General features: G+C 38.5%; 1 protein-coding gene across 2 annotated transcripts; it reads left to right on the top strand.

Moving 5' to 3' along the window:
* The first annotated feature begins 2031 nt into the window (after positions 1–2031).
* Positions 2032–36779, top strand: TXNL1 (thioredoxin like 1). 2 transcript variants are annotated; one of them, XM_029232928.1, is made up of 8 exons: positions 2032–2415; positions 12671–12767; positions 14946–15119; positions 23390–23512; positions 25195–25264; positions 27037–27209; positions 29317–29421; positions 35491–36693. In XM_029232928.1, the coding sequence occupies exons 1-8, from the start codon at positions 2318–2320 to the stop codon at positions 35518–35520; spliced, it is 870 nt and encodes a 289-aa protein (XP_029088761.1). In that variant the 5' UTR covers positions 2032–2317; the 3' UTR covers positions 35521–36693. The 2 variants fall into 2 exon arrangements, with proteins under 2 accessions (XP_029088761.1, XP_029088753.1); XM_029232920.1 differs by having other exon boundaries at positions 2066–2415; positions 35495–36779.
* Positions 36780–72089: the final 35310 nt, after the last annotated feature.

A 72089-nucleotide genomic window follows, 5' to 3' on the forward strand; every position in this document is an offset into this window, starting at 1 on the left:
AAAGTCACCCCATCTGTGGCATTTTGTTATGGCAGCCCTAACACACCACTATTTATAAATATCTTTTATTGAGCACCTTATATTCTAGTTCTTTATGTACCTCATCTACTATTACTTTTAACCTTCACAATCCTAGAAAGTAGGTATTATTAATCCAATTCTCATGGACAAGAAAGTGAAGTTCAGAGAGGTTAGTGGCTTGTCCACGGCCACAAAATAATAAGTAGCAGAGATTTATTATTGAACCTTTTGTCTCTTTGAGTCTAAAGCCATTACACTGTTCTGGTATCACATGAGAAAGGGACAGAGTTACGAAGGCTCTGGCTGTGTTCAGTTAGGAATAATTATGTTTCTGCAGCACACTTAGGCTTCTCTTTTCACATTTTTTGGGCTTCAATTACCACCCAAACTGATGACTCTCAACTCTGCAGCTTTCGCCTACTCTTTTCTTTACTTTCAGACTCATCCTTCCTACTACCTAACGTACACCTCACCTGGATGTCCTTCTGGCATCTCATATCAGTAAAAAGAGCCAGAAGGTTGAAATATTTGCATTATCCTACACTCCTTCCTTTGTCATCTCACCAAATTGGTCGGCCTGCTCACTCAACCCTGTGGTTTTTATCTTCTAATTGTTTCTCAAGTATATCATTTGACTGCAGCTGCTCCTGTAAGTCAGTTCCTGGAGTACAGTAAACTCCTAAAGTGGAGTTCCACTGCTTTTCGTCCTCACTGCTACCTCCCGCGCTTTTTTTTTTTTTTTTTTTTCTTTGCGGTACGCGGGCCTCTCACTGTTGTGGCTTCTCCCATCGCGGACCACAGGCTCCGGACGCGCAGGCTCATTGGCCATGGCTCACAGGCCTAGCCGCTCCGCGGCATGAGGGATCTTCCCGAACCGGGGCACGAACCCGTGTCCCCTACATCGGCAGGCGGACTCTCAACCACTGCGCCACCAGGGAAGCCCTCCCGTGCTTTTTCTAAAGACACTTGTAACCACAAAATTGTCCTGCAGTGACCACTCCATTGTCTTCATGTTAAAATACAAATTCCTTTCCTAGTTATCATCTGACCTTCACCTTCCTCTTCAATTTCATCACCCCAGCTAAAAGCAAAGGTAAATCATTTGATTTGTCTCCTAGTCTAATATTTAAATGAACTCTAGACCGCCTTAACTTGAACACCGGCTTGACTTTGCATTAGGTGTGTGAACTTTGGAAAATTAGGGCTGTTGTGAGGATTAAATGAGCTAATACACATAAAGAGCTTGGATGTTGCCTGGCACATAATTTGTTAACTATTATTATTATTATCATCATCATCATCCCCATCCCTCTCAACCCATGCATTGCATTTGCATTGCTGCTTTCTCGGCCTGGAGTACCCTATCATCTCTTACCATCTGGCTATGCCCTTCATTTTTCCTTATCAAGATTCGATTCAGGGGTCACATCGCCTAGCAAATTTATCCTGCCCCATCCTATCTCATTTGTTTCCACCGTTTCCTTTGCAAACTTCTTTGTTACTGTAACTATTGTTTGCGTCTATCACCAGACTGTGAGTTCCTAAAGGAGAGACGGTGTTTTCATGTTTTTAGGCACAAGTGAAAGGTGAATAACATTAGTATTTGACGCATGACTACCCAGAGAGAGCCCAAGTGTAATGAGATCCCTCAATAAATGTTCCTAAAGTCTACTTTGTCTAGTGTGGCGACTTGTCCCGAATATGAGACAGGACTATACTCAAAGCATTTCCAGCAGGGAACTTAATACCTTAGGCAACAGCCAAGAACCCCGGAGAAAAAACGGTTCTTTTCTCACTTTCCCACAGGGAAACTCCTCGGTGAAACACCCTGGTCTCCGAACCGCGGAGGAATACACGCACTTAAGTGCAATCTGCGCCTGCGCCTGTGCCTGTGACCGCTCCGCTTCTGCGCCTGCGCCGCTCCAGCCAATGAGGAGCTCCTCAGTCGGGGGTGGGGCCACGGGTTGCGCTTTAGGATTGGACAGTGGGAGCAAACGGACGGCGCGGAAATGACGTCAAGGTGCGTAAGGGCCGGCGGCCCGGCTGCGCGGTGGCTGCCGGGTGCCGCACGCCTTTCCTTTCCTCGCTTCTGCCTTTTACCCCCGCTCCTATCCCCGCCCCCACGGCCGCTCCGCTCCCTGGCGTGACTCGGCATTGAGAGCCCCGGGAGAAGACTCCGCGGTCGCTACCTCCTCTGCCCAGGCCTCGGCCTTCCTGAGCCTCCCTCCTTCCTCTCCCGGGTCTTCTTCAGTTTTGAAGCCTGTGGCTTCGCGGCGGCCCTGCCGGACTTCTGAGAATGGTGGGTGTGAAGCCGGTTGGGAGTGACCCGGATTTCCAGCCGGAGCTGAGCGGCGCGGGCTCCAGACTCGCTGTGGTCAAGTTCACCATGCGAGGGTGAGTCCGGGCCCGAGCCCAGTGAGTCCCGGCTGTCTGTGCTTTTCTTTCTCTGTTTCCCGATCCCGCCTGCCTTGTGGTCGTGTTCTGCTGCGGAATGTCCGGCGCTGGGCGCAGCCCAAGGCCACTGCCCGGTTAGGCCTCAGTTCCTGGGTGTGAACCCCCGTTTGTGCACCGGGGCGTCTCTGGCAGGCTCGGAGGCCTGGCCGACCGCATTCCCCAGCCCGCGAGATCCCCGCCTGCTGTTCCTGAGTCCTCGGAAGGGGTCTGCTCTTGGGGGTGACCCGGCTCTTTCCTTTCTTGTCTGTGGGAGTCTCCCACAGCCGCCCCTGCTTGCGCCTGTCCCCTTCTTTCCCGGGATGCAGCTGTCACTTGCATCTTAGAAACTTGCAAATTTTAATTTACCCAAACGGTTTGATTCGTCTTCACCACCTGCATATGTGGAAAACTGTAGGAAGATTCAGCTACCCAACTAATCCGCGACTAATCCGCGGAATGCTTAGAACTAAAGCTAATGCATTTTAAATTAAGTTAATGTTGGGTCAGGATGCTTTTTAATTTTCTTAACGTTTCTGTTACTTCTTTGATTTGTAAGTTTGTAAGTTAGGCCACTTTGTGTAAGTTGCATCTGATCACGGAAATTATAGTAGGTATATATATACAGTACACGTAGACAGGTGTCCAGATATCTGGCTTTGACCAAGTAGACTCCATTTTTGACTTGATGATTTAAGAGGACAGGGCACTTGAAAGATGTTATCTGGCTTTGGTAAATCTCAACATAATTCATAGGTCGCAGAGCTGGCGGATCTTCCATGTTGGGTCCCTGTATGAGAGTGATGTGCTGGAAATAGACATTCAGAACCAAGATTTCAGCGAGCTTGTGTATTTGCTTACCTCCCCTTGTGTATGTCAGTGTCCAGTGGGAAGGATTAGAAGTCTCCTCTTGATCTACCTTGACCCCCTGGTGTTATTTACACTTACACTAACTTGGAGAAGTCTACTACAAATACCACTGTTTATGCAACACATTTTGTTGTCCAGGTAACTGTATAGACATAAGGCAGTGTTTTGAGTCTTAGAGCAAAAAGTGATTCAAACCTATCGAACGTGATTCTATAAATGTTGAATATACAGATGGTGGCATTAGGATTAGATTAGGTTTGGGGATGGAGGGATGTAGGTAGAGATGAAAACAAGTTAGGACTTACCTTGGGACCAATCTCTCTCATACAGAATTGGAAAGGGGGGGATACATTAGATTTTAAGGTTCGTCTTCCCAGTTTTGTTGATTTTATCATGACCATTCTTAATATGAGGGAATACCTATATACATTTGTTAAGTCCTAGGTGGAAGTTGGAAAAAGGAAGAGATGATTTTAACAACGAACCTAATTTTTAGTTCACTTTTCTAATTCTAGTTAGTGGGAGTGTTTATACTTTTGTGCCTCAATGATATACTCTCTTTTCCCCTTGACCATAGCAGGGGGAGAGATGAAGAGTAATACATGATTTATATGAAGTGAGAAAAGTTACTGTCATCCCACTTTAGGCCAAGAACATAGTTTTCTCAACCACCTGTTTCTCCATTTCCTTTCCATCCCTACTTGAAGCCTTATTCCTTATTCTCACCTGCCGTGCTTTGTCCATCCTATTATTTTTACTAAAACACTATACAGATTGTCATTCTTCTGTTTAAGAATCTTCAGTGGCTCTCCAGTATTTCAGTTGTTTTTTTAATTGTAGTGAAATACATGTAACATAAATTTGCCATTTTAAAATATACAGTTCAGTGACATTAAGTACAATCACTGTACACACACACACACACACACACACACACACACACATACACATATTTTTTAATCTTTTTGGCCGCGCTGCGTGGCATGTGGGATCTTAGTTCCCCAACCAGGGATCAAACCCGCACCCCTTGTATTGGAAGCGTGGAGTCGTAACCGCTGGACCGCCGGGGAAGTTCTAGTACATTCACAATGTTGTACTGTCATTACCCCATCCATATCCTAGAATCTTTTCATTATCTCAAACAGAAACTGTGCACGCATTAAACAGTAATTCCCATACCTTCTCTCCACTGCCCCCAGCCCCTGGTAACCTCTCTTCTAGTTTCTGTCTCCATGAATTTGCCTATTCTTGATAACTCATTTAAGTGGAATTATATAATATTTGTCCTTTTGTTTATGGCTTATTTTAGCATAGTGTTTTTAAGATTCATCCATGTTCTAGCATGTGTCAGATTTTCCTTCCTTTTTAAAGCAGAGTAATATCCTGTTGTATATGTACATATACATACAACATTCTGTTGTATGTATATACCGCATATTTTGATGGACATTTGGGTTGTTTCCATCTTTTGACTAGTGTAAATAATACTGCTCTGAACATTGGTGTGCAAGGATCTCTGTGAGTCCCTGCTTTCAGTTCTTTTGGGTGTATGTCTGTGAGTGGAATTGCTAGATTATATGGTAATTCTGTATATAAGAAACCAGCAAACTATATATTGAGAAACCAGCAAACTATTTGCCCACAGTGGCTGCACAAGTTTGCCTTTCCACCAGCAATGCAGGAGAGTTCCCATTTCTCTACATACCAACTTCTTTTATATTTTAGTGGCCATCCTAGATGAGTGTGAAGTGGTATCTGGTGGTTTTGATTTGCATTTCCTTGATGACTGGTAATTTTGAGCATTTTTTCTCATGCTCATTGGTCATTTGCCTTTGGAGAAATGTCTGTTCAAGTCCTTTGCCCATTTTGAATTGGATTGTTTGTTTTTTTGTTGTGGAGTTGTAGGAGTTCTTTATATATTTTGGGTCTTAATCCTTTTTCTGATATATCATTTGCAAATATTTTCTCCCATTGGTTGCCTTTTCAGTTTCTTGATGGTGTCCTTTGATGCACAGAAGTTTAAAAATTTTGCTGAAGTCCAATTTATCTATGGTTTTTTCTTTTGTTGTTTCTTGTGCTTTTGGTGTCATATTCTGGAAATCATTGACAAATCCAGTGTCATGGAGATTCCTCCCTATGTTTTCATCAAAGAATTTTATAGTTTTTACTCTTAAGTTAGGTCTTCGATCTATTTTGAGTTAATTTTTATATATGGTGTTAAGTAAAGGTCCAACTTCATTTTTTTGCATGTGGATATCCAGTTTTCCCAGCACCATTTGTTGAAAAAACTGTCTTTCACCCATTGAATGGCACCCTTCTCTAGTATTTTTTTAAGCAATTAAAATAGTTGTCACTTACATCAAATTTGGTCTGTGTAAGGGACTTATTGGAGCACTTATTGACTTCTGCAGTCCTCAAAATAATGTTTAAAATTATCTCCAATTTACAAATGAGGAAGTTGAGTCAGAAGGAGATTAAATGACTTGTTTAAGGTCCCAGTGTTGAATGTACTCTTTGGGTTGTGAAGTGCTGTCCTGTTCTTCCCAGCCTAAGCAGAAGGGACATGCAAGTTCACCTCTGTATTGCATGGAGCCTGACATTTTTTAGTAAATGTTGCCTTGAATAAGCTTTGCCTGCAAAATCCTTTGATGGAAGTCAGTTCAGTTCACACTCTGATATTCATTTCCCTACCTGTAAAGTGGGAATAATAACATGTAGACTAACCATATCATTTAGAGAATGAAATTATATATGTGCATTATATACTGTGGTAACATATTTTTGTAACTGGTATCTCCAAACTATTACTTCTTAAATATACCCGGATACACTTAAGTGGTCATAAACAGTGCTAGTTTTGTTATCACTGATGGGTAAATGCCAAATTTAAAAGGATATGCATTTTCTTTCCTGTGAAACTCAGCAATGAGTGACTTTTATCTTGAATTCATGAGTGTACTACTTTTGTAGATATGTTTACCATATATTCAGTTTTGGGTTTCTTAAAATTTTTATTGGAGTATAGTTCTTTACAATGTTGTGTTAGTTTCTGCTGTACAGCAAAGTGAATCAGCTATAGGTATACATATATCCCCTCTTTTTTTGGATTTCCTTCCCATTTAGGTCACCACAGAGCATTGAGTAGAGTTCCTTGTGCTATACAGTAGGTTCTCTCAGTTTTCTTAAAGCAGATCTTACTTTGTAGTTGGTTAGGTGTTATTGTTACCATCCAGTTAGAATGTCAGTGTACGTTAGGATGGTGAAATCTAACGATTATGATAGTTTGTCCCAATAATACATTGTATAATAGTATTAATTATATATTGTAAAATTGCTGTGGACTGAAGGTACTTTACCATAATACAGAGTTAGGAGGCCCAACAGTTCATAAGGACTGGGCAGATTATATTAGGGAGTGAGGTGGGTGGCTGTAAGATAACTAGCGAATGGTGAGGCCCTAGAGAACATGTAGAGGATTTAAAAAAATATTTTTATTTTAAAAAAGTATAGCAGGCACGCAAAAATGTATACAAATCATTTAAGTGTAGAGTCTGATAAATTTTCGCGGTGATCACACTCGTTTAACCAATACACAGGTCAGGAATAGCCGCGTAGCACAGTCACATCCCCACCCCCGGCAACCTCCTGCAGGCTCCTTCTCATCACTCTCGAACTTTAACACTGTAGACTAATTTCGTCTGTATTTGAACTTTATAACAATGGTATCATATAGTATGTAATCTGTCTGGATTCCTTTCAAGAGCATATAAATAGTCTTAATCTTGGCAGTTAATTTAGAAATAACCAAAAAAAAAAAAAAAAGCACAGTGTAGGCCACTGTTTTGGGGGTTTTGAAATAGCAGTTAAGAGATGGGTTTTGTGATCAAATTTCAGCCCTGTACTTCATTGTTCTTGTCTTTGAAATGAGGAATGGTAAAGCTTAAATGAATTTAAACGTTTTATAAGTTACCTAACATATAATAAATGCTTAATGAACGTTAGCTATTTTGTGTTACTAATAGGACCAGTTATGGTTATGCCTGTCCATTAGTAAATATAAGACATCTAGAAATAACCTGTTTTAAAGTTATGCCCCGCAGAAAAATAAACTTTTAAAATACGCCTTCAGAAAGCACATACATTTTCCACACCCACACCAGCTGAATGTGTTTACACATATTACTGCTCAAGGTGGAGCACTGACTACTTTAGCGAATAGGAAAGAATAGCAAGTTCTTGAAATAAAATCTATTTATATTATGACAGTAAACACACATTTTTTTGTTTTAATTTATTTTATTGAAGTATAGTTGATTTACAGTGTTGTGTTAATTTCCACTCTACAGCAAAGTGATTCAGTTATACATAAATATGCATTCTTTTTCATATTCTTTTCCATTATGGTTTATCACAGGGTATTGAATATGGTTCCCTGTGCTGTACAGTAGGACCTTGTTGTTTATCCTGCAGAGTTTTTCTTAAAAGTAATTTTTACAGAATATTTCCATGGTAGCTGTGTGGTACCAGGTGCTTGTATCAGAAGACAGGAATGAAGAATTTTCATAGTGACTTTTCTATAACTTAAAAAGTTAAAAATAGATTTCATAACCGAAAATGACATGCCTATTAACAATTTCCTTCCATTTTCTCTGTTCCAGCTAGGTTTTTTAACATCTTTAGTTTGATATAAAGCCTTTATGTATTTAGGTTTTATCAATAAATAATACCTAATTCAGCAGACTATGAAAAACTGTAAACACAAATCTTACTAAGAACCTAACGTGGTGCTTTCAAAGAAAGCTGATCTTGGATTGGCTTTAGGAGTTAACTGTTCTAGTTGTGGTCCTGCCATTAACTGGAATGTCTGACCTTGATCAAGTCGTTCAACTTTTCTGGTCTTCACTTCTCATTTATTGAATGATTGTGTTAGGTTAGGTCAGTTTTAAAGTTTCAGTTTTGTGGGTTTGGTTCTTTACGTTTTGCGGAAAGCTAGAGGGTTGTCTGCTGAGGTTTTTCTCAAAAAGCATAAGTCAGAATCTTTCTTACATATTGGACCTAACAGATCAGCTTTCCAACAAAAAGAAGTTCAGAGGTGGAAAAAGAACTTTTTTTTTTTCTTTCTTTCTTTCTTTCTTATTTAAGCCTCTGGACTAGATGGTCTGGTCTCTTTTACAACAAGTTCAAAGGTCCTGAGGTTATGTACTGTCTAAAGACTGCAAATCAGGGGCTGTGCAAGAGAAAAAAGTACAATCCTGAAATTTAGGCATACTTGGAGAAAAATATTTTAGAGATAGGAAAGGTCCTTAAAGAATCTAGTCCCTTCTCATTTTATACAGAGAAATCAAATAATTTGTTCATGATCTCAGCAAAAAATGGAACTTTAAGCTTACTTTTAAATGCTAGGGGTAAGCTAGGAAAACATCTTACTTAAAATAACAAATCAGTTCATTTGAGTGATTATAATGTGAAAGTATGCTGCTGTATATATCTATGCTTCTGTGTTCTATGATTTATTTTGATTTTTGACTAAAGTTCCAACCTATGATGGCTAACTAAAATTAAACAAAGGATCTAGATCAGGTTAAATTTTGAAAGGGAACACTTATTTTCAAGGTAGCCATTATTTTAGTACAGTCTCTTTAGCTTCAAGAAGAGTTTCTTTAACTCCAGGTAGCTCATACTTGATTGATGAGTAGAGTGATTATGTCAGTAAGTGTGGAGGTGAGGTTGGTTCATATTCTATTTTTCTTAGGTAGTGAAGAGCAGGAATAGAAATAGAACCTTTAGCAGGAAGGAGAAAAGCCCTCAGCCACAGAGGCAGGCTCCCTTTCAGGTTCCTTTTAAGCAAGTCAAAATTAATTAAATTACACCTGAGCTCCTGGTCCCCAGCGGGGGTCATTCTCATGTTGTGCTTGCTTCCTCCTGTCCCTGCCTGGATGGCAGCCCCATGGGCTCAGAGCTCCCCTTCCATCTGGATACTCACAGCACCTGTAAGCGGGCACTTCCGCTCGTTTGTTTTTGTACATTTTAAATATCCTCTGAGGTGTAGCCTCTAGGTCTGAGCCACCTGCCTGTCTGTCCAGGTATTTCCTGAATACTAGTTACTATTTTTCTTAGGAATGTTTTTACAAAGTTGCATGGGTTTAAATTTTTAAATTTTTGTTTTTATTTTTTCCATAAGCCGTCTTATTTTCGAAGGCACGCTTTTGCAGAAAGAAGGTTTTTCAGGAATGAGAAAACCTGATACTGTGTGTATACCAGGTATATTTTGTGGTACAGCATGATACCTGTGCTTCATCCATGCCTACTGTTTAAATGCAGTTAACATTCAATTCTCTATTTGCAATTTAATATTTTATGAAAATACCTGTTTATCATATAAAAGCAAAGGATACAGAAGTATAGGTAGTTTTAAAAGTCTCCCCTAAACTCCCTTCCTTTTCTAGTCCCACTTTACAGAAGTAATTGTTTATTGTGTGACCCACCTAACTTTTCAATATATATTTATGTACATATATAACATATAAATACATATTTTTAACGTGGTCATAGAAAATATTTTATCGTGAGACTTAGTTTTCTTTTAAACTGTGTAAATTATCCTTATCCTTTGGTGTGAGTGTGTCATAACTTTTTTTTAATTGAAGTATAGTTGATGTACAGTATTATGTAAGTTACAAGTGTACAGTATAGTGATGCACAGTTTTTAAAGGCTACACTTCATTTATAGTTATTATAAAATATTGGCTATATTCCCTGTGTTGTACAATATATCCTTGTAACTTATTTTACATGTTATAACTTTAAAAAATAATTTTCTATTGATTGCCATTTAGATTATTATTTTTACTATTTCAAATATTGCATTGAACTTCCTTATACATATTATTGTGAAATTGAGTAAGTGTTAAGATAAGATTGACTTTTAGAAGTGAGATTGTTGAATCTTGGGTTGTGTTCATTTAAAATTGGTAGATAATGACCAAATGGCCCTTCAAAAAGGCTCTACCAATTTGTACTCCCATCCATAGTGTTTAAGACTTATTAATAACCAGAAGTATTTTGCTAAACTAAACATAGGTTTTGTCGACTGTAAATGTTTGTTCCTTTAAAATTTAGTCTCAGGGCCTATTTCAGCATTGTTCGATCCAAAAATTTACTTTCAGAAGCATCAAGTTTAATATTTAAGAAATTAAGAGTTACTTTCTTAACTTTTTGGTATGAATCTTAAGGATGGCAAAAGGTGAAAATGCTGATTAAAATGTTAAGAGTGGAGAGAGAATCATAGCTTGAATTTGAAAATCTTGTATTTTAGAGTTTGCTTTTCCTTGTGTTCCTATCTGCTAAAGCCGAGGTTTTTCTCATTTTTTGAAACTTTCATTGAGATATACACAGTATACAATTATAAATGTATAGTTTAGAGAGTTTACACAAACTGAATATACATGCACATTTAATCAGCTTCTGGACAATTAGAACATTTCTAGCCTCTTGAAATCTCTCTCATGCCCTTATCCTGTCACTAACTCTCACAAAAGTAACCATTGTCCTGATTTATAATACCATTGATTTGTTTTGCCTGTGTTTGAACTGTACATAAATGGAATCATATAGTGTACTTCTCTTCTCAGTGTTATTTGTGAGATTCATCCATATTTTGGCATGAGGTTTTACATCACTCCTTTTCATTGTTGTATAGTGTTCCAGTATGTGAATAACTACAGTTAGTTTACTTATTCTGTTGTTGAAAGGAACTTAGGTGGTATCCAGTTTTTGGCCATTAGAAATATTGCTACTACCAATATTTTTTCAAAAGCCCTAAGGCAAACATATACAGACATTTCTGTTTTATATACCCTAGAAATGGTCATAAGTAGGCATAAATCTTGCATTAGCAGATACTGTCAGTTTCTTTTCTTACCCCCTGAAGTGGTTATACCAGTTTGCACTGTCACTAACAGGTCAATTGCTCCAAGTTCTTGACAGTACTTCCTTCTCTATTGTTTTAGCTGTTTTGGTGGGAGTAGTTTTATTTTTTTTTAATTAAAAAAATTTTTTTTAACATCTTTATTGGAGTATCATTGCTTTACAATGGTGTGTTAGTTTCTGCTTTATAACAAAGTGGATCTGTTATACATATACATATATCCCCATATCTCCTCCCTCTTGTGTCTCCAAATTTGCATTTCCCTGGTTTCCATAGTGACTGAGGAAGTCTTTTTCTCTTTATGGACTGTTTGGATAACCTCATTTGTCCAGTTTGAGAGTACCCTTTTTTCTTTTGAATGTCAGTCTTCTTATTGATTTGTAGGGGCTTTTTTACATATTAGAGGTATAACTCCTATGTTTGATATGTTTTACAGATATTTTTTACTAGTCTGTGGTTTGTCTTTTCACCCTCTAAGTGGTATCTTGATGAACAAAAGGTCTTAACCTTAATATTTTCCAGCTTATCAAGTATATCCCAACATATCAATTCTTCCCTTTTTTCTTTAGTGCTTTTTGTGTTTTAAGAAATAAATCTTTGCTTACTCCAAGGTTTTGAAAGTATCCTCTGTATTTATTTTTCCTAAAACTGTTGTTTTACCTTTCCCATTTAGATCTGTAATCCATCTGGAATTGGTTTTTGTGTACAGTGTGAGTTAGGGGTAAAGATTCATTATTTTTCCCCCCCATGTGGATATCCATATTGACTCAGCACTGTTTACTGAAAAGACCGTCCTTTCCCCACTGTACTGCTGTGTCAACTTTTTCAGAAGTTCGGTTACTGTGTGTGGGGTGGGTCTGTTTTTGGACCCTTTTCTTTTAAAATTGGTGAGTTTGTTTATCCTTTATACTCTTAATTTTATAAAGCTTTTTGGTAGTTATTAATATCTAGTAATGTAATTTCTTCAGCTTTGAACCCCCAAATGCTTGGGCTATCCTTGATATTTATTTCCCTATAAATTTTAGAATTTAAATTTGTTAATTTTTCCAAGCAAACCTTGGAATTTTACATTGACTTTAAAGATCAAATTGAGGAGACTTGACATCTTGACAGTGTTGAGTTTTCCAGTTCATAGGTATAGTGTATTCCTCCATTTATTTAGATCTTTAATTTCGTTCAGTGAGAAGAAAGCTGGAAGACAACACTGTTAGACTTAAAGACTTAATATAAATCTGTAGTCATTAAGACAGTGTGGTACTGATGCAAGTGTATCTAAATAGTACAGCGGAAAAGACAAGAAAGTCTAAAGACAGGTTGATCAGAATGTTTTTAATTCTGCGTTTTAATTGACAAGATCTTTAGAGTATAAATTAGTACAATCTTGGGTGTTATTTTACCAAGCATCTCTTACTTTTCTCACAGGTGTGGACCATGTTTAAGGATTGCCCCAGCATTCAGTTCTATGAGTAATAAGTATCCACAAGCAGTATTCTTGGAAGTAGATGTACATCAGTGTCAGGTAAGGCAAAGAGTCCTTAAAAAAATGTCTTTTTATTTACAAATTGATTTGAAATTCAACATTAATTTCATCCTTTATCTCTTTATGCACTAAGTACTTATTTTTTTGAAGGTAGGATAATATTATGTTAATGTAATTATTACAAATGTTGTTATGGCTGCATTAGTTAAGAAGGGTAGTCCAATGTTAATTGCTTCTGGGTTTGCTAATAATATTTTTCTGGTACAAAACTAATATTATGTTGTTAAACTTAATAGGTCACCTGGCAGTTCTGTGTTTTACATTTCTTTGTTTATTTTTTTGTAAATCTAAAATTATATCTTATACTACAGACAAACTGGTTGATTAGAAAGCCATGGCAGAGAATTCTTGGATATAGTTTGTTTTGAATTGATCAGTTATAACCCTAGCTCCAAAGCTGCATACTCAGCAGGAAGTTTAAAATGTTGGTTACTATTGATTGAGCCACAGTGTTGTAGGTAGATTGCCCTGGTTACTTAGTCAGCATGGCTGTGTGACAGTTCTGCATTTGCATATCTAGATGTATGGAGGAATTGTTAGAGAAAAAAATTTTTTGAAGGCTTCTTCCAACACTAAAAATGTAGTCTTTTGACATACATAAATAACAGCTCTGTAACTTTTTTTTTTTTCCAGTGAAGCTTTTGTCTTTGATACATTTCTGGGTTGGAAAAAAATCTTAGAATGTTACATAGCTTGCAGATAAGTATTTTGGGGATTTGGTGCAAACTCTATGTTACACGTTTATTGTTTAGTACTTATATCGCATACTTCTGGACAGCAGCCCTGGCCTTATTTTGCCTTATTTTAAGTAGTCACTGTCTCTGATCTGGAAGTGCTGTCTTCTGGAGCTGTGTGGTCCTGTACAGTAACCACATGTGGTTGGGTACTGAGTACTTGAAGTGTGGCAAGTCCAAATTGAGATGTGCTGTAAAATACACATAGGATTTTGAAGGCTTAGTATGAAATAAAATACGTAAAGTATGTCATTAACTTTTTACATTGACTGTATGTTGAATTGCATATTTGGATTTACTAAAATAAATTATTAAAATGGATTTCAGTTGTTTCTCTTTACTTTTTTCTTGTGGATACTAGAATATTTAAAATTACATGTGTAGCTCACATTTGTATCTTGTATTATATTTCTTTTGGACAGCACTGTTCTAAAAGGTCATTTTTTTTTTAATGAGGCTTAGAGAAGACATCTCTGTAAACTTCATGCTTTTTTTAAAAAAACAATATAGCGGTACCTCTTCCTTGTGTTTGAATATGCAAGGTGACATACCTATTTTACTATTTTCTTTACACTTCTCATGAAGAGTTTAATGAGTTTAATGAATCAGTGACTGATTAATTTTCATTCGGTAGTTAGTCTTATGAAATCGTGGAGTTGGAGCAGAATTTAAAAAGATACCCGTTGTGGTGTTTTTGATGGAAGACCAGAAGTCATTTCTTTAAGAGTAGAACTAGGGCTTCCCTGGTGGCGCAGTGGTTGAGAGTCTGCCTGCTGATGCAGGGGACACGGGTTCGTGCCCCGGTCCGGGAAGGTCCGGGAAGATCCCACATGCTGCCGAGCGGCTAGGCCCGTGAGCCATGGCCGCTGAGCCTGCGCATCCGGAGCCTGTGCTCCGCAACGGGAGAGGCCACAACAGTGAGAGGCCCGCATACCGCAAAAAAAAAAAAAAAAGAGTAGAACTAGATGAGGATTGCAGTGCAAAGGGTGTTACCTCCTTTTCACGGACAGATGGGCTACTGTTTTTTCAGATGTGTACTTTTTCCTAGTAGCAGTGGTTTGTGTTGACATATCTCAATACCCTTCTGGGGTTCTCCATTTGAGAAACAGTCTGTACTTATGAGAGAACTGTCTGGTGTTGTAAAGTGCAATTTCTGTGTTAGAAGCCAATTGTTCTATTGGATGAAGCACTTAACACTAAAACAAAAATGCAGGGCTATTCTTTGTTGCGGACATAAGGGTAATATAGTTGTGCCCCTTAAGAATAGGCCTGTTTTTTCTTAAGTAACAATTAGGAGTAAGTTATTTTACATGTTTTTAGTTCATGCTTGTGATATTTAACTTCCATAGAGATGTAGAGTGAATATTCAGAGTGGTTTAAGATTAGTTTTTATTCATAATGCTATCTAACTTGACAATTCTAGGGAACAGCTGCCACCAACAATATATCAGCAACACCTACATTTCTATTTTTTCGAAACAAAGTGAGAATTGATCAATATCAAGGAGCAGATGCTGTGGGACTAGAGGAAAAGATCAAGCAGCACTTGGAAAACGACCCTGGAAGCAACGAGGACACAGATATTCCAAAAGGCTATGTATGTAGAATTAAAAGTGAAATCATGATGTGTCTTGCATTTGTCATTATTTGGTTGAAGTGAAGTTCACTCTTTTCATGTTTTGTCTTTTGCTAGTTAAGAATACTTTCAGTTAAGAACTTTAAAAGTAAATGTAATAGCTGACTATTTGATTTTGTCTGTGTTGTGTGTATTATAACCTTAAGCCCCCATCATAAACTATTTTTTATTTTTATTTATTTATTTATTTTTTGTGGTACGCAGGCCTCTCACCGTTGTGGCCTCTCCCACTGCGGAGCACAGGCTCCGGACGCGCAGGCCCAGCGGCGGTGGCTCACGGGCCCAGCCGCTCCGCGGCATGTGGGATCCTCCTGGACCAGGGCACAAACCCATGTCCCCTGCATCTGCAGGTGGACTCTCAACCACTGTGCCACCAGGGAAGTCCCAATAGCCATTTTTATATGTTTGTTTTTTACTTTTTTTCCCTCCCAAAGTGAAAAACTTTTCATTGGAAAAATTTTTCACTTTTTGACAGTTGTGTAAAATGGCATGTAAATTTTAGTGTATGACCATTACATACTGAACTCCCTTTTCTGCTGGTTTCTAAAGTTTTCTCCCTCTTTTTAAATATATCTATTTAAAAACCCTAGTTATTGATTTTGTTTTAAAACCAAATGTGACTTTAGTATTGGATATGTTTTTCACAGTTTTAAGAGTTATTATTCTAAATAATAACTTGAAGACTTAAGAATGTCAAAGTTTTTGAAAACTATATAATATGAATAGTCATAATTTGTGTCTATCATATGAGAGCTATTCAGGAAGGAAGTAAAATTCAGAAGTAGCACTTCATGGTAGCTGACTTGTTTATGCAAATTGGTAAAACCTGCCTACCAAAATAATATTTGTATATATATTTTTAAATTTTGCTTGTTATAAAGTCATTGTGTTGGCAGATTAAAAATGAATTTTTTTTTTAAAAAAGTGTTACCTCAAGTTAAAGCTAGTATATGGAAGCATGTGTACCAAGTACATTTAAAAATTTTTTAATTTATTTATTTATTTGGCTGAGTCAGGTCTTAGTTGCGGCATGCGGAATCTTTCGTCGCAGTACACGGCCTCTTCGTTGTGGTGTGAGGGCTTCTCTCTAGTTGTGGCACGTGGGCTCTAGAACGTGTGGGCTCAGAAGTTACAGCATGTGGGCTCTAGCTGTGGTGTGCAGGCTTCAGAGTGTGCAGGCTCAGTAGTTGCAGCACATGAATTCTCTAGTTGTGGTGCACGGGCTCTAGAGCTTGCGGGCTCAGTAGTTGTGGTGCGCGGGCTTAGTTGCCCCACGGCATGTGGGATCTTAGTTCCCTGACCAGGGATCAAACTTGTGTACCTGCATTGGAAGGAGGATTCTTAACTATTGGACCACCAGGGAAGTCCACCAAGTACATTAAGACAGGCCTGCCATAGAGCTACCAGTCATTATGTAAGGCCCTTAAATTCATGTTGAATAAGGAGAACCTGTAGTCAGGTATATATGAGAGATTTTTTTTGTGTTTATGGGTGGAGGGGGAGTTTTGTCTTCAGAAAGTGTCTTTAACATGTGGTAGTGGCATTAATTACTTTAAGTTAAGGACTTAATAATTAATATTTATTTAAAATAGAACTGTTATATGATAATTTGAAATGGTAATATTCAGTTAGAAAGTATGAACATGTGTAAGTCAGGGTTATGACGCCTTTTGGAAAATTTTGGAAATCATTTGACTTGTAAACAGTTGTGTTTACTTCTTTGTATTTTTTTCCTTTATTAGTTAGGGTTTTTGCATGAAAAAGTCTTATGGGCACAACAGTCTTGGCTGCTTAGCTGCAGTGATACTTCTTTACATCAGCTAAGTATGATATCAGGGTTTTGGCTTTGGGTAGGAAATAAACAGGGAAAAATGAAGTTTTAGGAAATAAGACATTTAATTTCATCCAGATGTTATGAATACAAAGTAAAAAGCTGTTAAAAACATTTTCATTTTTTTTCCATCAGGTGTCAATGAAGACTTTAAAAGTTTTGAACTATAGGTCTTATAGGGTCATTAAATATTTAAAACTGGTAATGTGTTCCCAAGAACGGCATTGTTTTCACAACACAAATGGAAACTGAATGAAAACCTGTATCTTAAAGTAGATTTAAATATAAGTATTACAAAAATGTATTGACAATTTTAAAATAAAATTTTAGGTTTCTAGAATACTTTCTCTCATTACGTTTAAATGCTAAAAGGCTATATAATTATTGATTTCACACATCCTATAGTTTTGAAACTCCTGATTTGACTGGAGCCAGAGTGAAAGAAAGAAATATCTCTCTTAGGGAGGTTTGAGATATTACAAAAGATGTAGGGTATGATACTCAAAAGGTTAAGAATCAAAAATCGGAAGTAATACAGTGTTTTTGTAAACATCATGACTTTGAGTTTTTAATATGTTTATTGAAGTTCGAAAAAATTTTGTTTTTCCAATCCTGTTGTCTTTTATTTATTTCTCTTATCTTACTATAGTGACTTATTCCACAGTAGTATTGAAAGCAGACATCCTTGACTCGTTCCTCATCTTAGGGGGAAAGCATGCAGTCCTTCACTATTAAGTATGTTAGCTGGAAGTTTCTCATATATGCCTTTTATCAGATTGAAGAAATTGTCTTCTATTCCTAATTTGTTGAGAATTTTTTAAAATCAGAAATGGATATTAGATTCTTACAAATATTTTTTTCTGTGTCCATTGAGATGATCATGTTTCAACATTTTGTTTCTTAACATGGTGAATTACATTGAGTGACTTCTGCCTGTTAAACCAACCTACCATAACCTAGCATACTCTAGCCACTCTTGACTATGATGCATTATCCTTTTAATATATTGTGAATTAGGTTTGCTAAAATTTTGTTTAAAATATTTGCCTCTATATATATGAGGGACATTGGTCTGTAGTTTCCTTTCTTGTATGTTTTGGTGTCAGGGTAATGCTGGTGTCATTAAATTAGTAAATATTCTCTCCTCTTCAATTTTCTGGAAGAGTTTGTGTAGAATGGGTACTATTTCTTCCTATAATATTTGTTAGAATTTAATAGTAAAGCCAGCTGTTCCTGGAGTTTTCTTTGTGGGAAGATTTTTTTTTTTTTTTGCGGTACCCGGGCCTCTCACTGTTGTGGCCTCTCCCGTCGCGGAGCACAGGCTCTGGACGCGCAGGCTTAGCGGCCATGGCTCACGGGCCCAGCTGCTCCGTGGCATGTGGGATCCTCCCGGACCGGGGCACGAACACGCATCCCCTGCATCAGCAGGAGGACCCTCAACCACTGCGCCACCAGGGAAGCCCTGTGGGAAGACTTACAACTACAAATTTAATTTTTAAAAATAGGTAAACAATTAATCCAGTTATCTATTTCTTCTTGAGTGAGCTTTGGTGGTTTGTGTCTTTCAAGGAATTTGTCCATTTCATTTGTGTTGTTGAACTTATGTGCAAAAAATTGTTCATAATATTCTCTCATTTTTTTAATATCTAAAGAAACTGTAGTACTGTCACCTCTCCTAATATTGGGATTTTTTTGTCTTGACCACTCTGGCTAGATGTTTCTTAACTCACTGATCTTGTCAGAGAACCAGCTTTTGATATCATTGAGTTTCTCTATCATTTTTCTGTTTTTCATTTCATTGCTTTGATGTTTATTATTTTCTTTTCTCTGTTTACTTTGGGTTTAATTTGCTCTTCTCTTTCTAGTTTCTTAAGGTCGAATTTGAGACCTTTCTTCTTGCCTAATATAGGCATTTAGTGCTATAAATTCCCCACCCTGGGACTTCCCTGGTCGTCCAGTGGTAAAGAATCCACTTTCCAATGCAGGGGACGCGGGCTCGGTATCTGGTTGGGAACTGAGACCCCACATGCTGCAGAGCAGCTAAGCCCGAGCGCCACAACTACTGAGCCCGTGTGCCTCAACCAGAGAGGCTGCGTGCTCTGGAGCCCTCACACCACAACTAGAGAGAAGCCCATGCGCCACAACAACAAAAAAGCTCCCACATGCCACAACAAAGACCCAACGCAGCCAGAAAGAAAAAAATAAGTCCCTGCCCCAAGTATCTCTTTAGAAGTTGGGAAGGCTTTAAACATTCTATTTTTTCTCTCCCCTATTTTCTTTTTAATTTACTTATTATTTTTAAAATTTTATTTATTTTATTTTATTTTTTAACACCTTTACTAGAGTATAATTGCTTTACAATGGTATGTTAGTTTCTGCTTTATAACAAAGTGAATCAGCTATACATATACATATATCCCCATATCTCCCCCCTCTTGCATCTCCCTCCCACCCCTCCTGTCCCATTATTTATTTATTTATTTTTTTTTTTATTTTTATTTTTATTTTTTTGCGGTACGCGGGCCTCCCACTGTTGTGGCCTCTCCCGCTGCAGAGCACAGGCTCCGGACGCACAGGCCCAGCGGCCATGGCTCACGGGCCCAGCTGCTCCGTGGCATGTGGGATCTTCCCGGACCGGGGCACGAACCCATGTCCCCTGCATCGGCAGGCGGACTCTCAACCACTGCGCCACCAGGAAAGCCCCCATAATTTATTTTTTTAAAGATATCTTTATTGGAGTATAATTGCTTTACAATCCCATATTTTGTAAGAGTACCTAGTATGGCTTCAAATCGCATGAGGAGGCTGTCAATATCAAGTCTTCCTCTCTAGAAGTTTGCAGGCTAGGCACTCTGGAATCAAACTTGTATTTACATGTGTTCTAAATCTTGAGGCTTATTAGTGTATTTCAGTGTTCCAACCTCTGACCTGTAGGTTTTGGTCTACAAATATGTCACATTCATCAAAATAAACATTAAATGTCCCTAATTTATGTAGTAGGTAGGACAGATCTTTCTTTAACCAAAAACTTTCTAACTTCCTGTGTGTCTCATGTTGGATTCCACTCACCTCCTCCCCCCAAAGGTGAAATTTGTTCAAGCAAACAAAAAATCTAGTTGACAGAGTACTGTTATAAACACGCGTGTCATTCACCTGTGTTCATCAGTTGTGAATATTTCCCTGTTTTTGTTCTATCTTGATGTGTATTTATCTGCTTTTATATTTTGCAGCATCATTTATAGAGTAAGTTATAGGCATCTAGATGGTTCATCTGTAAATATTCCAGCATGGAGCTCCTAAGAACAAGGACATTCTCTTGTATAGCCATGATATCATTATCACTTATAAGAAATTTAACATTGATATGATATCTATCCCTAATGTACAGCCTATATTCAGATTTCCTTAATATATCTCCAAACTATACTTTATAGCTGTTTTTCCCCAATCTTGGATCAAATCAAGGGTCATGCATTGCATTTAAGTTGTCAATCTCTTTAGTGTTCTTTAGTCTAGAAACTTCTCTCTGCCTTTTTTCTTTCATGACTGCCTTTTAATTTGTGCCATGCGGCATGTGGGATCCTAGTTCCCTGACCAGGGATCGAACCTGAGCCCCCTGTATTGGAAGCGCAGAGTCCCAACCACCGGACCTCCAGGGAAGTCCCATGACTGCCTTTTTTTAAAGTTTAAAACAACGCCAGTCTACTGTAGTAGCCACTAGGCACATGTGGCATTTTTTATGTGACTGGGGCAACTGAGGAACTGAATTTTTAGTTTTATCTATTTTTAATTGAATTAGTTTTAAATTTACACATGTGGCTAATGGCTGTCTCATTGTACAGTGCAGGTCTGGACCATTTGTCTTACACAGTGTCCCACAGTCTGGATTTGTCTGATTGTGTTCTCATGATTCTTTCCTCATTATTGGCAAGTTGATTGCATAAGTAGTGATACTTATTTCCAATTACATATTTTCCAAATATGTCAGTTTTCAGTTATGTCAAGTATACAATATTATGCCAGTTTGTCCCAGACAGTGTTGTAAACAGAGCACTTTAATGCAACTGTTCAAATATGATACTTGTTTTGTGTGCCCCATGATAAATTAAAAAGCAATTTTAAATTATTTACCTATTTAGTTTATTTTCATCATTAAGGTATAGGAAGTACGACTGCAACGTTGTCTTCAAGCCTGGGGTCTTGATCCTGCATATAGTTTGGAAGAGGCATCTCGGTAGGATGGTAGACAAATGTTTGAAAGATTTTTGTCACATTTTCAAGGCAAATGTTCAAGAAGTTCAGAATAATTCTGTAGTAGTAGAACTTAGCTGTGTAGTGCTCCTTTTCTTCCTGCCTCCCTTTTTGAATTGGCTACATTATGTTACCCTGAGTAATACATTTAACATCTAATGCAATGTAACATTTGATATAATAGAAAAGAATATTTTGGCTTTGGAAACATTTAGGCTAGTCTATGAATAATTAAGGGTGTATTCTAATGGATTATTACCATATTGATAATTATTTGAAATGTAAAGTTTTCTTTAGTCTTTCAGAACTATATACACATGTATTAGTATGTGTATTAGTATTCGTAATAAAGACTGATAGAATGGTGAACATGTATCTGATAACTTAGAATACTTGGTAATCTTTATTTTTTTATTTTTTATTTTTTTTAAATTACTTGGTAAACTTTAAAAACAGTTTTTGTTTAGTAGGTGAAATGGATAATTTTCCAGAAAAATAGTTTCAAAATCAACTCCACTAGAAGCAGAACTCCTAAATAGACCAATCACCATTGAGGAAATAGAGAAAATAGTAAAAGAGCTCTTACATAAATACCAAGATGACTTCACAGGGAAATTCTACCAAATCTCTAAAGATCAGGTAGTCTTGTGTTAACTGCAACTACTCAAGACCGTATAAAAAGAGAGAAAACTTTCATTTTGAAGTTTCATTTTGAAGTAAGTTATGACATTGATCCCAGAATCTGACAAAGTTTGCAGCAAAAAAGAAAGCTACCAACCAGTTCCAGTTAGGAATATTGGTGTACAAATCTTAAATAAAATATTAGTAAACAAAATTCAGCAATCTAGAGGAGAAAAATCATGATTTCCTAATATGGGGAAAAAGCATTTGACAGAATGCAATATCTATTTACTCCTAAAGTGTTCAATAAAATTTTAATGGGGAAGTACTGGAGGCATTCCCACTGAAGTCAGAATCAAGACAGGGATGACCACTGTCACTGCAACTCTATGGCGTTGTGTTGAAAGTATTAGCCAAAGCATACACAGGAAAATGTTAAATGACACCACAGGGAAGCACTCAGCAAAATCCAGAATATAAGAAATCTATAGGCTAAATGACTGTAGATTAAAAGAGATTTAAGAGACATTAACTAAATACGGTATTTGTACTTTTCTTGGATTCTTATTCTGAGACTCAGTAATTTCAACTGTAAAACATTTATGAGACAGTTGAAGAAATTTGAACATTGATATTGATAATATTAAAATATTATTGTTTTAGTTGTGATAATGATACTGAGGATTTTTTTTTGAGTACTTATCTCTTGTGAACACACTGAAATGTTCATGAATGAAATGAAAAAAATGTCTAAAATTTACTTGAAAATAATTGGGAGAAAGGTTGGGAATGGTTACAGGGTAAAGGTGAGATAAGAGTGGGCATGAGTTGATGATTATTGTAGCTGGGAGGTGGATACCTGAGGTTCACTGTATTAGTCTATTTGTGTATGTTTGGAATTTTCCATGATAAAAATTTTTTAAATAGCTATTTGCTATTCATCTTTAAACTCTTCACGGATATAGGTTTAAAGAGTGCATGATTACTAGAAGAGGGAGGTAGGCTTTCTTTGGATATTTTGTAGATATTTTAATTTGCATATTTTCCACTTCAAAACACTGCTATTAAAAAACGTATAAGTCAACATTTAATAATCTTTGTGTTAAAGACTTGATTTTGGATTCTTATTAAGTGGGCTAAGCCTAAATTTGGCTTTAATTATTAGTGATAGATGTCAGTTAGAAGTTCAAATGAAAGGGTTATTATAAAAGTTTTAGTAACTATTTTAAATGAGATATAAGTTTTCTTTAAAATTGCTTAATCAAGAGAGAGTCACTCCAATATAAAATAAAAAGTTTAGAAAAAAAAGAATCACATACAAGGATGTATTGTACAACACAGGGAATAGTCAGTATCTTATAGTAACTATAAATGGAATATAACCTTTAAAAATTGTTAATCACTATGTTGTATCCCGGAAACATAATATTGTACAATAAAAAAAAGAATCACGTATTTACATTTCTCATTAAGATTTTTATACCAAATCCAAATGCTTTGCCTAAAGTCTTGGTTTAATTTTTTTCAGATGGATTTAATGCCTTTTATTAACAAAGCTGGCTGTGAATGTCTTAATGAAAGTGACGAGCATGGATTTGACAACTGTTTACGAAAAGACATGACCTTCTTGGAATCTGATTGTGATGAACAGGTAACCGAATGCTTAAGGCTTGTAAGGATTATCAGTATTTATGCCTGCTCTTGTTTCTTGTTCAGGTTTCCATCTCAGGATTTCATGTTTCTCTTTTCCAGATGCTCACTTCTTTCTTCCTTTTTATAACTTCACCCCTGTCCTTTGACCCTGCAGACCCCCCTCGTTTCTTTGTTCTTCTATGACAGCTGCAGGACGGAGAATCACCGATCTCTTGGATTGCCCCGAAGGCTGAGTTGAGCCTTCACTCTTCTTAAGTCCTTTTGTTCATTCTTGACTTGCCTTCATACTTCCTACACGACTTTGTCCCTGAGAAATAGAAACTAATTAGATGAGCCCTCCCTGTATGTCTAGTCCTCACTCCCAGATGTAAACCTGTTGTATTTCCCTATAATTCCCAGCATTATTGTTCCAGAGGAAGTAGTGTAGTATAGTACTGCCTTTATCAAGCCATCTCTGTCCTCATCTTGACTGTTATTTTCCTTAATTTAATTTCTATTCCATTGCCTCTGCTTTGTCCCCATTTCCTGTTCATCTTTTACATGTTCACAAAAGTTACTTCTCTAAAATATAAATCTGATCATGCTTCTCTTTCTTAAAAGAGTTAAATGGTTCTTCAGTGACTTCAGGAAGAAGGTGTCGTATTCTTGCTGACTTTATCTGCTTCTAGCTTTCTACTCTCATAATCCTCTTCACCTGTGGTTCAAGTCTCTAAGCATGTCATGCTTATTTTCTGGCACACAATTACAGGTCAAGTATAAAAGGTACTTACATGACCAAAGGGAGTAATTTAAGTATTTTCTTAAGCAAATAGACCACAGTGATTTGAAATCATAAATCCAAATCCCCTCTTTCTTTGCTCCAGCCAGAGCTACCTTACTGTATAGCTTTGAGAATATCATTCACATTGTGCTCCTTGTAAATGGTGCCCTGAAATAATGTGGTGATGCGTATCAGAAGGACTGGCTACAGCTTCCCTGAAATCTTCCTGCCAAGGAAATCTTCCTCCCAGGGTAGAAGCATAGGTACCTACATCAGACAGAATTTTAGCTGGAAAGAAGATTGAGTGAATGAATCAGAGATAGGTATTTCGGCATTGTTTTGTGTTCCAGTTCCCTTACCTGGCTTTTCAGATTCAGTTAGTCAGATAAATTTAAGATGGAGGTTTGGAGGTTACTGTTAGAGCTGTGAGTCCTGTTCTCTTGAGTTTTGGATCAAATAGAGTTCATTTGAGGTCTAGTCTCTCCACGTAGCCTGTGTGCATTGTCTCCAAATTGTCAAGTGACGTGGGTGGATGCTTCCACAAATAAATTGTTTTGGAAAATAATAAGCTTAATATGCTAAAATATATAGTTTAAATTTTAATTTCGGGATTTTGTTTGTTTTTTTGGAAAGCAGATTGCTTATCAGTTTTAGGTTACAAGACTTTAGGTTCTTACATATGATTTTAGTTAATTCTATTAAATTTTGTTGTTATTTCTTTATACGAATAATACATTAATGTATTTCTCAAATGTCAACCTAATCAAGTTACTTTCAACTTACTGATATTCTGTATTACATTGGTTTTGTTAGATGAATTAAATTTTGTCTGCTGCTTACTTATTTAAATCTCCTTAGCTATTGTGTTATTTAAGGTGTTCAACAGTCCTTTAGAAATGAAACTATTATTTTCTTCACAGCTACTTATTACCGTGGCATTCAATCAGCCTGTTAAGCTTTATTCAATGAAATTTCAGGGACCGGATAATGGTGAGTAATGGGCGCTTTTCTTTAAACTAACTTTCTGCTCTGTAGACCTGCTAGCACATATTTAAAACTTTTCTTTTTTTTCTTTTCAATTGAGATATAGTTGATGTATACTCCTATGTAAGTTTTAAGTGTACAACATAGTGATTCACAATTTTTAAGGGTTATTCCATTTATAGTAATTCTAAAATATTGGCTATATTCCCTGTGTTGTACAGTATATCCTTGTAGCTTACTCATTTTATACATAGAAGTTTGTACCTCTTAATCTCTTACCCCTATCTTGCTCCTCCCTCCTCCCCTCTTCCACACTGGTAACCACTAGTTTGTTTTCTTTATCTGTGAGTCTGCTTCTTTTTTGTTATATTCCCAAGTTTGTCGTAGTTTTCAGATTCCACATATAAGTAAGTGATATCATACAGCATTTGTCTTTCTCCGTCTGACCTATTTCACTTAGCATAATACCCTCCAGGTCCATCCATGTTGTTGCAAATGGCAAAATTTCATTCTTTTTTATGGCTGAGTAGGATTCCATTGTATGTATATTTACTACATCTTCTTTATCCATTCTGTTGATGGACACTTAGGTTAAAACTTTTTATTAAATAGAGGTAAAGATTTCTTGTTTTGGGAAGGAGTGAAATTGTTCTTAGAACAAAGCAGTGGGCAAATAATGTGAGATTATTGGACCGAAAGTGATAAAAAAAGAAATGTTTACCCTTTTTCCAAAGTTTTTTATTTTAGAATTTAAGTTCCCTTTTAATCTGAAAATGAGGTAGCCCTTTCTTCCAACTAAAGATTCTAGGTTTGAGGTAGCTGTTTTTCAGGATCAGAACTGGGAGAATTATTTCACATTCCTCCTGTTATAGGTGATAAGACAGGCTCCGGATCTTCCTATTTGTGCTCTAATTATAGTTTCATCTTGTTTATACATATTATGATGCTGTAAACATGATTGTACAGACTTGGCATTTTTCTTTTCATTAAATAAAGAATTGTGCTATTCACCCTTCCACCCCCTTTTTTCTGTTTCTTACTGAAGTGTTTTTTGCTGGTTGGGGCGGGCAGGGGTGGGGGCATGGGGTGGGCAGTGGAGACTAGGATTCTGGTTTTTTAGTTGGTTGGGAGAAGCAGTACGCTTATCAGGTAGCATTCCCTTATCATTTGCTATTCTAAATTTTCATGTATTAATGACTTTTCACTAATAAAATTGTTTCTTTATTCTGAGAATACAAAGTATTTATAAAAGCAAATGCTATAGAAATGAGTATTTAAGCAGTGTGACTATCTTAAGATTCCTTAATCAGTCACAAAACACTGGTCTGAAGTTAAAAGGACTAAGACACTCTATCAATATGATTTTACCACTGAGCACATCCTAATCCCTAAGATGAATTTTGGTGGTTTGTGTAATTTCCTTCTGGCTAAATGTTGTCACTGATAGTGCTTTCCTCCTAAATAACAAAATGTACCAACTGATGGCAACTGCAAGACCCGCGTCAATGTTATTTCTTTTATGAAACTTTCTGTCAGCCTGCACGTGCTGTCAGACTCCACTGCCACCTTCCCTATACCTCCTCACTGAGAGTTGTACATGTATCATAGTATGTCTTTTATAGTTGAGGGCAAGAGCTCTGTGTATATGTTATGCATGTACATATATATGTATGTGTTTTCATCTAGTATTCCTAGTACTTAGTATAGTTTTAGCAGGCCAGGAATATACCAGTAATAGGTTTGGCGTTAGCATTTAATTTTATTCTACCATTTTATAGGTCAGGGTCCTAAGTATGTAAAAATTTTTATCAATCTACCCCGGTCTATGGATTTTGAAGAGGCAGAAAGAAGTGAGCCAACTCAAGCTCTGGAACTAACAGAGGATGATATTAAAGAAGATGGTATTGTCCCACTTCGTTATGTAAAGTTTCAGAATGTTAACAGTGTAACTGTAAGTAATATTCCATTCAGAATATTTAACGGGTTGTGGGTGACAGTTCACGCCATCTTTAGTATCCTAGCTGATTCCAAGTGATCCTTAAAAGTAATAATTGTCCACTTGGTTTGAAATGCATAAACATGTCTAATGAGCTAATTGAATTTTCTTCTTTCTAATTCATCTGTGTGCCCTAAAGAGGAAAGACGGATTGATTTTTTTTTAATTTGTGGATTTGTCAGTTTACATATATATATATTACGTATACATCTTTGGCAACTTTTGTTAAAAGTTTATTCTAGAACATTTATACTTAAATAGAAGATATTTGTGCTTCCTTCATACCTGGTGATGAGTGATGATACGTTTGTAAAGTCCAATTTACTTTTCTAGAATATAGAGTTTTTAATAGTGTAGTGGCCGCGATCTCAGTAAAAACGGCTTTTAAAAGATAGTTTTATATTATCTTAATTTACATTAAGAAAGCAGCAGCTTTTTAGCAGTTATTAATTGCTTTTGTGAATTTTAGTATTAAAACCCAAAACATGCTCCTAAACCACCTGTCCACCCTAGCCCGTTCCTTCAGAGGAGGGGGTAGGAGGGTTATAAAAGAATAGTAGAATACCTAGAAAAAGGAGTAGGAACCAGCACAGAGTCACTTGAGAACAAGGCATGCCAAGCTAATGTGATTTCTTTGTGTTAGTGGATTCTGGTTTTTGTAAATTAGAAGAATGCCATAGCATGTGTTCATTTTAGGAGGTTTTCAGTAGAATTTCACAGAATATACTTAGTGGTAAGATGAAAGATTATATAAAGTTGAGTCTTCAGTAGTTGAAATATTTTACCCAGATGAAATTACAGAAAATGGTTATATCATACTGGAACACTGGTTATGAAATATTTTTTTGACTTTACTCATATTTGTAACATTCAGTTAATAACACCTGTTACTTTATTTAGTGATGGGAGGAAGGCATTTTTTTATTGGAAAAGCCCTTTAAACCCAGAGATCCTAATATAATCTCCTCTATCTTTGAGAATCATTGAACATAGTTATCTTGTGATAGATTCACAGTCTTCACTGTGTCCTATCAAAATCAAAATTTTAGTCAGTGACTTAAATCCCGACAGAGAAAGCATGCCTGTCACTTTTTTTGGTGATAAAATTGAAATTGAAATGACAGCTTTGATCAGGAAGTCTAATCAGAATAAGTAGATGGATTTTAAAAACAGTAAATATAAACTGTTGTGCTTAGATTAAAAAAGCATTGCAAATAAATAGATAGCTAGTTTAATAGTCCACTTATTATAGACTTAGAGTTTTTAATTGAATAGCTCAGTTTGAGATGAATCTGTGGTTTCCTGTAAAAACAACAAAAACTGATTGCTTAGTGCCATCTGAGAATGAAAAAAGTATGTTGCTGAATTCAAGAGAGGCAATAATCTTAAGTAGACAGCATGTAGAGTATTATTTTTTTTAATAGAGCAAATTTTAAAAATCCAATATATTGAAAAAGGATCTATGAGTAAAGTTTCTGTCTCCTAACATGCTGAGGGGAGTTTTTAAATAGAAAGGGTAAAGAGCCAAGCTTGAAAAAACATGTAAGCCACAGTATAGTTTTAGGACCCTATTTCCAGTACTATTTTTTTCTTTTAAAATTGTAAGAAATGAATGAATGAAGGATTATCAGAAAGAATATAACTGCAGAGATTTTCCTCAGTGAAAAATTATAATTTTAGTAAAGTTTCAGTAACACTCTACCCGTTGTAATCATGAATTTCATACCCTTTCAACATTCTTTGTAAATAATTTAACTATGACCCTTCCACACCATCACACTAAATCATCAAGAAATTGTGTATGTGAGTGTCTTGCCATGACATCCCTGGAGAAGGTAAGAATAGCTGGGCAAACAATAGAATTAATAATGCTATAGGAGTACTAGTCTAAATGTAATTCGGATTAATCCTTACAAAGAATTAACCCTTATTTTTATTAATAACCTAAGGAAATTGATTAAATTTAAAGCATGTTTATAAAAGAAGGAGTGTAATCATTAATGTAAAAATTCTTTCCTTTTTTGGTGTGTGTGTGTTTGTGTGTGTGTGTGTGTGTGTGTAGATATTTGTTCAGTCCAATCAGGGTGAAGAAGAAACAACAAGAATTTCATATTTTACTTTTATTGGGACTCCAGTCCAGGCAACAAATATGAATGACTTCAAACGAGTAAGTTTGTTTAAATGAGAGCTAGGAGAAATAAAAATAACAATTTTAAGGAAATAATTTTAAAGCTGTCAAAATCATATGTCATGAAATTTTATAAGGTTAAACAGAACAGTAGGTTCTTCTAATCACATTTTTAGATTTCTTACTAAACGAAATCTCTAATAAAAATAAGTCCTACTGTTATAGTGTCTATTAATGAATGGCATCCAAATAAGAGGGGTAAAAATTATTGTTTGGTTATAGAAAGTAGTTAGGAATAATGAAAAATAGTAGTAGTGAGTTAAATCATTATTAATGAATTTTTAAGAACTTTGCTTGCTTATATTAAGGTTTTGATTATCATTGTTTCTGATGAAAACATATTTAAAATGACAATTTTAATCAAAAAGAATGGACTCAGTTTTACTACACTGAGATGCTTTCAAACCATGTCTTCGTGCTGAAGGAACACATTTCAGCAAATAACTATTCAGTGAACAGGCATATATGTATGTATTCAGTGAATTTTTTTGTTTTTTGTTTTTGAGGACATAGTCCCAAAGTTTGTGAAAGAATTTATAAGTTCCATGGGACCTTTAGGAAAGAGAACATTTTTTTCATTCTTGGAACTACTTCTAATTGGTAACAGTTCATTTAGGATGACTCTTAAAATATACAACCACAGATCATAGATGTACTTATCAGTACAGAACCCGGTTGCTGTACACAGACTAAATGTGCAGCAGCACCGGAGATGTAGGTTTTACTTGTGTTTCTGATGGCTGCATCTGGCGGGCAGTCTAGAACTTGGGGTGATTATAAGAGAGGAAGAGTTTCCCTAGCACTGTCAATGCCTGGAGGAAGAGGCACCTGGCTTAAAACTTAGAGCCCTGTTTGGGGAATTGGAGCCATGGAACACCCTGAAAACGTATTCTTTTTGATGCCACTGCAGATATAATTTTAATCCAATAACAGAAAAATTCATAAAATTTCATAACGGTAGATGAGCTTATAAAATTGTATGCTGTTTTTGCAAAATTGATAACCTTGACAATAGATATTTTAATGTCATTTTCCAACTGCTATCTTTCTGTCTCACAGCATAGTTAACTTTTGGGAGGTTTAGAAACAATTATTAGATCTGTCATGTCAAATGTTTGACATGCACATTATGACAGATCAGAAGAAGCAGAGATTAAACATCTACGTTTTTATGATATGAAATATGCTGCACTGGGAAACTGTGAGCAACAGAGTCGTTTTGGCCGCCTGCTTTGCTACTTTGCTTGTTTGAATTAAATGCCATTGGATTTGGCTTTAACCATGCCTTGCATAGTTTCTTTTTAGCTCAGTTCTTTCCTGAGATCTATTATTCTAAATCCTATTATTTTCTCATATCATTAATTCGGCTCTGGTTTCCTGCTTCTCACCTCAGCTTAGGCTACTTGATTTCCATTTTTCCTTTAGGTAACCTCTACTCTATCTTGTCCATCTTCTTACCAGCCTGCCATTCAGTTATAGTTTTTCTAATGTGCATTAATAATTATCCATCTAAGGATGTCTCCACCTCTTTGTTTTTAACATCCCACCTCACATCCCTTCTAGCCTATTTTCTCTCTTTTTTGACTATCAAGCTACCTTTTTTGGACTGTCTTCAGGATAGCAAAGATATTTTTCTTTTCTTGTTTGAGAGTATTTGTGTTTGTTTTAAAATGCTATTTACCTTATTGAAAATTATGGCAGAACAATAGTTCTCAAAACTTTTTGGTCCCCGGACCCCTTCACAGTACTAAAGATTATTGAGGACCAACATTTATCTAATATTCACCATTTTAGAAGTTAAAACTGAGAAATTTAAAAAATATTTACAAATAAAATCACTGTTAACACAAGTAATATTTTAAAATATATATATTTCAAAACAAAAACTAATTTTGTGAGAAGAAGAGCATTGTTTTTACACTTTGACCAATTTGTTTATAGTCTAGCTTAATAGAATCCTCTCATTCTCGTATCTGCTTCTGCATTCAGTCAGTTTTGCTATCGTAGGTCATGTAGCCTCTGGAAAACTTCATTGTACATTTGTGAGACAATGAGAGTTAGTTAAAGAGGCAAGTAACAATTTAGCATTATTATGAAAATAGTTTTGACCTTGAAGACTCCATGAAAGGGTCTCAGGGATGCCCAGCCTGGACCACACTGAGAACTGCTGTGAAAATAATGTAATGCTATAATGGACTCCCTTCTTCGTGTTCTGGACTTCTTAATCCATTGCTTTTAATGTTTGATAAATTTTAATTGGTTGAATGACTTTCTTATATATATTAATATTACATTTTCTTTCAGTAGTTTTCCAAATGAGTTTTGTTCTCGTGTCATTCATTGAACTCTAGGGTTATTCCTCAAGAGTAAGCCAGTATTTCAGTTTTCTTCATGTTGTGCTAAGTCAACAACTTCAGTGTAGGAAAACTGCAATTAAAGAGCTAGCTTATGTTTAACTGAAATTGGCCTTGTGTAGAGTCACTTAATTAAAAACTATCAGTGAGCTTGGTGTTTCTAGTAAAGGAAATAAACGATACATGGTATGGTACTTGTTGTCCCTGTGGTACTATGCTCGGTATAGTCATAAGCTCTGCCAGTAACGAGTTTATATTGTCAAAGGGTAATGCACAAACATTTGGAATGCTAATCAAAGTTAATCAAAGCTTTAGTTCACGGCTCTCTTCCTCTACAGAGTATTCTCATCCTTTCCCAGCCTGGTGATATTTCCTTCTTCCCAAGAATGGCTGGGAAAATATCAGAATGTTTTGTGGGGGAAAAGGGCCTAGAACTAAGCTGTGGGAGTAGAAATGGATAGAGGAAAAGATAGCAGTGGGCACTCTAGGTAGAATGGAAAACAGGAACCTTGGGCATGGAAGTGGGAAGGTGCAGGTCCTTCATTCGAGGATAGGTGAAGTATGGCACTTCTTTCCTTTATTTAGTTAGTCTGAATTTTAAAGGAATTGTACATAGTAATTGGAATTAAAAGTTTCAATATAGATTGGGCATGTATTTTATCAGCACAGAGAGGAAAGTTTTGATACCTCTGTGTAGTGAAGAGAGCTGTGTAAAATGATTTTAATGAATGATAAAATAGAATTTGGTAGCGTTTTCAGTTTACATTTTTATGTTGTATGAGTTGTTTCCAGATAATTTTAGTTTTCAGAATGTCATTGATCTTCTTATGTCACTAAGACGACAGAGCTAAGGTAATGCTGGTGAATCTTGGATGTGGCTAGAAATCTGAGACCACCTTGCATGCTGTTACAGCTTTAGAAGGTTATACTTTTCAGATTTTGGAGACTAGAACATACCTTCCACTGGTCTGTTTTTGGCTCATAAGAAGCATTATGCCCAGATTATAATATATACTTAGGCTTTCTGTTGTAAATGGATTCTTTGTGTTGCAGCATGAAAAAAGCTTGCCATTTTAATCGGAAGTAGATGTTTTCTTTGCTAAAATATGCTCTTTACATGGATTGCTTTATTTGAACACAAAAATAATATAAGTATACAAAACTGAGCAAAAATGAAGGGGCTTCTGCTTCTTAGGGAATGAGGTGCATTTGAAAGGCAGAGCAGATTTTCTATGACTGTAATAAAAATAGACTTTTCTTAACTGGCCATTCACAGTATCAGCTATTTTTGTAACATTTTTGTCTGTTTATTTTTCAGCTTTTTTAATCCAACTCAAATGAACTAAAACCAGAAGATTTTTAAAAATGAAGTAATATAAAGATTGACCTTATCTCACTCTACTCCCCTCCTTGCTTCTCTGCACCTGTCTGCTCTCACCCTTCTCATGTTCTCACCATTGTTGGGGCAAGATTTCTACAGCTTCTATCATCTGGATCAGCCTTCTTGTTACCTAAATTTCCTCAACTGTCTCTTCTTCAGATCTCATTCTAGTCATGTTTCTCAGTTGGCCTTTTATTTGTTTTGGTTTTTGTTCTGGGCTTGCAACTAGGTGCTTTAATTTCATTACCATACCAGATTGCTCACCCAACTTTTTGTTACTTTTTTTAATTTACTTTCTCCTGTCTCATTTAATTTTGTGCTACGTTTTGAGAAATAATTTTGCAATAAAACTTACATTGTTGTAAATGTTTTTAGATTTAACTAGTTAATGTTTTAATCTGATCTGAAGTTTAAATTTTATTTTTTAGGAGCTATAGAATCATTTTGGAAATCAAATACGAGCAGTTTCATCAAGTTCTTTTATATCAGTACTAGTGTAATATATTGATTAGGCTGAATTTGAGAGATGGGTGGGTTTTATTTTCTCATTGGAACTGTAGCCCCAAAATCTTTTTGCTGATTAATTGTGGGCATGTCCTGTGCTTTGCCAACGCAAGTGAGATCAAGGCCAGTTGAAAGACTTATGGACTGGATGTTAGGCTGGGTTAAAATATTAACATAGAAGATCAATGGACTCTTTACTGAATAAATATTTTTGACATCTAATTTTGATGTACCAAAATTTTTGTTTGTCTGAGGTGTAATATAAAGACTTAAAAATGAATAAAAGAGCTTTACTTTTGGGGTGAGAAACTCCATATTGGAATGCTGAATTTCTTCTTTTTTACAGAGAATACACATTGGCAAGTTGAGAGTTATCAACCTGTGAAACAGTATGCAGATTCATGTCTTCTACTGTGTCACATCTGTTAAAATTTTAATTTTTAATATTAGTTGTTTTTGTTTTCTTTTGCTTAATCCAATAGCTCTGTGTTTTGTGTGTTCCCAAGGAATATAATGATCAATAATGCTTTCAGTGTTTATCTGCTTAAATCCATTTGTGGTACAGATAGTGCCACCTCTCCTTCTTTCTTAGGAAAGCTCCCCCCAGCTCTTAAAATCTAAATTTCGTAACTCTCATCCACGTACTCTTTTATGAGACTACCTTTTGTATCTTTTTGGCTTCTTGGGCTTTTTAACACATGGTTTCCTTGGATCAGAGAGGAGTTATTTTAAAGTAGTAAAAGTGATTTTCCTCAAGATGGGGAAAACAGCATTTCTAGCATCACGTGATTAGGAATTCAGTGGAAAGGGTTTTTATAATCTTTTCCTATGAATGACATTGACCCAGCCATGTTCTATTTTAGACCAGACTTGTACTGAAGACCTGTGTGAGTTTTACTTGATTCAGATACTACCGTTGGGACCAGAATCAATTTAAAATATGAAAATTATATTTACAGACATACATAGAAATTTTTTTGTATACAAATATATGTTCAATAGCTTGCAAGTAGATTTCCTTAAAGGAATTTCTGCCATGAGAATACATTGTTATAAACTTTAGATTTAAAGTAAATTGATTAGAACGTAGTTTTAGAGCCTTCCTTCCCACAGAGGATTTGTTTTCTAGAACTATTGGTAGAAACCAAATTTATTCTTTATATTTTTAATCTGCTACATTTATAGCAGCTAGAACATTTTTTAAACCCTTCAGTAGAGAATTTTTCTAATCATTGCCTGAAACAAGGTTTATTCTTTATCATTTCAGTAGTACATTGTAGCAATCAGGGTTTTTTAAAAATAGAAACTAGGCCAAATTAGTCATTTTTAATCTGTTTTCATTGCATGTCTGCATATTGATAGAAAAGTCTAGAAACCTGTCATCTTGGGCATGAAGACATAAGTTTAGCATACTCTTTTAATTGTACATTATTTTATGATCGGCAGGCATTTGATATCTCATTGCCTAAAAATAGTATGCCAAATATGTTTCACTCATGTAGCATCATCTTTTTATTAACTTCTCTAAACTGTCAACCTTGTTTTGAAAAATTGCATTACTTTTTCTTAAAACAGTGTGGGAAACCAAAAATAGCCTGCATGTGTTTTATTTTTAATTTCTAGAGTCTGGGAAGGGAGGGAGGGTCACAGTGTGCTTCAACAATGAAGATAATACTGCATGCCAAAAAATTGCAAAGATAAAAATTAATACCAGCTTTTAAAAATGATTACAATTTGTAATATTTTTAAAATAACTCATATTTCTAAATCAATAAGAAGTACATATAAAGTTATTTTTGTTCTTCCTAGGTAGTTGGCAAAAAAGGAGAAAGCCACTAAGGTACAAAAGACACTGGAAGACCATATTGCAGTCAGATCTACAGCTCCTGGATAATTGCTTGATTCTCACCAGAGACTTTCAATATTTCATTCATTGCCATTACCAATAAATCATTGCTTTTGTTCAGATGGTATCACTAGTGTTTCTCTTGTAATCTTAATACATGCAATTGTAAATAAAAGTAACTACTTTTGCCAAGCTTAATTTTTGTTGTTCTAAATAAGTATTTTCCCTTTCCATTTATTTGAAAATTGGCCATCTTCTGATTTTAGCAGAGACATAGGTGTCTGGTAGCATACTGATCAAAAGACAGTTTCTCTCTTTAGAGGAGCAGAACTGTTTTAGGGAGTTAAGGAGTGTATGTGCGCTTATGTGCACACACACAGGAAGTGATTTTGATAAGTGGACTTGGAACGGCTAACCATGTTCCAATGAGTAACTAACTCATATGTTTGTTAAACAGCATTTGGGTATCTGGGCTATAGAAATTACTCAAATTATAAACTACCAGAATTAAATAAGTTTAATGAGATTTAACTGTTCTCACCTAAAACTATTAGTTAATGGGACCACAGATTTTAAACCCTATTGGATAAACTTTTAAAATTTGAGTTATTTTCTTTACTAGTAGAGGTATGTTGAAATCTGACAGTAGGGAAAAATATAGTACTATGAATTCATGAAGCAACAGGAATTGATCTCTTTTAATCAAGCGTTTAATATTTTAACTACCAAAAGATACAGTGTAAATATACAGAGAACATGTTAAGGTTGAAACTGAATTAGCCACATATATATGTTTAAAAGGTCTTTCACAAAAGGCTGGCAAGACAAAGCATCTGTTCCTTATTTTTTAAATCTTAAACTGTAATCTAGAAAATATTAATAAATTTAATTTTTCTATTTTTAAAATTAAATTTTTAAATTTCTCAGTATTTTAAAAATTCAGTGTTTAAAAAGGGTACATAAGACTTAAAATTTTGATTCAGTTGATAATAAATTTGAGGACCTATTTGTCTAGGACTTTGGTCAAGATACTGATTTGCCTTTGAGTCACCAGTGTATTTATCCATGTGTCTGAAAAAAATTATGCACAAGTTTTTGTGGTAAAATAGTCACTTTCTGAAACCCCAATGTCATTAAATAATGTTTCGTTTCTTTGTGTGGAAGCACATTAACTGGTCTGTGGTGATGCCTATTTCACGGTTATGTTGCCTTGGGTCAAGGGGAAGCAGAAGGGCAAGAAATAAAATAAAAGTCTATAACACTTCTTAATATAGACCATCTCAGATTAATCACGTCTGAAATTGAGTAAGATTAATATCAAAAGTTTTGTTTTACACTTTTGTACACTTAACAACCTTTTTGGGTAATTGTTCAAGTGCCTCATCTTAAGTATTGGTGACCTCATCCTATTTACACTTGACAATTTGAAAACCCAGTGAAAATAACTTCATATCTGTAAAGGACTGGGCATCAGATTTATATTGTTTATGTGACTTTCTATAACTCGGTTGCAATATACAAACATTTCATAATTATTCAAATTGTAAGTAGTGAGAAATGAATGTTTATAGGTAACTGTAACATGTTTCACTATGGGAAGTTTTACAAATAAACATGCATAGTTAACATTATTTAAGTTACCAAGCTGAAATGCTGATGTTTTCTCCTAAAACTGTGTGTGTGTATATACACACACACACATATATACATATTTATATGTAACACTGAATTTTCCAGATGAATAGGAAGAGCATTTAAAAAATATAACCTTAGTTATTGTAATGGTAGCCATCCATTACATAGTATTTTCTAGAAAACAGATATTAGGTTTATTGTTTGTTTTGTCAGACATAGCAAAAACCAGAACAAAACCACAAATACCCCACAAAACTTTTCTCTTGATTTGACTTATATTTTACATCAGGATGCATTATCTGGTGTGAAACAATAATGAAATAGCCTATCCGTAATAGAAACAAAAATATTTCGGTACAGAGTCTTTGTCAGCATAAGGCTGAGGGCAAAGAGTAGCACGCAGACTACCATACTCTTATGCCCACGGAAGACATTTATGCTCCATTTTGGTCAGGTTATCCCCCAATCTCGTTTTGTTGTAGGTAGCTACTTAATCTGCTGGAGTTGACAGACATGTGAGTTGAAACCTGTCTGCTATCTTTGTCTCAAGGCCTGAGGATGTATACTACATTTCTTGCAGCATTTACAGGTGTGCTGTTACTGTACATTTGGGCTCAGTATTTTATTTATAGCTGCCATCAATACACTTGACATGGTGAGGGTGCTTTTTAACCTAAAACAGTTCAAATCTTCCTATCTTCCTCTTAATGTCTAAGATAAATCTTTAATTCTGTAATGAGAAGGAAGCATTGGAGTTAAGTAGATTAGTAAACTCACACTCCCTCCTTTGTGAGTTTTAAAGCATGAAAGAAATTTAGGGGTTACCCATATTGCTTGTATTAATATTTATATAGTTTGGTAGATTACGTTTTGTGTAGGTGTATATCTCTTCTGAAATTGGTCATTTCTAACCTTAGATTCTTTTTTTTTTTTTTTTTAGAAGAGTAATTTAGAATAAGAAATCTATTCCCTGAACACTAAAGGAGAACTTTGAGGAATATCTTGTTCACTTAGCTTTAACATCTCATTGGTTAGAGGTGATGTTCTGTATTTTAGAAAGATTGCCAAACACATTGTTTTGTAATATACATGTAGCATGTTTGTTAAGTAAGTGATTTTAAAATATTGAATATTTTATTCCTCAAGCCTATTGCCTAAGGCAGAATATTGATGTCATTTTAAGCATATTTTCACATCAAGTTTTATTTTTATTATTTATTTTTAGATCATTTATTTTTAAAATTTTATTTTTTTAATTTTGATTGGAGTATAGTTGATTTACAATGTTATGTTTTAGGTGGCCAGCAAAGTGAATCAGTTACACATCTACATTTATACACTCTTTTAGATTCATTTCACATATAGGCCATTACAGAGTATTGAGTTCCCTGTGCTATACAGTGGGTGCTTATTATCTATTTTATATATAGTAGTGTGTACATGTCAATCCCAATCTCCCAGTTTATCCCTCCCCCCCTTACCCCCGGTAACCATAAGTTTGTTTTCTATATTGTTTTATTTTTATATTAATACTTTTTTTTTTTAATATGCCCTACCTCTATAAGATTAAGTGGGCAGAGTGGAGATTTTACAGGCAAATAAAATTACTTTTCAACTCTGTGGTCCATGCAAAATTATTAATTGGAGAATGTAGCACTAAACTAGGCCCATAAGGTAACTTTAGAATTTGTATATTCTACTAAAATTGTACACATCTTAGAATAATATTAAGATCTTGCTATGTAACCCTAATCTCCTTCCTCTATACTTGCTATGCTTCTCCATGGGAAGAGGAAGTTTACTTAGGAATCCTGGTAAGTTGAACAGGCCAGAATTAGTTGTGAAACATGATTTATTGTTTTATACTTGGACATACATTTAAGATATTGACACATGCTACTCAGGAGCAGCATCTTTGAAGTTTGTATCTCTGCTTCTACTTGTAAGCTGTGTCATGTCAAGCGAGCAACATCCTTAGGAGCTTGAGTTTCCTCGAGTTAAAAATAGGAACATTACCTCTTAGGCTTCTTGTGAAGATGAAATGGCTTTACTTTGGATCAAGAATAAAGAGTTGTCTTCTGTGCCCTGCTCCCCCATCTCGCTGCCACAGCTTTGGGGCATCATTTTTTGCCAAGTGTAGTGCAGTAGCCTCCTGGTGGTCTCCTAGCCTCTGACCTGGCCTCTGTAATGTGTCCTCCACATGGCTGCTAGTTAGCCTTTTGAGGTCTTCCTGTGAGCCCTCGCTCTCCATCCTTCTCTATCCCCCAAACCCCACTCATTTCCCCTTGTGTGGTGCACCTTACTAGCAGTTACCAGAATGTACTCTGATATCTAATGCCTTCCTCTTACCTAACTTGTCCACCAGACAAATTCCTACTTATCTATAAGGCTCAGTACAAGAAAAACTGATAGAAGTAACACATAGTGATTGTGTAAGCCTCCTCTGCTGCCACAGCACCCTGGCACCCTGGTACATAGCAAACTGCATTGTAATTATTTGTAGTCTTATTTATAGGCTTATCAGCAGTAATGCCAGGACTTGTCCCTAGTACCAAACCAAAGTTACTTTGGTCTCTGTCACCAATAAAGTATTGAACCAATTCTCAGGTTCCAAGAGGGGATGCTTGAGGTAAATCTGAGAGGTTGTAGGAATCTGCAGTTTAGCAAGGTAAGGAAGAGAGCTCAGCAGAGTAAAGGAAAAGTGCATGCTGTGTACATAAGAAGACTGAGAAATAAGATTTCTGAGGTGAGGGAGATGAAGCTGGAAGAGCAAGTAGAAACCATAGCATGAAGCTCTTCTTGTGAAAGAGATCAGGCTATCCTTAGTTTATGGGAAGAGAAGGAAGCAGAGAGGAGTCCACAATGATGCAAAAGTGTTTCACTTTTATATGTAGAAATGTTTGTTCTTAGGAAAAGCAGCAAGTTGGGAGGGGAAGATGAATATAGTTTTGGATACAACATTGCCTTGAGCAATGTATCATGATTTTTTTGGCTTTAAGGTGGAGTTGTCTATTAGGTACACAGGCAGGAATGTGGTTTTAGATCTTAGGGCTAGAATTAGGGAACTAGGAGTCATTTAGGTCATGAAAGTTGAAATAGGTATATGAATGGGAGCATCTAGAGAGAATATAAAGGGGGAGAAGGAAACTAAGGAGCAAATACTAGGGAATGCGAAAAAATATATAGAATTAGCTAAAGAGGAGCCTGAGAGCAGACTTAAGTAGGAAGGAAAAACAGGAGTTAGTAAAGTGGTGCTAAACAAATTCAAGAGGGAGTAGACATTATCAAATGTAGAAATAGTGAAATTAGTAAGGATATCCAGTTGTCAATCCATTAAGCTGTGGAAACAACCTTTGTAGTGCTTATTAGAATCATTAATTATATTAATAATCTTTTGGTTGAAGGTGGTATCAGCAGACAGCTGGATTCTGAAACCCTTCCGGCAAAGGAATTGCGAAGCTTTCATAGTCTTATCATTGAACACAGTTTTACATGACAATTAGCAAGGCATGGAGATTGATGGCAACATTCCATAAAAGAATATGAAATACTGCTTTGAAGATGTTAAAGGCTTTAACTTTCCTTATAATCAGGGGCTTTTTCTCCTGTATTTTGTTTGTAATTATAAATTTTGTCCCATCAGTCATTCTGGCACATTCTTTCATGACTACTTTTATTCTCTTAAAAGTTTTTGATTTTACAAAGATGATTCCTCTGTCAGATTCCTTAGTAATAAGATTTCTAATTTTATAGGGTAATATTGAATGTACAAATGGTTAAAACCTGCTTTTCTGCATTTTCCAGTCAGTAATAGAGAACTCCTTTACTGGGTTCCTATAATCTCCCCGTGACCAAGGACAGTAAAAATAGTGGGGCAGTTTCATTTCCCTGACCACACAATTCCCTCAAAAGAGTCAACACATTGACAGCATTAGGAATGCTTCTAGGAGGGAGTAGCCTTGACTGCAGGTGACTTTTAAGTTTAAAAATGGGTACGTAACTCAAAAAAGGGCAATTGGCAGGGGGCCTGGGGTAAGCGTACAGGCCAACTCAAACCACTGGGCTAGGCTTGTACAGAAGTAAACAGGTGTCCCTTAAAAGTTAAGGTGAATAAGCATCACTTCATCTGATTTTTTACTTGAGTCTAGCACTGCAAGGAGAAGATATTTGGGTGTTCACATTTTGGTTTGCGATTTTTACTTTTTAAGAAAAAAATTCCTGGAGTTAAAATTTTTTAACCCACAGTTTATATAAAAGGAAGCTTTGTTGCTTCCTTAACTTACTAATCAAAATATAGACTCCATTGAATTTCGGAATGCTAAAAACTTTGGTCCAACATGCTCATTTTTCAGAGTACCCTAATGCAATTGTTATCAGAACTCTCCAATCCATGCATGCCATTTCAGGAGTTACCTGTTTTTATGGACATATAACTTTATCACCTTTGTTGAAAATAATGAACTGTACAAGCCTACTTCTGGACAGTCTATTCTGTCCCATAGATCTATTTGTCTACTGTTAGGTATAACAGTTTTGATTACTTTAGCTTTGTACTGTGTTTTGAAGTCATGTAGTATAATTCCTGCAACTTTCTTCATAACCAAGATTTTTTTGTTGTTAGTTTAGGTTCTTTGCATTTTCACTTTAGAATCATCAATTTTTAAAAAAAGGTTTATGATTGATTGCCTTGAATATAATGTCTTCCAATCTATGAACATGGTATGTAGTATATTTATATAATATGTATATCTCCATTTATTTAGATCTAATTTCTCAAGGCAATGTTTTATAGTTTTCAATATGGAGGTCCTTTTTTTTTTTTTTTTTTTTTTTTTTTGCAGTACGCGGGCTTCTCACTGTTGTGGCCTCTCCCATTGTGGAGCGCAGGCTCAGCGGCCATGGCTCACGGGCCCAGCTGCTCTGCGGCATGTGGGATCTTCCCGGGTCGGGACACGAACCCGTGTCCCCTGCATCGGCAGGCGGACTCTCAACCACTGCGCCACCAGGGAAGCCCTGGAGGTCCTTCTTTCATTAGATTCATTTATAGCTATTTGATGTTTGTTGACATTATTGTAAATAGAATTTTAAACATTTCATTTCCCAATTGTTTGCTACTAGCATATAGTAATACAGTTAATTTTTTTATATTGACCTTGTAGTCTGTCACTTTCGTGAACTCCCTTATTAGTTCTAATGACTTAAAAAAATAGATTCCTTATGATTTTCTATATGAACAATCATCATATGCAAATAGAGTTTTAATCCTTTCTAAACTTTGTATCTTTTTTTTTTTTCTTACCATATTGCACTGCTTAGGGGTTCCAGTACAGTGTTAAATAAAAGTAGTGAGAGTAGGGACTTCCCTGGTGGTCCAGTGGTTAAGAATCTGCCTTCCAATGCAGGGGACGCAGGTTTGATCCCTGGTCAGAGAACTAAGATCCCACATGCCGCGGGGCAACTATGCCCGCGTACTCTAGAGCCCGTGCACCACAACTAGAGAGACTGTGTGCCACAACTACTGATCCTGTGTGCTCTGGAGCCCACACACTGCAACTACTGAGCCTGCACGCCGCAACTAGAGAGAAGCCCGTGCACTGCAATGAAAGATCCTGCATGCCACAACTAAGATCCTGCGTGCCGCAACTAAGACCCCACACAGCCAAATAAATAAAAAATATTTTTAAAAAAAGTAGTCAGAATAAACATGCTTGTTTTGTTCTTGAATTAGAGGGATAGCACTTAGTGTTTCACTATTAAGTGATTTTAGTTTGAGAAATGTCCTTTATCAAACTGACAAAGTTCCTTTCTATTTCTATTGCTTGAATTAAAAAAAAAATCATGAATAGGTGATAAATGTTGCCAAGTAGTTTTTTGCATCTATTGAGATGATTATGTGTGTTTCCTTCTTTATTCTGTTAATATGGTGAATAATATAGATTTTCAAATGTTAAACCAACCTTTTCCTTGCATTAACTGTACTTGATGTATTATTATTTTCATATATTGCTGGATTAAATTAGCTAAATTAGTTTGCTGAGGATTTTTTGTGTCATGAAAAGGGAGAAAGAAGTGATCATCTGGAAAGGAGAGACATGAAAAGTCACACAGTATGACCTCTTTTTTCTGACTTATTTTTTTTCAACCTGATTATTTTTAGATTTACTCATGTTTTTGTGTATATTTACAGGTTATTCTATTTCAATGCTGAGAAGTATTCTATTGTGTATATCAAAATTTATTCATTCACCTGTTGATCAGGATTTGAGCTGTTCTTAATCAGTCTCACTGAAGATTTATCAATTTTATTGGCTGTTTTAATGAAACAAATTTGGTTTTATTGAGTCTGTATTTTGTGTGTTTTTTCTGATCCATTAATTTATGTTTTTATATTTCCTTTTCTATAGATTTCTTTATATTTATTTTACTTTTTTTTCTACTTCTTGTAGTGGAGACATCTCACTTTTCAGCTTTATTTTTTAAATAAATGCTTTAAAGCTATATTTCTAAGAACTGGTTTAACTGTATGCCACAAGATCTGTTGCTCTCTTGACCAAATGTTTTCTAATTTTTTCTTTGACCCATGAGCTATTTAGAAGTATATCTATTAATTTCCAAACAAATGGAGATTTTCAGATATGTTTGTTTTTGACTTCTAGCTTAATTACATTGAGGTCAGAAAACATATTCTACATGACTTAGCTGTTGAAATCTGTTGAAATTTGACTATGGCCCTATGTATGTATAATAATACATACATTTACATAAAATTATTTAATATAATTTATATTAATATAATTAATTACAATAATACATTTTTTGGTAAATGTTTTATAAATGTGGTTTTTGAAAATATGCCTGAAAAGAATATTCTGTAGTTGTTGGATACAGTTTATGCCTATTAGGTCAAGTTCATGTGTGTGTTTGTTTCTTGTTGAAGTTTGGCCAGTTTTTAATTTCTAGTTTTGATATCAGTTTATCAGATACATATAAATTTAGAACTGCTGTATCTTCCTAGTAAGTTGAACCCTTATATTTAGGGAGTGAATTTAATTTCTAATCATGCATTTTTGCCTTAAAGTCGAGTTTGTCTCTTTTTAATGTAGTATATTAGCTTTCTTTTGACTAGAGTAAGTTTACTTCTATTTCACGTCCTCTTCCAAGGACCATGTCTTTGTGGTTCCTGCTCAAGTTTGGGGATGGTTTCTCATTGTTCTTACCTTTGATATGCTCCAAGCTTCATAGCTACTTCCTCAGGAGGGTACAAAAATGCAATTCAGTTATATAGCTTCTCCCCCAGGATTGGCAAATGCCCTGGGGGCAAATTGGCCTTGTTGATTTGGGCTAACCTTTTGATACTTTCAAAAATATGTTAAAAATTTTGTCTAGCATTTTTAGTTGTTATCAGTGGGTCGCTAATCTGAATTACCTAGGGTGTCATTACACGAAGTAAAAGTTTTGAATAAAGGCACTTTTTTTTTTAACAGACTGTGCCTGAGATTGCTTAGTCCATGGTAAAAAATAGTTTTGAGTCTGAGTCAGGTCCCTCTGTGCTAGCTATATTTTAACCAGCATTTATGTTGATAAAAATGTATGTTCATGAAAAATAGGGTTTTAAAATCTTCAAGAAAATGTAAATATTAAAATAAGAAAGATACATATTACTTAGCGATAGAATGGATTCGGATAGGAGAAACTTTTAAAGATACTTTAAAAAAACCCCACACAACAGCTTTATTGAGATATAATTCACATATCATACTCTTTTTTTTTTAAAAAAGTATTTTATTATTTTTGTCTGTGTTGGGTCTCGTTGCTGTGCACAGGCTTTCTCTAGTTGTGGTGAGCAGGGGCTACTCTTCATTGCGGTGTGCGGGCTTCTCATTGCAGTGGCTTCTCTTGTTGCGGAGCACAGGCTCTAGGCGTGTGAGCTTCAGTAGTTGTGGTGCACGGCTTCAGTAGTTGTGGCTCGTGGGCTCTAGAGCGCAGGCTCAGTAGTTGTGGTGCACGGGCTTAGTTGCTTTGCGGCATGTGGGATCTTCCTGGACCAGGGCTCGAACCCATGTCCCTTGCATTGGCAGGCGGATTCCTAACCACTGCACCACCAGGGAAGCCCCACCATACTCATTTAAAGTGTACACTTCTGTGGATTTTGGTGTAGTCACAAAGTAATGCAGACATCATTATAGTCAATTTTAGAACATTTTCATCACCTCAAAAAAGAAACCTCACTCCCTTTAGCTGTTAACATCCCATCACTTCATTACTCTCATTCCTACATAACTACTGATTTACTCTCTGTCTTTATAGAGTTCTCTATTCTGGATGTTTAATGTAAATGGAAACACATGATATATGGTCTTTGTGATAGGCTTCTTTAACTTAGCATCTTTTCAAGGTGCACCCATATGTGTCAGTACTTATTTTTTTTATGGCTGAGTAATACTCTACTGTATGATTATACCACATTCATTTATATATTCATTACTGATGGACATTTGGGCTGTTTCATCTTTGACTATTATAAATAATGCTGCTATAAACATCTATATACAAGTTTTTGTGTAGACATATATTTTCATTTCTCTTGGGTATATACCTTGGAGTGGAATTGCTGGTTCATATGGTAATTCTATGCTTAACCATTTGAGGAACTCCAGATTCTTTTCCTAAGTGGCTGCATCATTTTACATCCCCAGCAGCAGTGTATGAGGGTTCTTGGTTCTCCATATCCTCACCAAAACTTGTTATTATATGACTTTTGATTTTAGTTATCCTAGTAGATATGACATGATACCTCATTGTGGTTTTGATTTGCATTTCTCTGATGACTAATAATGTCCAGCATCTTTTCATGTGCTTCTTAGCCAGTTCGTTGGAGAAATGTCTTTAGTATAGGACACTTTATTTAAAAATTGGATTATACTGAATCCACATGCGATAACTACTGAAGCCTGTGCACTCTAGAGCCTGTGCTCTGCAGCAAGAGGAGCCACCACAATGAGAAGCCCGCGCACCTGCTCTCTGCAACTAGAGAAAGCCCGTGTGCAGCAATGAAGACCAAATGCAGCCAAAAAATAAAATTTGGATTATTTGTATTTTTATTATTGAGTTGTGTGTTCCTAATACAAGCTAGAGTGAAGTCAGCAAAATGGCTCATAGGAATTTCTAGTGCTCACCTCCACACCCCCGCCCCCCCCAATTGTCCACACTTGAAAATACCTTCACAGGAACTAAGGTTGCCAAGTGAGGATTACAGCACCTGGGTAGAGCGCAGACCTAAGAAAAGATGCATTGAGGCGGGTGGGAAAGAGATTCATGCTATCCCCTCCCCTCTCCCCCTCCCTCTCCCCCTCCCCCAAGCCTGGGCAGCCCAGTGTGGAGAGAGACACTGTCCCTGTGGGAGGAGGAGAATTGCGGTGATCGCATCGGCCCCACAGCCAGCCTGCCCCAGGTCCAGGCCGACACCTGTGGCGCCAGGTGGCTCCCTGCAGGCGTCCATGGACCCAGGCTGCTGGTTCACCCTGGTGCCCACTGGCTCCAGCAGCCTCCGGCAGTTCCCGCGGCTCCTGCACACCTGGGCCCCCATCGGCCCCAGATCCTGTGACACCAGGCTCCAGGCGGACGCCTGCGAACCCAGGTGTCCAGCCAACACGGACCCAGGTTTTTCACCCACCCCAGCGCCCAGCCAGTCCCCATAGCCCCAACCTCAAGGCCAGCTCCCGTGGACCCAGGCTCCAGGGCCACCCCCGTGGCAGACCCAAATTCAGGCACAACTTTCCCGGGCCCAGGCTCTAGGCTATCCTTAGCTCTGATCTGGTCTCTGTGACCTCAAGCACTAGGCCTGCCCCCCCTGCTATCCCGAGGACCAGAACTGTCCACCCACGGACTCAAGCAACAGGTCCTCCACTTCCCCCGATCCCCCCCTGCCACCGCCATGTGGACAACACCGGATGGTCCACCCAGAGTCTCTGGACCAGCCAACTGATGAAGGGCTTTGACATTGAATTAAATATATATTACATTTAATTAAAAATATACTATATTAAATATATATATTTAAACCCAACAAAACCCGGAACAGATCAATAAAGCCTCTTTGATTTTAAGGTAGTGATTGGCTATACCTTCTCACAATTACTTTCCTGTTTACCAGAACTAAGAAGAGAGCAAACTTGGTTGGGATTTTGCCTTTATTAGCAGAGCGGGGCTATCGTTCCATCGTACAAGGGGCCCTGTAGGAAGACAGCCACAGTCCTGACCACAGTCCTGACTCTGATTGTGCTCGCATCCAAGCTGCAGTCTGCCAGCAGGTCGAGCTGGCCCAGCGTGTCCCCCAGGCCAGTGCTGAGCAGGGATTAGGATGCCAGCATCTGATGCTCTGGGTTGCTTCCTGCTCCCCCTTGGAGTCCTGACAAGAAATGACCTTGTTCAATCCTGCTGAGCTTCCTAGATTTACTGGGCTTATAGCAACACATGGGAAGGAGATTATGTTTATTTTTAAAATGTAAAAAAATGCAACCTTCCCAAGGCTTTTGTGGTGCGTGTGCACAACACAAATGCACACACACAGGCAATGTATGTATAATCACTTCTAATTAACTTCAGTTCTTCCTGCAAAACTAAGTGTGAAGTCTTAAAGACTTGTCAGCTTCTCTGCCTGTGAAATGTATCTACTTCTAATTGTGAATAACAATACATTCAAGGTTAGCTATAAATGACTCTGATTTCACAGGAATCCAAAGTCTAAAAACCGCATTTGAAGATGAATACATTTATGCAAAACATCTTTGTAGTATGCTTCCAGACCAAAACTGAGTTATTTATGCTTATCCAAAATGCCTCTTTTACACAGATACATGTATGTGTATAACTGAACCACTTTGCTGTACACCTGAAACTAACACAACATTGTTAATCAACTATGCCTTTATAAAATATATAAAGTAAAAATTACACACACACACGCAAAATACTTTTTTTTTTAAAGGAGGATTTTTTTTCTATATCTGTGAAAAAATAGATTTCATTGATTTCAAAGTAAGCCCAGATAGAAAAGGTATAAAGCAGTAAAGATGCCTAAGATAAAGATGAGTATATCATTATAGTGGGTGGAAAAATGAATTTCGTTTACAATTTTACAAAATAAAATATTCAAAGAATAAATGTTAAATAAGATTAAGAATATTCCCCACCTTATGAGTAGCTGTAGGCTCTTCCAGACTTTACCACTAGATGTCATGAAGAGCCCAGTGAAATATAGTAAGCAATCTTCCTGAGTACAGTGGGCTACAGAACCATTTAAAGTTTTTCCTGATTTTGTAGTTAATTTGGATAGGAAATAATTTCCTTGTGGGGGTTTGTGTCAAAATATTCATTGTGGATTAATTTTAAGTAAGAATAAGAAACTATTAGAAAATGTGATCAGTTATCAAATCTGGAAAATGATCCTCTTAAAGCACTGGGAATATCTCCAGGGAGGATGCCATACACCACATGGAGTATCAGAGCCATACTAAAATCTGCTCTGTACTAAGCTTAGCTTTGGATCCTCCAGCCTTCCTTTCCTTTTGAGATAGGCATGGCTTGTCAGATCTGCTGTCACCAAGACTTCATAGGATTTTTCCTAAAACTAGACCAGTGAAAGAAACAATAAAGGGGAGGGCCTTGATGATCAGGGGAGAATGTTTGAATTTAGACTTTGAGATCCACTAATCAAAGTAATTGTGGAAGACTGGATGGAATGGGTGAAGTTTAAAGAGAGAGAGAATTTGATTCAATATAAGGAAGAACTTCCTAAAAATAAAATAACACATTATTTAAACACAGCACCTTATGGAGTAGTGGGGTCCTCATCACCAGAAAGATTTAAGGATTGACAGAGGCCCTCAGTGGGCCAGAGAGAATCTCTATTTGGGGTGGAAAGTTGGACTAGGTGACAACTTACCCAAGAGTGTCAGAGCCACAATTCTACACTCAGTGATGTCAGTCATTCAACAACCAAGAAGGCAGCAGGAAAAGAGTTGGGAATGTGTGCTTGGGTAAATCCAAATAAATGTTTAAGTTTACTTAACCAAGGAAAATAGGGTTCTCGAAGCCCCATATGGGAATTATGATGGTTGTGCTGGTTTGCAGGACTCTGCCTGGGAAACACTGGTAAGAAAGGACCCTTGGACTTTTGTGCTTCCAGCCTCTGGTTCCTCAGTCCTCGCCATCCGAGATGCTCATTGTCTATTTGCTTCTCCTCTCCTAACCAAGAGTTGATCCCGACTCAGTCTTCAAATAGTAAATCTGGGGGTAACTCAAGTGACAATCTTCGCAATGTGCTGCATTTTATTAGGGAACAATGCCTTCAGGCTTCACGAAAGGAATGAAAGTCTCTCTGGGAAGGGAAGGTATCCACTGGCCTGTAGGGGAGGAAATGAGCCCTTGCTTGACCTCCTAACAGTTGCCTTTTCTGCCAAGAGGATAAGCCCCAGAGTACGGCTGGCCATTGAAGTATATCACGTGAGCTCCAGAGATTGATAAAAACAAAACAAAGTATTTCCACATATTCTTGGCTCTTAAAAAAAAAAAGAAATACAGTTGAGATATAACTTAAGCCCACCCAGGACCTTGATGTATACTGCATGACCCTAATATAAATCAGGAGCATGACTTCATTGTTGATCCAAATACATTCAATAAAAAGAAGGTTTTATAACATTTTTCTAAATTCAGACTTTGGTAAGACATCGCATGATTCGATTGTCAGATGGGTTTAAAATTTCCTTGTTAGGCCAAGAGTGAAAAAGATTTACACATGCTGACATTTTCTAGGTGTGCAAAAGAGTTAAACACTAGACTGTTTACCTGGACCAGGTGTTAAATGAAATCCTTTCTCCTTCGTTCCCCACGAACAAGGACCACTCACGGTATCATAGATGCTTAGAGCTGGGGTGGACCACGTGGATCACTTAGCCCAATCTCTTAGTTCCACAGATGAGGAAACTGAGGCCCCGGTGACTTGTTCTGACTGATGGCTCCCTGTCCCCCATCCCCCCACTGTCTCCTTTCCAGAGAGTGTACTCTGGAAGTGCAGAGAAACACCCGCCCTGACTCAGGCACACACCTTCGTCTCCTCTCTAGGAGGAGAGGGAATCAAGATTCTAGGGAATCAAGAACAGAGATGCCACACTCAGAATAGGAGTTGAAATAGGATTGCTTTGCCACCCTCTATCTCAATGGATTTCCTATTTTACCCACCAAGGAATGAATATATTAACTGCCCCCCACTGTGGGCCCCATGCTTTGAAAACTTAGGTTCATAAAACAAACCCCATTTGTCTTCATTTATTTTCCTACTTAACCTTCAAGACAGGCATTGAGATCAACCCAACCTTCTGATCAGCATAGAAAGCCAGGGTGCCACAAGCCCACACACAGAAACTTGGTGTTTAGCCTAAGCAACATTCCAAATGATTTCCTTTAGGAGTATCGATGTGTAGGGACCAGTAGAGGACTTCCAAAGATCTGGAAGCTCAGGTTGGTAATACTGGCCCAAAGGATACTCACAAGATTCCTTGGCCTTGACTTCATTAATACCACTCTCTGAGTTAACCTTGGTTCATCCTGGAACTGGTGTGAGGTGAGGGCACGACCCAAGTGCCATCATCCTGCACCTGGATTATGGCAACAGCTCCTCCCTGCATCCCTGCTCCCACCCTGTCCCATCCCCCTTGAGCCTACGCTCAGTGGAGCAGCTGGGAACGTCATTAACACTCCACTGCTCCAATCTCTGCAGCGGCTCAGCATTTCACTCGAGCAAAAGCAAAGTCCTCACAGTGATTCACAAGCCCTTCCACCCTCCAATCCCCACTGTGGCTTTTGCTCCTGCCCACCCTCCCCCCATTCCTCTGACTGTCTCACACTCCTGTCTTGAACTCGCTGGGTTGAATCACACTGGCCGACCTGCTCTTTCCCAATTATTCCAGGGGCAGAGTCCCAACTCTGGGCCTTTGCACCTGCTCTGGCTACTCCCTAGAACTCTCTTCTCCTGGATGTCTCACAGCCCAGCTCCCTCACTCCTCCGCCTTTACTCAAGTGCCACCTTCTCACTGCCCTCTTCCTGGCCACCCCTCTGCCCGCCACGAACTCACCAACACCAATTCCTAACTTTCCATCCCTCTTCCCTGCTTTATTTTTCTCCTTATCAATATCTAAGAACACAAATATTTTACTTGTTTATTCTCTGTCTCCCCCAGCAGAATGTAAACTTCATGATGTTAGAAATCATTGTCTCTTTTATTTACTGCAGTGTTTAGTGTCTAGAAGAATGCTTGGCACGTGACTAGTGCTCAAAAAATATCTGTTGAGGGAAAACATGAATGAACATAAGACATTCTGTGCTACATTCTGTAAAACATCAGGCTATGATCTTAAGGGTTTCCAGGTAAAGTAATGAAATATTGCAATAAGCTCTAGATGCACCATTTTTGGGTAAATCGCACAGAACTGTGGATGAGAACCGGGCTGTCATCCAGGCTTGGCTAGCGTCTCACTGTGTGACTTTTGGCAAGTTGTGTGACTCCTCTGTGCCTTCCTATTCCCACTTTATAAATGAAAAAGCTAGTGCAGGTCTTACCTCTCTCACAAGGTTTTATAAGAGTTAAATGAGATGAGGCCTACAGGCTCTTTGGAAAGTTAGACATCCCATTCCAATGTAAGATGTTTCTTTCTTCTTTCAAAGATTAAATGTATGGTCCAAAGAGTGAAGGGAAGTTCTGAATCTAGCGTTGAGGAGTGAAGGATGGAATGCTCGGTATATAAAATACCAAACTGGAACAACTTAGCAGAAGAGGATGGTAAAGTCCTGTGTCTTTTGACCCACGTGGGGTATCCACAGCAGTGCCTGGGGACGTATAATATTCTTTGCCCTAGGCAAATTGGGTCAAATGATGAGAAGGATTGGATCACAATATTATAATGACAATAGCTACCACTTACTTTATATCGTGAGCTCCATACTGTGGGTTTTAACTGAGTTATTAAATCCTCACTACACTATGTGGTAGGAAGATAGGTATTACGATCTCTTTTGTATGGGTCAAAATTTTGAGGCTTGCAGAAGTTCAGGAATTCGATCAAGTTTACACATCTAGAGCCGGGAGTGTCAAACCTGTCCGCTCTCCACCCTGCAACCCTGCTTTTCATTCATTCTTAGCCAAGTAAGAAATAAGAGTGTGAAGGAAGATTCTAGATACAAACCCCAGAATTTTTATCAGGTTAAACTTTTGTATTCTTCCTTATAATCAGCATCTCACAATGCAACATATAGTCAGATGCCATCTTTCATTATTCTCCAGTATTTGCATTTGTGTTAATTTTGTCTCTTTAAATGACTTTGAATTTCACACCTGTACCTAACATAGTTTTGGGCGTGAAATGGGTCCTCAACTAACTGTTTGGTTAAATGGGTTCAGTTTCCTGAATGCTGTTAAACTGCTCTACCAGGGGTCTCCGGGCCACAGACCGGTGGTGGTCCCGCAGGCTGTTAGGAACCCGGGCCGCACAGCAGGAGGTGAGCGAGCAAAGCTTCATCTGCCGCTCCCCATTGCTCGCATTGCTGCCTGCACCACCTCCTCCCCACATCCACCCCCCTGCTGGTCCATGGAAAAACTGTCTTCCACAAAGACATCAAAGACTCCCTGGTGCCAAAAAGGCTGGGGACCGCTGTACTATATGATAATTTTCAGGAAACTCGAATTTTAAATCTTCTCAATCCCCTGCCCCCGTCCCTCCAAAAGGAAATGAATGTTAGCTTAGAGAAGTCAGCAAGGAAGAGACGGTTCCATTTAGGGATTTTTACAAGAGTGAATTGATGGTGGTGATCTTGACTCTAACATGTACGTCTAAATAGACTCAGGAAACTTAAACATTTTAACCCAAAACAAACTGACGTATCAATTCATTTTTGCACACTTCCCAGCTTAGACAAGGGAAGTTATTTATTTTCCAAAATATGAACAATATATAAAAGAAAGGAATTGATTGAATTTTTCACTCAGTTGTATAACTCTGGTATAATCATGGTTTAAGGCACCTAAAATGCACTTTGGGCTCTGGAAAAAGAAGCCAACTTTCAGAGAACAGATATGTTTTCTTTTCTTCTATAGGACTGGATTGGGAAACCACCACAGACAATTATAGACTAGATTACTGCTTCACCTAAAGGCCTTTTTTTTGCGGTATGCGGGCCTCTCACTGTTGTGGCCTCTCCCATTGCGGAGCACAGGCTCCGGACGCGCAGGCTCAGCGGCTACGGCCCACGGGCCCAGCCGCTCCGCGGCATGTGGGATCCTCCCGGACCGGGGCACGAACCCGTGTCCTCTGCATCGGCAGGCGGAGTCCCAACCACTGCGCCACCAGGGAAGCCCCACCTAAAGGCCTTTTAACTGACTTAGAAAATGATTGCTCACAACTTGGCACTGAGAAGCCTGAAACCACAGCAGCTGTAGCAAGAATAAAAGAGGAAAACAAATGTAATGAAGACGTTTATATTCATTCAAAAGTCTAGATGTGTATTTAAACAGAAGTCAAAGCCAAGCCTACCTTTCAAGTTCCTTAGGAAGTTTTTTGTTGAAGGGAGAGGAGCAGGAAGAAGCTATGTTCTTCCAAATTCAAAACACCTAGGATGTGCTCTCCAGCTCCATGGGAGAGAAAAAATTAATTTTGACGTATTTTATACCAAATGATCTACCACAAACATTGAAAGTGAACCTCACATTTCTTCTTCACTTTTTTCACTGTACACAATGGAAATAACATGTTTATTTTTCTACAGGTGGCGAGGTAAGGAGGAAGCCTGTATATTTATTCTCTCTCTCTCAGTATAACCTCCTTGTAAAAAGGACATTGAGAGACATCACTGATACCCATGCTGAAGACCAGTTGGATTTTAGTAACTGTTTTCTCTACTTAGGTGTTGTACTACATAAGTTGACTCACATGTTTTCCATGTGGTAATAGGTTCCAATTTGTGTAAATTTATAAAAGCTCAGCTTTTTGATCCTCAGTGTTGCACCATCCCTCTAAAGAACATCTGTGATGTCTTAAAGAGCAATAAAATCACTAGCAAGTTAGGTGGGATAGAAGAAAAAAAAGCAAGAGACATTTCCTACTGACTCTAATTAAAGAATTTTTGCAAATCATTGCTTACACCTTGGGTTGTATACACTGTGCGGTCCGCACTGGCTTTTAATTTGCTTTCAAGTGCAGTTCAAGGTGTGGATATTGATCTATAAAGCCCTGACGGTTGATCCCTGGGTACCAAGCTACATCTCTTCATGTACCATTGTGACAGCTGAGGTCAATTAGAGTGCTGGCTAACAATCCTCATATCTAAACATCCTGCAAAGCTGTCCTTGATAAAGTGCCCCCAGCTCACAAGTCTCAATTCCTAGATGGCCTGGGTCAGAAAGAATTACAAAGCAAGGCCATTCAGCCAACATCTCCACCTATCTACCCACCTTCTCCTGGGTCACTTTACCTTCTCGGGTTGGGGTACTAAACCCTTTCTTTAAAAGCTTAATTTATTTGATTCTGGGCATCATGAACAGTTCTTGATGGGACTGTATTTCAGGGTCCATGGAACATGCAACGTCAATGTCTGTGCTACTCCGAGCATCGACCACCAACCACCAGCCTCACCTGGGAATTTGTTAAATATGCAACTTCTTGGGTGCCATCCCACACCTACTGAATCAGCAACTGTGGGAATGGGGCCAGCACTCTGTGGTTTAACAAGCTGTCCAGGTGATGCTGATAGACACTCAAGTTTAAGAACCACTGATATACATGATAATTTCAGGCTCTACCAGAACTCTCCCACCTTCATCTCCCTCCACACCATTCAAATCTCCCTCCACCTGTTACACACCTGAACTTTCATCAGACTAACATCTTGGCGATAGTTTAGAGCTTTGGATCTTCCAAGACGCAAATGCCTACAAGCACTTTAAGCTGTTATCAGTTATTTATGTCTCAGTATGAACAGTTTCATGTTTTTCTGGTTTTACTAGAAAAACGGACTCAAGACGCTGACCTTCAGGTCGGGAGGGATCTCTCCAGCTTTTGAGAGGAAGATACTGCCACCAGGAGGGAGCAGGGCACCAAGAACAAACCTCCTTCAAGTTACAATTTTACTCTGGGTGAGTTTTATGTCTTGTTCATCTGAGACAATTTGCAGAGGAGTGTCGAGAGGCTAAAAACTCCTGGGCAAAGAGCAAAAATATTGAAGGATTCAACATATTAAACAAGGAGGAGTCTTTGCTTAGAGTTGAAAAAGTGAAGATTAGTCAGTGTTCCAAAATGTATAATAAGGAAGAGACCCTAACCTAGGAAACGGAATGGGACAAAAATAACAGGGAATTATTGTGTGTCCAGAAGTTTACTAAGGATCCTTTGAAGGCTTTATCTCATTGTAGAAAGAAAAAAGAAAAAGGTTATATTCAAATTCCAACCAATATCTCTATGGCTTGCATCTGCTCTAGAGACACAGGGGAATTTATGCTTTTCTCATTGGATCTCGTCGTGGGGCTGAGCAATTGTCTTAGAAGGAGATGTCTTGCCTGGTGGGCTGAGCATGGACATCAGAGACAGGGAACTTGGCTTTCTTAATCCTAACTCCGCCATCAGTTCAGCCAAGCCCTGGGGCGACTCTCTTAACGACTCTGTTGGCTGTTTCTTCCCTGTAAACCAGGAATAAAAACATTCACCTGCCCCTCAGGGGGACTCTGGGGGACTGACTGGCAGATGACAGGACTGCCCTTTATGTTTTCAATGAGCCACATAAAAGCTGTATTGCGGGTCAGGGCACTCTTTTGTCTGGTTTCTTGCAAAGCAACCTTTAATAACGCTTTAGAAAATCAATTCCGTTTGTAAACTCTATCAAGTAATCACATGGAACTCGAAGCTTTAACTTCTGAAACTGAAGTTGCACAATAGGAAGTTGCCAAATGTGGATATTAGAGGAATTTGAGCATGCTGAATGCAGCCTTGCATTGGATAATAATGGTATTGAGGACTGTGCAGCTGTTTGCCTGGGAGTGAGTAGTCCCCGTCCTTGGAGAGCAGGGAATAGCAGGACCAGCCTATAACTATTGTAATCTACAAGATTATCCCATTAATCGTATTTGTCTCCATGAGTACCTTCGGTCTAACCCGAAGTGTTGTTTTTCCCTTGATGCAGCACATGCGAGAGAGCCTCTAATTGAAAACATTCTAGGGACAAATTTCAAAATGTTCTTAAATACAAGATGAGTTTTAGCTGCCCATAAAAGACAAGTTAACTGCATGCATCAAAACCTGGTCCGATGACATTTTTTGGTTTTTCTCTTTTTCAGTTTTTTTTTAACCTATAAAGTATTATCAGTTATTACGATCTGGAACACTCCAGTCTTTTTGTCTTTTTCTTAGGTAGCTCTGTTGCCTGCATTCTTAACTAGACAAAATGGCTAAGTGTTGGAGGACTTCGGGCCAGGGGGGGAGTGAACCGTCTCTTCCTTTTTTTCCACCCAGAATTCAACAAGACCTGGGAGATGCCGATTAGTCTGGGGACAAAAATTAAAAGCACGTTTTGAAAATGAGATTCAGATGCACAAGGATGGGATGATAGATTCTTATTAATGACATAATATCAGAGACATTAGCCCAGTTGTAGCAATGTTTCAAGGCCCAGGAAGCTTCCTCTTCCGCAGCTGGTGTGACTTTTCATGCTGCTTCTGGAGCTTTCCCCTACTGAGAAGCTGTACAAATTTTAGGGTATGTGTGTTTCATCTCAATAGCTATGTAAGAATATGGTACAGTACTGATCCCAGGAATCAAAAATATGCTGTATGTGTTTGCATTTGTCTCTGTAGTGAATATAAAAACTACATGTCCTCTCTCTCTCTTACACACACACACACACACACACCATTCACACAGTAGATTTTAATATAGATCAGAGCTAAAGACCAAATGCTGACAGCAATGGAGAACAAATAATAAATTGATTTGCTAGCCTACACTTAAACTTCAAGCAAAGGAGATAACTTTTTGTTTATCTGACAAGTTCTGCATTGATCACAGACCCAAAGTGACCTCTAAGGTATAAAAACACATTAGCAGTTAGGAAAGATATTTGATTTCTTGGGTCATATATAACTGGGCAGCCTAGCACAGCTGTGACTTTCAAACTTGAACTATATTAGGAGAAGGGATAGAGAGGAATATAAGTATACCGTTTTTGAAACTGAGCTATAAAAACAGAAGTAGAGAGTTACTTCATGAGTTTGTTGACTGTCTTTCTTATTGTCAACATGACCTAATAGTCAAGCCTCAGCCAAAATAACTATATACTAATTCTACTATTATATGTGGTATATGTTTAATGGAGTTATTCATTCAATAAATATTTACTGGGTGTCAGTGGTGTGTCAAGCATGAGGGGTGTAGCTTTCACTGAGGATCAAACAAATGTTAAATTTTCTCTTTTTCTACCATTCCCTACTCTTTTCTCTATCTCTATCCCCCAAACTCCTAATGATTTTAAAAAATATAATTGCTCTCATAATTGAATGTGTATACATAACATGCCTCTTTTGTTTTAGAAATCATGGTCTTCTAGAGTTTATTCCTTTAAAATAGATCACTAGGGACTTCCCTTTTAGCGCAGTGGTTAAGAATCCGCCTGCCAATGCAGGGGACACGGATTTGAGCCCTGGTCCGGGAAGATCCCACATGCCGCAGAGCAACTAAGCCCGTGTGCCACAACTACTGAGCCTGCGCTCTAGAGCCCGTGAACCACAACTACCGAAGCCTGCGTACCTAGAGCCCGTGCTCCGCACCAAGAGAAGCCACTGCGCTGAGAAGCCCGCACACCACAACAGAAGAGTAGCCCTCGCTTGCCGCAACTAGAGAAAGCCTGCACACAGCAATGAAGACCCCCCCCAAAAAAAAATAAAAAAATATTGGCACGCAGCTAAAAATAAAAAAATTAATTAATTGAAAAAAAATAGATCACTAGAGCATGCGTCCTCTAGTTCTGCTGACAGCTGTGCATTCTGCGTGGACTAAAGCAAGAGCTGGGTTCCAGGCCAGATTGCCACCTACCCACTGTGTGATCTTTGCCACTTCAGGCTCTCAAAATCCCCAGCTTTTCAGTCTGCAAGAGAGCAAGAAGCTTGTAAACTGTAAAGTGCTGTAAGGAGTTGTGAGGACTCAGAGCCAAAGCTGAGGCAAGGGACAGAGGCAGCCCAGGTCCCGGTGTTGCCCCAGGAGATGGGAGGCCTGCTCATCCCAACCAGCTTCCCCGAGCCAAGGTCTAAAAAGGAACAGCGACATCTGCCCTCCACGGGAGACATGGGACTGTCTGGGGAGGGGCCACACGCGGCCTGATTGGCTGCAAGAGGCACAGGTAGCCACATGGTGGCCGTAAGGGGGCCAAATCAGCCTGTGTTCAAACAAGGGAAAATCTGTCAAGTGGCCCTGCTTCTCTAAGGCATGTGGAGCGGACGGTCACGGGTTGGACAGAAGCCCTGGGCCCACTCTCGGGTCTCAGCTGTGAGATTCAGCTGCTTTGCTTTCAAGAGGGGAAGGAAAAGAATGATGGAACCATGAACGGACAGGTGAGGGTGTCCCCTGGGCCCTTCTTCCCCCGGTGAAATCGCCTCTCAGTGGCACTGTCCCCAGCCACCTCTTTTCTGCCCAAATATGAAAGGGGCCAGAAAGAGAGCGGCAGAAATCGATGGGCTGGCTAATTCCAGTCACTGCGTTCAACCTCAGCCTAACAATCACCTTGCTCTGGAAGCCTTCCCCCGAGTCCCTAGGTCTCCCCCAGACCATGGTGGCACTTAGGACGTGTCACTGTAGTTGCCTGCTTACGCATCTCATCTCTACCCCAAACTAGACTGTAGGCTCCAAGAGGGCAAGGACTGGGCCTGTCTTAGGCGTCCCAGGATCCGGCCCCTAACTTGTATGAATGACCCCAGGCATTTGGCTAGAGGTGGCTAGAGGGCAGGAGAAACACGCAGGGAAAGGCCTTCCCTTTTCTTCTAGGGTTCTGTTCCTTGGAATAGGATCCTCTTCCAGGGGAACTGAGATGCTTAGAAACGATTCCTTTTTTCTGACATACATAGCTGTTGGAGCAGCGCAGCAGCAGCAGCCTGAGGGAGGGTGTGGTACAGTAGGAAGCAGAGGGCGTGAGCGTCCAAGCATTTACAGGAGAGGCAATCCGTCTGGGTGGCTGGGGATTGAGAGTTTTGTACAAGTTCCTCTGAGAGCGCAGGGATTAAGATATCCTCCTGGGCAGCCCATCCAGTGACCCCAACATGAGGCCCAGGCATGCACACTGGGAGAAATGGTGTGAGATGACACGTCTTTGCTGCAAGGAACTGGGTCTCACAATCCTACCCGTAAACATATGGTTTTATGTAGAGAATCCTGCAATTCCTTGTTCAGTTTCACTGCCAAGTACAATCTTCAATAGCTACGGTTGTATCCTTATTGTGTAATTCAATTAAAGTCCAAGTTAAGAACTGTAACTGGTTATAGAACTGCAACTGGTTATTGTTTGGAGCAGAAACGCTCAGGACTGTGCAGGAACTAATAATTGTAGCTACAATTGACTGAATGTTTTCTATACTCCAAGCCCTGTTCTAAGTGCTTTACACACATTAATGGAAAAACATCTTCATCTCAACTACATGAGGTAGGCAGTTATTATCTTCATTCCGTCGTTGACGAAACTGAGGCCATCTGCCCCAAGTCCCACAGCTTAAGTGGCAGAGCTGGGATCTGGACGTGGGATCCTGTGCTTGAGCCACTTCTCACAGGAGGACCCTGTAGATCCTACTCCTGGGTTGCTCAAGGACGAAGGGGAGGGGTCTGCTTTCTTCCCACTAGTTAGGCCAGCAGGCAGAGCGCCATTGCCATGGCCAGTGTGCTGTCACTCTGGTCCCCTCTCTCCTCATTTTCTCTGATGGCACTAGATTTATTTTCCAGGTTACCTTTGAGCATTTGACCAGCTTCCTTCTTTCTACAGTTTCCATTGTTGGGACCACGATTTCCCCAAGGTGCACCATAAATGACTGGTAGCAGAGTAGAAAATCTGAATTCCAGCCTTCTAGCATTCCAACTGGTTGTCTGTTGTCATTGTTGTTGTTTTTTAAATGGCAGCAGTGATATTTGTAAGAGAAAGAATACCCATTTTTCTTCCTTCCTGCCAAAAGGCTTTCTGTAACCTCCTGTTTTTCCATCTAAGTGATTTTTTTAGAAGCCTCCATGACTTAAAACTTTACTGCTGTGGTCATTTGCTATAACATTTGTATGGCTCTACTCGTAGATTTTAGAATTTGTTCCTGCTGTTTAAAGAAAAACATGAAAATCACTGCCTTCTTGGGTTGGGCAATAATGCTAGTTATTGGGTTGGGCTAAAATGATAAACATCTCTCTGAAAGTATTAAGATTTTATTGCAGGTTTATTGCAGGTTGGGAAAATGATGCCTGACAGTCAGGACATGTGACTGAATTCAAGCCCTCATTCTGCCGCCACTTCTGGGCAAGTCACTCCATTTCTCTGGTCCCCAGTTTCTTCATCTATTAAGTAAAAGAGTTGGACCATTGGAAAATTTAAAGTTACTTCCGGCTCTAAAAAGCTTCAGTGACGTTGCAGTGCAGCGTTGAAACGGCTGCAAGCTCTTCTCTGGACATTTCTAGTTTTCTCTCCTTTGCCAGCCTCTAACCTTGGATCCTCTTCTTCTCCCCCGATCTGTGTATCCAGCTGTGACACCTCAAAGTCTCCTCTGTTCTCATCCCCAGGAAAATTCCCCTTGGTTCTGATTCTCAGCTTTGTTTCTCCCCGGCCACATGGAGTGTGTTCTTTATGCCTTCAGATTGCATAGAATGTTCTGGCATTCTATTTAACTATTTAACAATGTGAGCACCTTTGAATATTTTCCTGAGTGCTTTCATGTAAGTTTAATAGAATCTTTGCCACCAACTAACACAGAACTTTGTTCTTAGTAAGGGGGGGGGGCGGTAAATAATCCGTAAAAATGAACTATGTAAAATGAACCCTCTGATTTTACAGATAAAGAAGCTAAGGCAGAAGGACAAGTTAACCTACTCAAAGCTCCAGTGGACGGGTGATGGAATAACACTGCTCCCAAGTCAGTACTCATTTCATGAATCCAGATCACCCTTTGTGTCCCAGATGCTGGCATGAGCTTATTTTCTCATTTTCTACTTTTGGTGTAGAGAGTTTCCTGCCCAAACGTGTATCCACAGAAGACCCCATGGTTTCTGAGCTCCTCTTTAGCTGGTGGGGTATTTCTCTGACTAGGTGGTTATGGAAGCTGCTGTGTGATGCAAGCACACCGACTGGCCCAACATGCTTGCTCGGTAAATAATGATGCAGCTGAATGAATGAATGATTAATAAACCCAAAGATGTAGAGTTGAGTTTACTTACTAGTCAGGAGCACATCTGTAGAATTACTAGTTTAAATCAGTTCACTCAGATGCACTTCTTTTTTTTTTAATTTTTAATTTTTTAATTGAAGTATAGTTGATTTATAATGTTATGTTAGATTCAGGTGTACAGCAAAGTGATTCAGTTATACACATATATATCTATTCTTTTAAAGATTCTTTTCCCTTGTAGATTATTACAAGATATTGAGTATAGTTCCCTGTGCTATACAGCAGGTCCTTGTTGTTTATCTATTTTATGTATAGTAATGTGTATCTGTTAATCCTAAACTCCTAATATATCCCTCCCCCCCTTTCCCTTTGGTAACCACAAGTTTGCTTTCTATGTCTGTGAGCCTGTTTCTGCTTTGTAAATAATTCATTAGTATCATATTTTTAGATTCCACATATAAGCCATATCATATGATATTTCTCTTTCTCTGTCCACTCGGATGCCTTGCTTTTTTTTTTTTTTGGCTGCACCGTATGGCACGTAGGATCTTAGTTCCCTGGCCAGGGATCAAACCCATGACCCCTGCAGTGGAAGTGCGGAGTCTTAACCACTGGACCACCAGGGGAGTCCCTCAGATGCACTTCTGATTCACAAACATTCTTAACCTTCTTAACCGTCAATATGTTTTCAAATACCCACCATTTTAGGGAACTGTTGGACAGGCTGCCTTTAAGAGATGGCATTAAACCAATACACATCCAGAGAACTCCACTGACAGAGGAGGCCATGGATAGATCTTGATGTCTCAGTGACCTTTCTGCAAAACGGGGTCTAGGTTGAGAGTATCAAGCCCAGCTTAGGTACCTAAATTCTCCAACCATCTGCAAACCCTTATATGTTTAGAACTTTCAACTTCTTTTTCCCCCTCTTAAATACTTTCTCACAACGGGTAACGAAAAGCAACACTGGTCAGTGTGGTTTTCAATTTCTTTCTTTTCCTTTCCCTGCCATGCTGAGAAGGAGTCCGCTAGTTAAAGCAGAGGCAGCAGGTGGGAAAGAGACAAAGAGACACCCTCAGACTGGAGTCTCAGCCTTGGCGTGACCGCAGAGCCTAGGAGTTCCTTCCGGCTCCTGGCTGTCCCTGAACGTGGCCTCCTTTGCCGGTTTCTGTATTCTACTCACTGCCCCAGGCAAGTACAGACCTCTAGTGCCTTTCAAGTGGATCCAGAAGATATTTTTGAACACTTTTTCTGTTTAGCCAATTTACCCAAGCACGAAGTATGCAACACAAGAAGGTGTGACTTTTGCTTACACCAGAGCACTGCAGGGTGTATAGCACACATATTTAATGTCATCTATATTTAATAAATGGGCACATGTAGTATATGAATACTTGTTTTAGTGAGTCCTTGCTTTTGCTTGCTCACACGCACTCCATGCTTTGCACGTGAGTCATCTTAGCAAGCACACCAGCCACCTCGCCAGCGTCCTTTTCCAAGGAAACTCAATTACCCCTGCATACATTTCATGCAGGTGAGCTGTGGCCGGAGGAGCTGGGCTGCCTTCCACCGTGCTCTGCCGTGGACTGGGGTTCCTGTGATAGGACCACTGGAGATGCACATGAGAAAAGAAGCATATGGCTGTCGACAAACAACCCTGCATCTTCTAATTTATCCCAAGTTCACAGATGGGTAACCCGAACTTCAGGGATTGCCCAAGGTCATGGAGTTGACTGTTAGAGGCAGAAGGGGCCCTACACTTCTGACTTCTAATTCCTGGTTGGCTCCTTCCTTGTCTGAAAATAAAACACATTAGTAACATACCTTGATGCTTTCTTTTCTGTTCTTTTCTTTTTGATTGATGCCACCTACCATTTTCCTGTCACAGTGGGACATAAACAGAATATACCTACACCACTCAGTCATTTCTAATACACCTTAAATCTTATATCCCCCGCGCCTTGAACTTGTGCTTTTTCATACAGTAGCTGTAGTTCATATATATACAACTCTCTGCTTCAACTAGTGGATGTGTTACCAAAGGATTGTGGGCAATCGGGTTTTTGACTATCTTCTCCCTGAATTATATTTTCTGATGTTGTTCTTATTTTTGATTAGACTTCAATAATGTCTTCTTACTCTACTCTAATTGATCACCTTTGCTGTTAATTTTCTTAGCCACGTCCCCAGCCTCTCTGGTAAGTAATTAGGAGTCAGTAAATGCTCACTAAATCACATTCTTTATAATGGTAAAGACAATGGTCATGAGAATAGGATTTGGAGGCAGATAAGACCTGTATTGGAATCTTGGCTTTTCCCAGACTACTTGGGTCACTTCATGCAAATTAACTAAATCATTCCATAAGATTAGGATAATAATCTTTTGAGGGCTATTGAAGTATAATATGAGATAATGTACAAACACCTAGTACAGTGCCTGACACATATTAATAAGCTTTAGGTATCATTGATGACGTGGGGTAGGTACCGTGCTAAGCTCTTGAGGACAAATAGAAAAACATGGTCCTTCCACTCAGTCACATGAGGTGACACACATGTAGCTGATCAGTTATAAAACAGTGTAATACCCGCCGGAATAGAAGGCTCCAGGTGCTACCGGGGCACGGGGATTCATACAGCAGAATCATATTTAATTTTCACAAGTCAAACCATGCGTGGTCTGCTTCCTCTTTCTTAAATATGCTGGACAACTATATTTTCATATGTATTCTTTGTGTTATCACATATATTATAAATTTATACCCTTGTATTATGAAATGGGTTTTATTCACAAAACCATGTATACTACATTCATGGGAGATTTGGGGGATTTTGAAGCGTGATTTTCATTATTTGTGATTCTAGTCTTACGAATCTAACCCTTCCGTCCTGCCAGATGCTATTTACCTGTAACTAGGTTTACTCTGAGGAGCTGAGAAGGTTCTGCTGGATTGGTTCATTAATCTAGAACATTCACTGAGCTGACAGAGACTGAGCTAGTGCCGTGGCCACACACTGTGCTGGGAGGGAGGGCGTAAAGCAGCTCAACCCAAGGGCCCAGGCCTTGTCCTCAAGGGGCTTCTATGTAAATGGGGGAGGCAGACGGGCAAGCCATGCTCAATATATCACTAGAGGTTTGAAGCAAGGGAAGAAGAGCTGATTGATTCCGCTGGGGCAGAGAGCAGCCACAGACGGGCGGGGAGGCAGAACCTTGCAGGGTGAGTGAGTAATCACGGCCAGTTAGAGTCAGAAAATCTTTTTCTTCTTCAGAGAGAAGAGTTGCCGGTAACAGCCTACAGGCAGAGGCATGAAGTGATTAAGGCAGACAGATACATTACCACGTTTCATTTTGAGAGACTGGAAAAGAAGAATCTGTTCTCAGGGGCAGGGTTTTATCCCAGATGACATCAGCGGGCTGCCAGAGGTCTTCTGTGCAGTGGGCAAGACTCATCCTTCCAAATGGAAAGGACATTAACAGGAAATTGACGAGAGAGAAGTGGTATGAAACATGCTTTGGGAACATTCTTTTTGTGCTTATTTAAAATATAAATGTATTCAATTATATTAGTAACTGAACAACATGCATAAATTTATTAGAAATAAGGGGGAAAAAACCTTGTAATCTTACCTTCCTAGAGATAACTACTGTTGGTATTCTAACGACCAATCTTCCAGATTTTATAATGTGCAAAAAGGAATGAATAGGAAATCAAACAATATCTATTATTATTTTTATTTATTTATCTATTTATTTATTTATTTTTGGCTGCCTTGGGTCTTCGTTGCTGCGCATGGGCTTTCTCTAGTTGTGGCGAGCGGGGGATACTTTTCAATGTGGTGCACGGGTTTCTCACTGCAGTGGCTTCTCTTGTTGCGGAACATGGGCTCTAGGCGTGTGGGCTTCAGTAGTTGTGGCACGCAGGCTCAGTAGTTGTGGCTCGTGAGCTCTAGAGCGCAGGCTCAGTAGTTGTGGCGCATGGGCTTAGTTGCTCTGCGGCAGGTGGGATCTTCCCAGACCAGGGCTCCAGCCCATGTCCCCTGCATTGGCAGGCGGATTCTTAACCACTGTGCCACCAGGGAAGCCCAATATCTATTATTTTGTACACTCTTCTCACTCAACATTTTAGCATGAATATCTTCCTATATCAAAAATATATGCAGCTTATTTCAAAAATATTTTAATATATATGTTTACCAGGCAAAATAATTGTTATAACTTTAAGAATGAAAAAGTAGCAGTAAAAGACAAATGCTACAAACTGGTAAGTATAACTTACTGATATACTTGGAGTATCTACTAGACCCTGTAAGTCTATTTAAAAAGCAAAACAAAACAAACAACCACAATAAAACACACCCAAAATAGAAGAGAGGACTAAAAGGTAGAGACAGACCCTTATTATGTTATTACTACTCTATAAAAGTAATGAGAATTTTTATACAAGACAGTCACTTGCTGGGCATTGACTGACATGCATGTCTGTGTGTGAGAGAAAATCAAGATGGACTTTCCTGGGAGGGGCCTAACCACCGTGACCTCAAGAGAATCGTGACCTTATCGTGGCCGGAATCTCCTCATTTCCAAAAAAAGGAGGGCCATGAGAGATCTTCTCTAGCATGTATTGTGGCTCTTTCCACCTTTTCAAAAGACCTTGTCTTTGGGGAGAATGGCTTATTTTAGGAGGCTCGAATATCAGTTAGAACAAACTGTGCTCCAGAAGGGGCCGTAATAGACACTGGGTTTCAAGTTCTGATTCGAGAGCCTCCTATTCTAATTCAATTCAAAGCTGATTATTTACAGGCTCTTCTCTAAGAAGAAGAAGTCAAGGGGCTTCCCCGGTGGTCCAGTGGTTAAGACTCCGTGCTTCCACTGCAGGGGGCAAGGGTTCAATCCCTGTCAAGGAACTAAGATCCTGCCTGATGTGTGGCCTGGCCAAAATATTAAAAAAAAAAAAGAAGTCAATAATGTGGTGTGACAGGCTGGGCTGAATGTTAGGAAGCCAAATTAGAGGCACACGAGACAGGGCTGGGGGAGGACAGGGCAGAGGGGGGCTGGGGTGTAGGCGGGGGCTCAGCTGCCCTTGCTACTCAGCTCTGCAGTAGCAGCTATCGCCCAGTGTCCTCTGCCAGTTCGAGGTCCTCTGTGGTTCATTGCCTGTGTCTCCCGGGAGATGAGATGGCTCAAAGACAGTCCATGTGGGACCTCTCTTGTTCCTGCTGCCATCTGCTCAATGGGCTAAGACACATGGATTTTGTAAGGGAGACGGTCTGGCAAAAAGGCCCCATAGGGATTGAAGCAGGTAGAGGCTGCAGAGATGAATGCCAGGGAGGAGTCTAAGCATGAACCATCACTACCACCACCACAATACTTAGAACGTATTGGATCTTTTCTCTGTATCAAGGACTGTGATCCACACTTTACATTTGTTTACCACGACCCTATTAGTGGATACTGTTATTATTTGTACTTGATAGATTAGGCAGTGGAGACTTGGAAAGGTTATATAACTTGACCAAGGTCACACAGTGCAAGGCAGAGTTGGAGTCTGAATTCATGCAGTTTGACTCCAGAATCCATACTATTAGGCAATGCCACACGACTGTCTGGATGTGCAGAAGAGAGGGGGACAGAAATCGAGGTGGTGGTGGGATTTGGGGAAGGGTGGGCAGGGGGCAGAGTCAGGAACAGATTTAAATAAAAAACTGGCAGAAATGGGGAAGCCTAGAAGGGAATCGGTTTTGATATATATATTCTGTGCATTTATATATAGCCTGTTTCTTTCTCAAATGGGTTTGAAGTAGTTTAGATTCAATATCTTAATTTCTTAACATTTTTCTTATGGCCACAGACTGAACGTCATTAATGTTTATAACCTAGCCCATTCACAAATTGCATCCCCGTACATCTGACCTTTTAAAAAAATATGTGACAATTTTTAAGGCTAATTGTTGGAAGATCTGTTTCATTACTTGGTTATAAGAACACTGAAGAATGGTTGTAACCCCTGACTATATTTCAATTTCACAAATCTTGCATTTATGCTGAAACTGCTGAGATAGGAGTCTTAGTTGAGCAAATGAGTAGCAACGAGAAAAGAAAGAAACAGAATAAATAAAAGAAATAAATAGAAAATATATCATTTGCTTGGACATTGGTTGGTTTTAGCATTAAAATATATGAAAACATATGAACCAAAAATATGGAACTACATTTGTAATATTTTCATAAGTAGTTATACTATGAGCCTATATTTGAACTTTATTTTTATATTCTTGCATATAAAGACTGCCCTTTGCTTTGCATCTCAGGCTGTTAATAACAAATTTCAAAATGGTCAAAGAAGAGCATTGGGAATGTTTTGTAAGTTTGGGAATGTTTTGTAAGTTTGTGTTCTTTGCCCATAGGCCATTCTCGTGAGCTAGAGAAAGTAGAATCCTAATTTTATTTATTTATTTTTAAATTAATTTTTGTTGGAGTATAGTTGCTTTACAACGCTGTGTTAGTTTCTACTGTACAGCAAAGTGAATCAGCTATACATATACATATAACCCCTCTTTTTTGGATTTCCTTCCAATTTAGGTCACCAAAGATCAGTGAGTGGAGTTCCCTGAGCTATCCAGTAGGTTCTCATTAGTTATCTATTTTATATAAAGTAATGTATATATGTCAGTCCCAATCTCCCAATTCATCCCACCTCCCCTTTTCCCCCTTTGGTGTCCAGACATTTGTTCTCTACATCTGTGTCTCTATTTCTGTTTTGCAAATAAGATCATCTATACCATTTTTCTAGATTCCACATATATGCATTAATATATGATATTTGTTTGTTTCTTTCTGACTTACTTCACTCTGTATGACAGTCTCTAGGTCCATCCATGTATCTACAAATGATTCAATTTTGTTCCTTTTTATGGCTGAGTAATATTCCATTGTATATGTATACCACATCTTCTTTATCCATTCTTCTGTCGATGAGCATTTAGGTTGCTTCCATGACCTGGCTATCATAAATGGTGCTGCAATGAACATTGGGGTGCATGTGTCTTTTTGAATTATGGTTTTCTCTGGATATATGCCCAGTAGTGGGATTGCAGGGTCATATGGTAATTCTAGTTTTAGTTTCTTAAGGAACCTCCATACTGTTCTCCATAGTGGCTATATCAATTTACATTCCCACTAACAGTGCTAGAGGGTTCCCTTTTCTCTACACCCTCCCTAGCATTTATTGTTTGTAGATTTTTTTTTAATGATGGCAGAATCCTAATTTTAAAACTGAGCAAAGCAGAGAAGGAGAAGGTGATTCTCAGCCAGCCTTGTAGAACCACCACTGAACTGGGTCCAATGACCCCTGAGCCAGTGCTCTCTCTGGGAGATTCATTCTCCTCCATTTTTTCATTCTAATCCACTTTGAGGGCTCCTGTGAAAGAGAAATATTTGAATGGTCAGAGCACAGCACTCAAGACAATCTCTGGAAACACTACAAGAATTTTATAGGAAGAGCAGATCATGGGGGACCATCCACCCATGAGGTCAGGAGGCCAACTCTTGCCTCAGTGTGGTCACTAAGTAGCTGAGTGACCCCAGGCAGTTAGTATTTCATGACTATAGGAATAACTAGCTTTCAGGTAGTGAAACACGCACTCTGTGATTATGAGACAGAGTAAATGCTTTTTTTTTAAAGGGGAGAATCTCTCGCCTTGATGGTGAATTTTCCCCCCATTGTCGCAGAATCTCTTTGGCTTGCTTGCAGCTTCTCTCAAGGTCCGTGTGCATGTTCTTCTTTGGGCTAATCAGCTACTCAGTTCAGCCGGGTCGCCTGTCCGGGAACCAATTTTACAGTTTGGAAACTGAGTAGATTATCCAGGCCTGTGGCCACAACTCTCACTTTCTCTTTCTGTCTTTGCTTCTCTGATGCCATTTCTTCCTGAGAGAAGAGGAAAAAAACCAATGCTGGTCAATTTGGCTACCCCTAGGAGTTATGATTTTTGTTTTTGTTTTTTTGCATGAGAGGAGATTGATTCGGACAGATAAAGTGAGGTGGATGGGGAATCTTATTTGTTCAGCCTCCTTCTGTTCCTAATTACCAGGAATTACAGCAAGGTTGGCAGGATTTTCCAAAGGATTTATGATATTTTTAAGGAAAGTGAGGAGAAAATAAATTTGGTAAAAATTTTCTCAGTTTTGAGGATTCATTTTGCTTTATGTTTGGTCATTTTGTTTTTAGTTCAGGGTTTTAGGGGAAAAGTAAACCCAAACCACAAGTTTATTACATTGTAACAAATTACAGGGCACACCTGTATATTTTGCGGCTCCCTTCTATGGAAAGAGAATTGCTGTCAGTCTTCAAACAATAAGGATTCTGATTAAAGTTATGGAGTGCATGATTAAACACTAACATCTGAGATGAATAACAGGGAATGAAGGCATTTTGTCATAATTTAATTTTTATTCGTTTCTAGAAAAAAATTGCTCAACATAACATAAGCTGGGCCCACTCAAATGGGGGGCATGCATATGTTACCCGTTCTGCCAGGCTCACAACCAATTGGAGTGTTAGCTATTTATAAATTCAAGGTTGACTGAAACCTTCTCGCCACCACACAAGGCTCCCTCCTTAATAAAAGAAGATCCACTGGTAGGTGTTGGGAGCAAATGTTTAACAAGCGTTTTCCGGCCTTGAAATATGGAGGAGGAGAGGAAACGTATGGCAGTAGCTACTGAGGCCATAGACTGCGGGATAAAAAGACTGGGAAAGATGGATGGGGAAAGAATCAGCGTGTCCATATGGGGACCTTCATTGACTGGGAAACCGGAGCGGGGGCGGAGGGGGTGGGTGTAGTAGAGAAACTTGATGAGAAAAGAATGATGAAGAGAAAAGCAGGTGGTTGCTTTTGACGCTAGATGGATTTGCTTCCAATGGGAACTTGAGGTGCTTGTTTGGGAAGGGAAGTCCGAGCCACTTGGCAAGCTGTTTCTGGTGTGTTGCTCTATTGCTGGGAAGAGGGAAGACAAAGAGAAAAACTCCTTTTCCTTTGCACGGAAGTACTTAAATTTGGGAACTTGTATAGTTACTGACAGGCGGGAGATGGAAAGAATATTTAACAGGGCACATTGGGTTACAAGTGCCAGAAAAACCAACCCAAAATGGCTGAAGAAAAGAAATGTGTAGCTCCCCCCTAGAAAAGTCAGGGACAGCCTGGCTACAGGAATAAGTGTATCCAGGGCCTCAATAATAAATATAGATCTTTCCATCTCTCCATTCTGTTCTCCTTCATCATTACTTCATTCTTGAACTCCACATGTTGGCACAGTAGTCGCCTCTACCTCCAGGCCAGTATCAATCTAGATTGTTGTCTGTGGGTAGATAGCTTACTTTCCTCCAACAGCTGAACAATGAAAAAATCCTGGGCCTCAATTTTCCTTGAACTGAATTGGGTCACATGCTCACCCTTGAGCCAATCGCAGGCAGCCAAGGAGAATGGAATGTGCTGATTGGCTAAGGCCTGGGTCACATGGCTGCCCTGGAGTTAGGGGTGGAGTCAGATCCAGTGAAACATTAGAACTGAGAGCAGACCTGGGAGTGGTTGCTAGGTGCCAGAGAAAGGAACCTCCTGTGTGTGGAGTGCAGGTAGGAGGGGCTTTGTTCACATTTTCCCATGCAAACCACCCTTCCTATGAGAAAGTCATTATTGCCACCATCTTGTAAATGAGTAAACTGTAACTTAGAGAGATTAAGTAACACTTGTGATACTAGTAAGTGGAGGAGCTGGGGTTTGAACCTGTGCCCACTGACTCTGCTAGTATTCTTTATGTATCACCAACATCAAAACCCAGGCCCTACTGATCATCTAACCAAATCCTCCTCAGCTATTTGCCTTTTTTTTTTTTTTTTTTTTTTTACAAGTATAGGTCTGTCGAGGATGACACTGAGGCATCTGTCTGTAGGAAGGGTGGGGAATATCACCTTTGCTGGCATCAGAACCCCTTACATTTAGCTCTATAAAAATACAAAATCCTGAGCTGCCATCTGGGGTCTACAGACTGTCAGAGTCGCAGGGTAAAGGGAGGACTCCGTTTCCCTCCCTCCTCCCTTAGAGCAGATCATCATCACCTCACACCTACTTCTACCTGGCACCCTGGGCTCTCTTCTCTCAGTGGTAGTATCATCTCGACACTGTTCGACCAACCTCACTTTTCCCACTCAGGTACCTCAGTGACTCATGGTGTATCCTGCTCCACCAAACCTCAAGTCCTCCCTGCCTAGAACAGCCATCCTTCACTTGTTCAGTGAAGTCTCCCTTGACTACTCCCCAACTCTGGGTCTCCTCTGCCCCTAAACAATGTTCTATTTCAGTTCTTATGTATGATCACACACACATGTGTATATATATGTACATGTATACGCATGTGTGTGTGTTCACATGTATTCAAATACTGTTGTCCCTATGAGAACATGAGCTCCTTGAGGATAGAGTCCATGTCTCAAATT

Source organism: Monodon monoceros, unplaced genomic scaffold (assembly GCF_005190385.1).
Source record: "Monodon monoceros isolate NGI ecotype Baffin Bay Population unplaced genomic scaffold, NGI_Narwhal_1 Super_Scaffold_1, whole genome shotgun sequence".
Taxonomy (NCBI): domain Eukaryota; kingdom Metazoa; phylum Chordata; class Mammalia; order Artiodactyla; family Monodontidae; genus Monodon; species Monodon monoceros.

What these genes read in the sequence shown, in the direction of transcription:
- TXNL1 (XM_029232920.1), top strand. Translation starts at nt 2,318, where the DNA reads ATGGTGGGTGTGAAGCCGGTTGGGAGTGACCCGGATTTCCAGCCGGAG. An exon ending in CAGATATTCCAAAAGGCTAT is followed by an intron (nt 15,120 to 23,389) that starts GTATGTAGAATT and finishes AATTTTTTTCAG; the next exon opens with ATGGATTTAATGCCTTTTAT. An exon ending in AATCTGATTGTGATGAACAG is followed by an intron (nt 23,513 to 25,194) that starts GTAACCGAATGC and finishes TTTTCTTCACAG; the next exon opens with CTACTTATTACCGTGGCATT.